Source organism: Pituophis catenifer, unplaced genomic scaffold (genome assembly GCF_029215685.1).
Source record: "Pituophis catenifer annectens isolate HBS135680 unplaced genomic scaffold, rPitCat1.0.hap2 SCAF_1, whole genome shotgun sequence".
Taxonomy (NCBI): Eukaryota; Metazoa; Chordata; class Lepidosauria; order Squamata; family Colubridae; genus Pituophis; species Pituophis catenifer.
This window is the reverse complement of record NW_027256881.1, coordinates 57,935,546-58,007,634: the sequence shown is the minus strand read 5'-3', so window position 1 is coordinate 58,007,634 and position 72,089 is coordinate 57,935,546. Positions and strand designations below refer to the sequence as shown.

Sequence of the window (72,089 nt, the reverse complement as noted above, 5' to 3'; positions counted from 1 at the left end):
CATTCACAGTGGCTGATGGGACAAAGTTTGAACTGAGAAGTGCAGTTATAAATACAGATACACCAGCTGTCATCCTACCTATCTTTATGTAGGGTTTTTTCCCCCCACTTGTCTTCAAAGTTTTGTAAAGAGAGCTGAATTGTTACAAAGAACAGCAAAAGCAGGGTTTTATAAGGTCTAACCAGGGCAGAGGCCAAAGTCAACAAGTGCCAATCTTTTAGTTAGCCAAATGGGCATCTGTGGAAATGCAGATGGTGGAAATGGAGAGGGGGTCAAAAGTATCATGTTGCACATTAAAAGGTGAAAGAGCTTTGATCCTGTTAGATGCAGTTGAGAGTTTGGCTTTTTTTAACCCTCTCCCCCAAGATGTTCCTGATTAGCTATTAACTCATGATACAAATCCCTGGTAGATGTCCATGGATATTCTCAGTCAGCCAGGTCATGGTTCCCCCAAAGGTTGTTTTTCAAAAGGCAACTGGACTTTCTTGTTTTTTCCCCTTGAAGTTTCACTTCTCATCCAAGAAGCTTCTTCAGTTCTGATTGAATGATGGAGAATGGAAGGGTTTATATTCTTTGCAGTCATCTGGTTGTTAGCACTCCCAGAGTCATTGAAGCCACTTGGAGGTTTATCTGTACCCTCAGGGTCACCTGAATAGTGCAAATGGGTGCAGAACCTTCTCAGAACTGCTGGAATAACTTTGTGTTGTAAACAGGAGATGGGTGATGTCGTATCCTTCCCTTTCTTTTGAGAGAGGGCTGTTCAATTTTAACATAGATGGCCTCTTTGACCCCTCTTTCAAATCAGCAGTCCTCTCTGTCCAGAATGACCACCAGAAGCTTCTTGGATGAAAAGCAAAATGTCTTCAAGGAAAAAATAAGAAAGTCCAGTTGTTTTTTTGAAAAAGCACCTTTGTGGAAATTCCTGATAGATTCATCCTCAAAGGATGAAGCTCAGATACAGGAATATCTGAGCATAGAATCTGCCCAAGGCTGGATAATAGAAGGCTTCTTCTCAGAAGCCTGAGCATCTGGTCCCAGACTCTGATGTAGTCCAAACAACTGATTAGCTATACAAGCTCCTGATTGTATAGAAGCTTATGAAGACAAAGCCTGGGAGCTGCTCAATGAAGATATGCTTATCCAAAGAGAAGACTCTTTAATGGGCTTGCTTGAGAGGCATTGTTTCTTTATAAATAAACTGTCTAAATAGCTGAGTCCAGTGGTGAAATCTAAAATTTGTTACTACCGGTTCTGTGGGTGTGGCTTGGGGGGGGGTAATGTGACTGGGTGGGCGTGGCCAACTTTTTTTTTTTTTTACTTTTAAAACCATTTTTTCTACAACTTCTTTGTCCGAAGAGGTTGTTAAAAAATGCTTTTAAAAGCCTCTGACAATTAGGCAACTTAACTGGGATCGTCAGAGGTTTTTAAAAGCATTTTCTTACATTACAGAGGCTTTTTTCTTTTAAAAGCCTTTGCCGATTAGGCAACTCAGCTGGGATCGTCAGAGGCTTTTAAAAGCATTTTTTTATCTCTTCAGCCAAAGAGATGCCTATTCTATATGCTGAGATCTTTCTGCATTACTAGATTTCTAGTAGTTTGAGTCTAGGACAGACTTTGGATTCACATTCCTGCCTGTGACTTTGGTTAAATTCCAGACCTGCCTTTAGGCTTAGCTGTCCAATAATGTACAGACTTTTTTTTTCTTTTGTCCTTTGCTTTGGGCCTCACTGCCCAGGAGAAGAACACCTGAAGCTACTTCTGTAGCATAAGAAATCCTTCTTAAGTAATTATTAGTTACTAATATGGAAATGGGGAGGAAAAAAATCCCTAATCAGTTGATTCTGTTGTTTCTGCTGATGAATTGCAGTTATGTCATCAGAAAGGAATGTGAAATTGGTGCAAAGGATTAGCATAACAACAATAAAAAAGATGATTTCTGAAGGGCGAGACCTGTCCCTAGAGTCCTTGTCATAAACAGGCCTAGTTTTTCTTAGCAATAATTTTCTGATTGGACCACAGGTGTCAAACTTGATTTCATTGAAGGCCACATCAGGGTTGTGTTTGACCTTGGGGGGCCAAGGTGAGTGTGGCCAGGGTGGCATGGCCAGCTCAACGTCACTCGTGTCGGGGGCACCTATGGCGGCCTGAGCACTCACACGTTGGGAACAACGGGCTCGCAAGCTCCGTTTTAGGCTGTGATGGCTTCCTGTAACTCTCTGGCAGGGGCACTGCTGGCCAGTCCTTCACTGTTTCCAGGGCAGCCCCATAGGCCAGATCTAAGCATCCCGTGGCCCTTGAGTATGACATCCCTGGATTAGAAAGTTTCACTGATTATTGGGGAATTTGTATAAATTGGCAGCAGAGACTGTTATTTGGCATAAATATCTTGAAAGCAGAGATCCCAGAAAAATCTATTGTTGCTGTCATCACCCCATTGCTTCCAACTATCTTTATAAGTTATTTTTTTTTAACTTTATAACTCTAGATATACATTAGTATACACAAATGTAGGGGTATATTTTTCCTAAATCCATTATTGAAGGGAAGAGGTGAGACCATTGCTTCACAACATTGTCCATATGAAGTGGAAGGAAGGAAGGAAGATTTTTCTGTCACTGCTTTTCACCTGTTGGTGGCTCATCAGCATCTGAAACCTAGAGACCAGGATTCCATCTGTCTTCATCTCTCACTATGCATGCTTACATTGCCCATTTTATTTTTTTCACTTTCTTACAGATGTCCTACCTATGACCATGGGTATTCCAGTTAACTAACATGGTCACCAGCTGTTGACAAATCTATATGAATTTTGTCCTATTTTTGTCTAAATGCACATTGTTAGAAATATACGTCATTGCAAGAATATTGAAGTAATACAGTTTTCTGGGAATTTACATGGAGAGCATCTGGCATTTGGACAATGACTGAGAATGGTAATAGGACTGTTTTTACTTCAGCATAAACATGTGTATGATTGGACTCTGCAATATAAGATAAGCTTTGCAAGCATTAACACTGTCTCAAATAAATGAATGTTTAGAACTGACAAGAACAGAGCAGGTTTGCAGGCCAAGTGTGTTGTGAATAATAGCTAAGTTTTTATTGATGAATGTGTATCTTTATCAGCCAGTTACCTTGTTGTACCCCTCCTCAGTAGTTTTTATATTCAGGAAAGTGATTCTGAAAGTTAAATGACCCTCACCTGGTAGACAGAAAAATAATTACAAACACATATGAAAATCCTGTGCCATGCTCAGTTTCTCACCTTGTCAATCTTGGGTTGCTAATGTTAAAACCACTTCTAGAAACCAATCCACTAAATGTGAGATAAATGATAGACACACACATGCATACAATAATTGCAATAAATCAATTACTTATAAAATTATATCTCCATATACCAGACATTTTTTTTCATATACCCTAATTGTGTTCCCGTCAAAATGAGGGTATGAGTGATCCAATACAACTCTTCTTCCAGTGGAGATGGGGGTCATTCCCTGAGAAAGAAAAGCAAACAAAGTGTGTGTGTGTGTGAGAGAGAGAGAGAGGGGGGGGAGAAACTGGAGGGAGATGTGGCAAAGGGAAAAGATAATTAGAAAGAGGAAAAAGAAGAATTTAATTTAATTTAATTTAATTAATTCAATTTATATGCCGCCTTTCTCTGAAGACTCAGGGCGGCTTACAATGCATTTTAAAAAAAACCATTATAAAAACATTTAAAAATTAAAACATTAAAACCCATTCACACGAGAGAAGAGAGAAAGTCCTGCTTAGATTTTATAAAAATTCACCAGGCAATGAACTTCTCACATGCGTCCATGTCAAAAGATTCAGGCTTTGTTGCTCAAATGTCTGTAGTCATTTGTGCCACTTGTTCTTATCAGCAAGTATGAGGTAATCCCAGTCCCTTCATAAATTCTCATTTGAGGAAAATATTTTGTCTGCCTATAGATTAAATGCAACAATTTTAAAATAATGATTCTTCTCTGAGTTTAGCACTGATAGATTAGTATGTTGTACTAGCACTAGCTTTTTTTAGTGTATCTGGATCCGTTCCAGTTGGGCTTCAGGCCTGGGTACGGCACGGAAACGGCATTGGTCACGTTGGTTGATGATCTCTGGAGGGCTCGGGACAGAGGTTGCTGCTCTGTCCTCGTCCTATTAGATCTCTCAACGGCTTTTGATACCATCAACCATGGTATCATGCTGCACCGGTTGGAAGAGTTAGGGGTGGGGGTACTGTGTTGCGGTGGTTCTCCTCCTTTCTCTCCGACCAGTCACAGCCGGTGTTGGCAGGGGGGCAGAGGTCGACCCCGAGGTGCTTCATATGTAGGGTGCCACAAGGGTCAGTCCTCTCACCCCTTCTGTTCAACATTTATGTAAAGCCTCTGGGCGAGATCATCCGTGGTTTCAGGGTGAAGTAGCATCAGTATGCTGACGATACTCAGCTGTACATCTCCACCCCGGACCACCCCAACAATGCCCTTGAAGTGATGTCCCGGTGCCTGGAGGCCGTTCGGATCTGGATGGGGAGAAACAGGCTCAGGCTCAACCCATCCAAGACCAAGTGGCTGTGGTTTCCGACGTCCTGATATAGTCAGCTGGTGCCATCACTGACTATTGGGGGCGAATCGCTGGCCCCCATGGAGAGGGCTCGCAACTTGGGTGTCCTCCTGGATTCACGGCTGTCTTTAGAAGAGCACTTGACGGCCGTGACCGGGAGGATTTTTCATCAGGTTCGCCTGATTCGACAGTTGCATCCCTTTCTGGATCGGGACTCCCTACGCACAGCCACTCATGCCCTCGTCACTTCCTGCCTGGACTACTGCAACGTTCTCTACATGGGGCTCCCCTTGAGGAGCACCCGGAGGCTCCAACTGGCACAGAGTGCAGCCGTGCAGCTGGTTATGGGAGCGACATGGCGTTCCCATGTAACACCTCTCCTGCGCGAGCTGCACTGACTCCCGGTGGTCTTCCGTGTACGTTTCAAGGTCTTGGTTATCATCTTTAGAGTGCTCCATGGCTTAGGACCTGGTTATCTACGGGACCGCCTGCTGCCACAGTAGCCTCCCACCAACCGGTACGCTCTCATAGAGAGGAGCTCCTCCGGGTGCCGTCGGCCAAACAATGTCGACTGGCGGCCCCCAGGGGGAGATCCTTCTCTGTGGGGGCACCTACTATCTGGAATGAGTTCCCCCCAGAGATACGGAGGATCTCGGATCTACGCACCTTCCACCGCGCTCTCAAGACCTTTTTATTCCATCAGGCTGGCCTGGCCTAATTTTTTCCCTTTTTTCCCTTTTTAAAATGCAAATTTTAATCTGTTCTTAATTATTGGGGTGTTTTAAATCTGTCCTCGACCAAATTGTTTAATTCGGTTTTATTTTGCTTTTAAATTTTGTATTTATGTGTTTTATCTTGTGGCTGTTCACCGCCCTGAGTCCTTCGGGAGTAGGGCGGTATATAAATCAAATAAAACCTAAACCTAAACCTTAGTGGGTATCGCAATATTACCTGAATCTCTATGACTCTACCACATCATCCTTTTCATACATATTAAATCATTAGTAAGATTTCATTTGTGAAATAACTGATTATGCAGACTTCCTCAAAGTGACATCCTGCAGATATATTTCACAACAGTTAATATGACTAATGACGATAATGAACAATCAGAACTAAAGTCCAACGTAAGCTGAGAAACTCTGTATAAGGTATCTTAACTATTCTTTAAAGCGTGTCTAAAGGACTGAGAACAATTTCTAGAGAGCAGAAATGAACGGTTATCAATCTCTATTAATCTATTAATTTCCCACTCACCATCAAAGAGGCTCAAGGCTTGTTTTCAGCTATACTTCCAAAATATATATTTTCCATAGTGGAAAAGCATTTTTCAACTGCTTCTATCCCTTTGGCATATGGAGACTAACATAGCAGGTCATTGGCTACCTTGTAGATGAAGGAACATCCCCTCAACAAAGTCAATGTTTTGAAAGGTGCCATTTACCATTAGTTCTCTAAAAGCACAATGTTCATAACATGTGCCTTGTTAATAAAAGCTCGTTGGTTTCAAATCCAGCAGAATATTTTTTTGATTTTTTTTTCTTTCCTCGAGCTACTTACTTTTCACATTATTTTTTTAAACCCAGTGGAGCAATGTTTTATCATTTTTTTTTTATTCACAGGAGACAAAAGGGAAATGATTCATAACATTATTTTAATAGGGCTGTGAAAATTCTTTAAAAACAACTGCTTTGCAATGTGAAAAAAGCACCTTTTTTTGAATCATTAAAGCAGCCAAGTTTATTTCCAGATTTGAAGGTATCTCTGCATGCATGTATGTGCACAGCCACTTGGGACATTCATACAAATGTATATAAAGTAACTTCTTCAAACTCTTAAGACCTTTTACAGGAAGATGATTCACAATTGGGTGGGCATGTTCTCCTTTTAATTTCAGTATCCTTTTATATAGTTACACAATTATCTTGTCTCCAGAAAAGAAAAGAAAAACAGTGGAAAAACTTTTTTTTTCTTAAAAAAAACAATTATTGGTAGAATGCACATTAGTCTGAGTTTTACTGTATATAAATGCAAATATTTATACTTTCACAAGTTTATCTTTTCCTTAAAAGTATATGAGCAAAAATATTTTCTTCAGTCTCTCTCATTTATCTAATTACTTGTGCTCAATTCACTTTTAAAACATATTCTGCAATGTTTTCTTTTCATTCTCTGTTTTTGGCCATTTTTTTAATATGTAGTTTCCTCTGTATTCTTATATTCATATTAGCTGGTAAAATTTTGGCAGTCGCTCTATTTGTAAATAAGTAATGTGGAAAGACTTCCCATTGGAAATCTACTGAATTAACTAGCAATATGATTACAAAGAGAAAACTCTTTCTGATTAACCTCATGTTTATTTAGAATCACTTCCTTACAATTTAAGTATAGTTTGGGCAACAATTGCAATGGACTAATGGTACTTTATTTTAGATAATTTGGTTTTAATTATTTTTGATCAGTTTACACTAAAGCACACATGCGCACATATCCACACTCATAAATACAATTCAGCTATTGTGTTTATTATTCATTATGCCTCTGGATGCTGTGCAATATGAAAATATATATATTAAAAAATCAGTGACGCAGAAGGCTTGGCATATTGCCATCACAGTGATAACAAGGCTCTTCCCATTCCAGTTAACCCAAAACATGGGAGAAAAACCAGGTTTTGAGGGGAGGTCAGGGTTGGGGCCTTCCAAATCTCAGGGAGAATGTTCTTCCAGAGGACAAGAATAGTAACAATGACAGTGATAAGTCACTGGCTGACAAGAACAAAGAAGGATTTTAATTGTTGGTCCTGGTCAAAAGCAGTTTTTACAGAATGATACAATTTGGACGGGTGACTTGTTACATCTTTTTTATGTCTTCATCTATTATAACTTATTGGAGAAAGTGCTAGGCATAGGGCTGAACCCATTCTGAGGAAAAAGAGCTTGACTCAGTTCCTTTTCCAGTACTGGGTTCTCCATTAAGAATGAACGTGTGGCTTCAAGGATCCAGTCATGTTTGAGTATAGTGGTGCTATGCTCTGATGGCATGATGACTAATTGATTGGTTCACTTTGAGCCAGTGCCAGGGAATCCTGGCTTTTCCAACATTAGCAGTAGGCAGTCAAGCCTGAATCTGAATTCGAAATCTTACTATCTAACTCAGGGGTGTCAAACTCGATTTCATTGAGGGCCACATCAGGGTTGTGTTTGACTTCAGGGCGAGAGTGGACGTGGCCATGATGGGCATGGCCAGCTCAACATCACTCGTGTTGGAGGTGCCTGTGGTGGCCCGAGCACTCTGCCAGAGAAAACGGGCTCCTGAGCTCCATTTTCAGCTGTGACAGCCTCCTGCAACTCTCTGCCAGTGGAAAATGGAGGTCAGGAGGGCCACCTGCTGCTCTCAAGAACTCTATTTTCACTGGCAGATGCATCATGGGCCAGTCCTTTGCTGTTTCCAGGCGGCCCCACAGGCCAGATCTAAGCACCCCGTGGGCCGGATCCGGCCCCTGTGCTTTGAGTTTGACACTCCTGATCTAACTAATAAAATTAGAAACATCTCAAACCCACTTTGGTTAATTGCAAGTTTATTGCATGCACCTTATTCTGTTTACTTGCAATGCTCAGTTAAGTACCATGAGTCCAAATCAAATAGGAATTGTAAACTTACGGTATTGAGAGATGCTTTGGTGTTAAAAAATAGTGCTATTTTTGCAATCAAATAGAAAGAGCAACAAATTTAGGAGTCTTGAAACTTTTTCTTACAGAAAAAAAAAAGTATCTTAAGAATGAGGAACCACATAAACAATTTGAATAATGGCAAAACTTGCTCACTGGACTTGAGAGAATGGCTGCTGGGGGAAGGGATAGAAAATTGGAGGAAAGAAGAAAATGGCATATTTTGCAAAAAGGTATGACTAGCTGGTTTCTTGTATTGAATGTATTATATCAGGGTTTTTTCTGGCCTCACTAAATACTCCTAATTTCATTTTCTATATGAAGATTATCACCCTAAATATGCTTACTAAGAATTCAGTGGCATTTTCTTATGCAGAAATGCATAAAACTGCAGAAATGCACAAAAGTAAATATAGTTGTATTAGTAGAATGACTTAGCAAAGGTTTGCGTATCCTATATTTTATATTTTTGCTTCTTTTTCTTGCTTCATTGCAAATAAGAAGGGTAAATAATTATTTATAATGCACTTATAATAAAAAAAATGGTTTGAGATGACATGGCACTTTTCTAAATGAAACAGCCCTGGGAAATATATTCATCTGCAAGACAGTGATTGTTCCAAAGTCATTGATTTTAACTTTGTGGTGATGTGAACAGAGGTTTCCACGCCCTAGCTGGCTGGTTTATGATTTATCCCACAAAGGTTTTGTTGAATGTAGAACATTATACTGCAGGATAACAGGACATAGCTAGCCTTGGTTGATCTCAAGAGGATAGTTTGTCATACAGTTGGATGGGAGACCACCAAATCTTAAGATTTGTAATTTACATTGGAGTGATAATAATAAAAACTCTAGAAGGTAGAAATTGGATTTTCAGATACAGAACTCATCTTGCTGATCTAGTGGAGTTCAGCTTTCGGCTGGAAAAGAATCATAAAGATCCAGAATAAGGGAAACAATCAATCAAGTCTTTACTTGAAGATCACATCTTGGTTGGAGATCAGAGGAGTGAGCCATGTAACTTTCCAAAGAAATGGTCATTAATAGGTTGGGCAGGTATTGTGTGTATGTGCATATGTGTGTGTGTGAGAGAGAGAGAGAGAGAGGGAGGGAGGGAGGGAGGGAGGGAGGGAGGGAGTTCACTGGTAAGCGGAATCCATAAAAGCCTTCCATTTCACATGGTATATTTTCTTTTAATATTCTCCTCCTTCTCTTTGTGTAGAAGGCATAACTCCAGGGTCCAACAAGTTGATATTGTTTGATGTAAGTTTCAGAGCATGTCTTCTTTGCTAAGTCTGGTCAAATGAGCAGAAGCAATGGGGGACAGGCATTCCCACAAATGGCCTGGTCCTATGCCGTGTAGGGCTTTATTTATCTGCAGCTTCTGAAAATTTGGAGGGGGGGGGGAATGGAAAAAACACTTTCAACATATAGCACATTTTTTGTGCTAAATCTTGTGCGGAATATTCATATGTAAAACTAGACTCTTCAATCATTGCTCCCGCGCAAATATTTTTTTTTCTTGCCAGTATTTCACAAGGTCTGTTCAAGAATCCAAGCAATAAAAATTTCTGTGTATGGCTAAAGTTGACTCTAGGGTTTATGGTAGTGTAATGATCAGTGGAAGAGAGAGAGAGAGAGAGAGAGAGAAAGAAGAAGCTTTTCCCAGACTACCTAGAACACGGGTGTCAAACTCGCATCATCACGGCATCATCACGTGACATATCGGGACTTCCCCCCCTTTGCTAAACCGGGAGGGGGTGGGGCCAGCACGTGACGCATCCGGGCTGCAGGCCATGAGTTTGACACCTCTGACCTAGAAGGACTAACATCTTTGCAACTCTAAAAGCCTCTCTCCCCCCTTGCCTTTGCTTTCCAAGGAACTGGGGAAGGGGGGTCCTTTCTCAGACATTTTAACATGTGCCCATTCCACCCATGGACTGAGATGTTTCTTTCCTGACTGCTGCTATGGCTGTGGTTCTTTCTCTTCCGGCTTTACAAATGGGCTTTGCCTCTCTCCTTCCATCCTTCCCTGGAAAGACTTATATGACTCCCTATATTAGGTATATAACTCTGGGCAGATTGCAGAAAGAACAATAAAACCAACATCAAACTACTCCTCCATTCAGTATTTGTATTTAGTAGCTTCCAGCCTCACCCTAGTCTAGGATTCGTGGGGAGGAAGGCCCCCAGCCTTTCAGGACCTTCTAGAAGGTTTAAAGTGAAGCAGTTGCTGGATTTGGGGGTAAAGATGGGGACAGCTATGAAGAAGGTGCATCTCCTAGGTCCCACCCGATGACAATATTTTAGAGAAGGCACCTGAAACATGCCCATACTATCCAATCTAGTGGAGCAGGCAGATATTTTCTGGGAGAGATGGTCTCACTCAATGGCGGGTTTCAAAACTTTTTTAACACTGGTTCTGTGGGTGTGGCTTGGTGCCCGTGGCAGGGGAAGGATACTGTAAAATTTCCATTCCCTCCCCACTCCAGAGGAACATTATTGCAAAATCCCCATTTCCTCCCAATCAGCTGGGACTCAGGAGGCAGAGAATAGATGGGGGTGGGACCAGTCACAGATGGTATCTACCAGTTCTCCAAACTACTTAGACTCAAAATTTCCGCTCCCAGTTCTCCAGAACTGATCAGAACCTGCTGAAATCCACCTCTGGTCTCACTGTATGACACATAGGAACACACATACAGTTTTATTATCCCCATAATGAGTGGGTGCCAAACTGAAAATGCTTTCTTAGAAAAAAAATGCTTTTGATTGATTACCTCATGAATCAGCCCTTCTCAAAGTAGAACCTCTGCAAATTACCAGCCTAGGATGTGGAAAAGTTGAATCACTCATACATTGAGTTATTTGTTGCCTTCCGTTAAAAGGTTTATAATTGGGCTGTTTTAAAAAGACTTTCAGAGGTACAGAATAATTTTACTGTCTAACAAATCAGTAAGTATAACAGAATAATAGGCACCTAATTGCCTTGCTTAGCTAGAGGATATTATTTATTTCTATACAAGGTTTTCATTAGAAATCACTACAATACCTCCTTGTTAGCACCTTAGATGTGACTGAAAATGCATTAGATTGAGAGTAGCACTAATGGCTGTAGAAATGCATTATTTATTACTAGCTGTATTTTTAGACTTCAGAATGAAATATCTCTGTCAAGCAAATATGACAGCTAATAATTGTGTGTGTCTATATACACACGTGTATATACAATTTGAAAACAATATGATCAAAGAGGAAAGGCAGGGGAAAAAAGGTGTTTTTTCTTTTTTCTTTTTTCTTTTGCAATTAGATTTGCAAGAGAGAATGTATGCCATGGCTGGTTCAGGAATGCCGGGAATTGAAGTCCACAGGCCGTAATGTTGCCAAAGTTGCCCACCCGGTGTATACTGTAGGACTTGCTGTCAGCAAAAGTAGATCCAAGAAAATCGATGAGTTTATTTTTCCAATCTGTAAGAAGGAAATATTCCAAACATGCTGATATATGGATGCATGTTTGCACCCAAGGAAGGGTTGATGCTCTCAGCATGGATGAAACCACAATGAATAATAGATGCATTATTTTGGATTGGTTTTGTACTATACTGAAATATTTAGAACCAATATGTCCTGCTCAGTTATGTATGTGTATTTTTAAAAGAATTGTCTTCTCATATGGAAATTTCTGATCAAGTATCTCAATCCCAATCTCTTTGGTAGTGAAATAGTAAGCAAATGCATGAGTAGGCATTCATGCGCATTTAACCACAGGGCAAGGAACATTTTAACTATCTCGTTATACATGACTTCACTTTCCAGGTTTAAAAAATGCACTAAAAATGCTAAAGTTGATTGATTCTGGTTTTATTGAACTAGTGGAGACCTATGTTAGATGGAAATGCTGTTGAATAACAGGAAACAGCCAACTCAATGCTATCAAATTTAATTTACTGTAAGTGAAAACTTTTCAAGGATAACTGGGGGTTACACTGGACTTTGAAAAAAAAAACCTTTAAAATACAAGTGGATTGGTAAAAGGAAAGTTGAAAATGCTTTGAAATGCACATCATTATTAAGACATATAATAAAAAAAATATAGACCAGAAGCAGAAAAGTAATTAAACCACCAGTTGAATTGAAGAATGTTACCCAGAATATCCTTCTAAGACTTTTCTTAAAATTTGGCCATGACATTACTAAATATTAAAATTGGAAACTAGTTAATGTAAGCACCATTTAAAAAACAAATCTCAGGGAAATTAAAATATATTTTATGTAAATTAATGAAAATGTTCACATATATAAGAAAAAGCTATATAGCTTCTGCTAAGGAAATCTTTTCAGAGTTAAAAAACATATTTCAGAGACAGATATTTATGAAACATCTTTCCTAGAGATGGGTTTCAGCAGGTTCTGACCAATTCTGGAGAACCGGTAGCAGAAATTTTGAGTAGTTCAGAGAACCGGTAAATACCACCTCTGACTGGCCTCGCCCCCATCTATTCTCTGCCTCACGAGTCCCAGCTGATCAGGAGGAAATGGGGATTTTGCAGTATCCTTCCCCTGGAGTGGGGTGGTAATGGAGATTTTACAGTATCCTTCCCCTGCCAAGCCCACCAAACCACTCCCACCAAGCCATGCCACGCCTACCAAGCCACACCCACAGAACCAGTAGTAAAATTTTTTGAATCCCACCACTGATCTTTCCCCAAGATACCTACATGGCATCTTCACTAAATTATTTCCTTCCACGTTGAGACATTTCTTATCTCTTGCATATGTTTTTTAAATTAGATTTTAATTTTAAAGACTTCAACATTTGACAAAGTCTTTAGGGAGTTTTATAATATCTTCTGGTGCTATTGATTAATTTACTTTTCTGTTTTTATTCTTTTCTTCTGTGTAACATTTTGAAGTGATTTTGCAATCTAACTGGAGGACTTTGACTATTGGGTGGAGCATAATAAATAAACCATTAAGGTGTTCAAAATAAAAATCATATGCAAACAGAAAGAATAGATACCAAAAGGCTTATGATATTATGCAATGCATTTTACACTTATGTAATTATTTTTTAAGGCCAATGTAGTTAAAACATACAAAAAGAAACACAAGCTCCATTCTTGTGAATACAGGATGTTCTTCTTGAATTCATTCAGTAAAAACTATTAACTAAAGATCACAAATTATGAAAACAAATTATGATGTAGTAACAAAGTAAGACTTATAAAAACACAAGTATCTTTCCAACTGGAAATGTATTTTTTTTTGTTGTTGTTGTTATGGGACAGACTGGAACAATTACCCATATTATTCCCACAGTATAATGCCCTCAAGGAGATATTTTTAGAGTCCGTCTAAAACCTCTCACCAAACTCTTTTTCTACTTTCATTGGCAGCTTGAAGCTTCCAAGTCCTGTCAAAATGTAATTTTAAAAGAATTCCCATCTAGAAAAATGTAGAAAATTGTTCTTCTCCATACCACAACAAAGAACAATCCCTATATCTGAAAAGATGTATTATGTTCCAACAACTACTTTTGTATTTTAGCCGAGTAGGAACAAATTATATAATTTCCACTCCATGACAACAGTTTGCAGAATACTCTGTGTTCACTGGGACTTATTTATGCTTTTTTTGGGGTACTTTTTAACTGTCGTGCCTTTAAAAAAACCTTGTGTTTAAAACGTGTTCCTCAGTACAATATTATTTTGTTCAGACATATCTGAGGGACTTTCATCCCTTTTTGTGGGTACACTTGCTACATGTAATTGCCTACCTTTAGTACATTCCCATAGCAAGGCACAGCAAAAACATATTTTCAAACTGGAGGACTTTAGCATGAGAAGGTCAAATTCAGCACAATACAAGGAAATATAAGTGATATACGCTGAAAGAAGAATTATAATTTCCTGTATAGATTAATGGAATCTGAACAACTGAACAATGTTAAAGAATGAAGAGGATCTTCAAATAGTAGATAGTCTTAGTACGCAAATGCTGATAGCAGTAAATTTCATATTGATAAATTTCATATTTTTTCTTATAGAAAAAAATGAACATAAATCCATCAGTATTGCACTAACTTTTTAGTGGTATATACATTTTGTATTGTTGAATCTCAGGAAGAATACTGTAGATTTAGAACATGTTTAGAAACAAGAAATTAAAATGCCCAATAGACTAGAGCAAATACAAATGTATTTGATTCTTTAAAACTGGACAAGTGAAAAAATGATAGGTGTATAAAATTAAATATGAGAAGAAAGATACTCTATTATACTACAATTTCAGGATATCCCATGAAACTAAATTGTATAATATTTTATATATATTGCTTTAATAAAAAAAATAGTAATAGTTGACTCAAACATTTTTAAAAAATACATTTCTCTGAATAACTTTCTTCCCTGAGGGAAATACATTGTGATAACAGTGTAGTGGCCACCATAATTTTTTTTAAAAATAATGTAAATCCCTCCCCCCAAAGAATCAATACGTGGTAAAGGGCTATGATTGCCAGTGCAATGACAGGTTGACTGCATGTCCCATATGGAAGACTTTGATATGACTTAGGTTGATTATGAATCACGCATAAAGTCTTACTCTTGTGGTATTCCCAAATTATATGCCTTAGCATTTATTGTCCATCCTCATTAATTTTTATTTCAGAAGAAGAGTCAGCACTTTCTTTGTTGCCAGGCCCCTTTTGAGGGAATTAATGAATTAGCTCTTGATTATGTATATTGTACTGTGTGTTGTTAGCATGACTAAGTGCTATCTTAGACAAAATGCATTTTTCCCCTTCCTAACATTTTCCTGGAAGCACAGGGTCTTTTTTTGGGATCAGTCCACAAAATACAAATTGAACGAGTATGATAGTAATCATTGGAATTTTTTACCTGCCACGAAACTGTAATTAGAGATGATGGTAAGAAGATTACCATTTTCTTATTTGTTTGGACTCATACACAGGTGCCAGATTGCCCTGAAGAGTCAATATCCAAATTATTCTGCTGTGGTATAACTTCTAAAAGAATTGTAATCAACAAGATAATATTCTTTATGAAGAAAACATCTGTGGCCATCAGCACATTATAATAACAATACTTGTATGGAATCATATGTAATTTACATTGTCTTCTGATAAATAGGTAATTGCAAAGCATTCAGAAGAGCCCTTCATAAAGTGTGTTAAAGCAATTTAAAGTTTCCCTTTCTCAGCCTGTTAACATAGCTGCATCTTTTGAAAATCTTGTACAGTTGCTTCAACGCCTGTCTCCAGCTGCTATGGATGTATTTCTGCTAGATATGTTCACATGCACACAACCTTCTAAGGACACAGATGCATTAGGGCTTCAAAGAGCATTCAGCATATATAGTGCACCATTTGAATATTTTGCACAGACTTAGACAGTAGGCCGGGTGAAATTGCAGCCAACTATGCTTCACTGGGCTCTTAGAAAAAGACAGAGTTTCCCATCTTACAACCTAGGCTAATACAGTATCTGAATTTTAGACATCAAAATTAAAAGTGATCCTGGACAATTACAATGTCTTTCTTGCTCCTCATGTTGCATTTTGATTGCGTGAAATTGTCTAAAAAGTCTTGCAATTACTCAATAACCCAGTAGAGGTCACCGAGTTTACATATAGCATGAGGCTATGGGTCAAACTACATATTACGCATCTCCAGAAAGATGTTTTTTTAAAAAACAAAAAACAATGTTATTCTAATTAAGAAAGGGGAAAAAAAGAGAACTGAGCTGTTTCACAATGAAAAGGGGAAGTAGATAGGAGCCATTTAATGAGGAAAAATTGCTGAACAAGGGGAGTTCAGCAAAAGTGTCCCTCCCGCCACTACTCTTGTGTTTAAACTAAACACAAGTAGATTTTAAAGCAGACAGAATTAATATATGTTTATACCTCTACAAACTAGATAATGTCAATATTTTAATCCAGAAAAAATATTACTTGTATACTATTACTTTTCTCTTAAAACCAGAGAAACCAGGGTTGTTATTGCTCAATTTACATATATATTTTGTGCAGCTATCCTTATGCATATATATGTATATCGCTTTCCCCGATATACACATTTAACACAACTTTTAAAGTCTACAGTTTCTTTAAATGCAATTTATATAATTGTCTTAAATATATGCTGATCTAAAGTTGCAGCACATTTAACTTTGCGCAGCTTGTACCGGTAGTACTTCTTTTGACAGAGATTACCTGAAAGAAATATTCCACAGTGTGTGACCACCACAAAAATCTAATTCAAGGATTGTTGGAAAGGTGATAAATATGGTCAATATTACAATATCTTCATACACATTCATAGATTGATTACTTCTGAATGGCATGTATAAATCAGGGTTTTTTGCACATCAAGAGGGATATCAAGGAAGAAATAGGAACCAAGATTATTAAAGTGCTCAAAGACTTCTAAAAATAAAGTTACCATATTTTTGGCTATCTGGTTTGGAGGAAAAAACAAGAATAGGAGGACTGAGAGATAGATGTTTCCATCCTTCTTTTTCCATATTAGAATCTAAATTCATCCTGTGAATTTAAATGATGGAAGATTTAGGGAAGATAAAAGAAAGTATTTTCACTGCAGATAGTTAAAGAATGGAATTTACCATAACTTGTTTAATAATTAATTTAAGCAGATATAGAAGGGAATTGGACAAATTCATAAAGCATAATTCTACCTATAATTATAAATTGTGATGGGTAGTGCATATTACCTCCACATTTAGAAGCCACATGTCTCTGACTACCAATAAATAATAACTCTGCTTATGTTCCTGTGTGTCCTTTAAATTGGTTTCTCTGCTGCCGTAGTTCTACGTCTTACTTTGATCTCAAGGTTGAAGACAGAATGTCCAAGAGGATGAAAATATCTGCTTTGCATGCTCTGGTTTATAGCATTCCATTTGTGACCATTCACTTGTACTCTGAACAGCTGCAACATGTTACAGGGAAATGATGCTGTACATAATAAGTGGCAATGTGTAGGTTAGGAAAATGAACCCATTGCAGTGCTATTGATGATATTAAGCTCATTAATCTTGAAAGGTTTAAGAATGCAGGATAAAGCATAGGATTTGTGTGATAAATATTCTAAGTTTTCATTGTTGAGTTTTTAATACTGGATTTAAGATAGAAACATCAATGTTAACAGAAATGAAGACATGGTGCAGGGCTTCCTTGCAAAAGTGGACCTTTGATTTATGCTGCTCTTTTATGTCTAATTGTTGCTATTAAGGTAAAGGTAAAGGTTCCCCTCGCACATATGTGCTAGTCGTTCCCAACTCTAGGGGGCAGTGTTCATCTCCATTTCAAAGCCGAAGAGCCAGCGCTGTCCGAAGACGTCTCTGTGGTCATCTGGCTGGCATGCCTAAATGCCAAAGGCGCACAGAATGCTGTTACCTTCCCACCAAAGGTAGGAAGGTACCTTTGCTACTTGCATTTTTTATGTGCTTTCGAACTGCTAGGTTGGCAGAAGCTGGAACAAGTAACGGGAGCTCACCCTGTTATGCGGCACTAGGGATTCAAACCGCTGAACTGCTGACCTTTTTTTTTTTTTTTAATTTGATTTATATGCCGCCCTTCTCCGGAGACTCAGGGCGGCTTACAGTGCGTTAAGCAATAGCCTTCATACTTTTGATTGACAAGCTCAGTGTCTTAGCCACTGAGCCATCACGCCCTTGAGAATTGTTGCTATTAAATGATGCTTATTATAGAACATTGCTTATAAACAATCATACTTCAATTTTAATTGTTTAGTCATTATGTTATACTTGTTGAATATAGGGATTGTACCAGTTCTGCTAAGAGTCAACAGAGGCTCAATTCTCTTTTAAAATCTTCCTAAGTGTTTTGCATAAGCTTCTAAGACTCTTAGTTCTTTTTTTGAGCAAAAACTAAACAGAATGACTAAAAGGAGAACAGCTTCCACTTTTTTCTCCTTTGAATAAGAACAGGAAATAATAAAATGAACTTACATCTGGAACAGAATATAGTATTAATATGCTGCCCATGATGCAGGTTAACCCGTAGCAAACAAGAAGCATTTATCACATACTAACATAAATTTATGAGATAATTATCAGAGCTTTACAAGAGCTTTACGAAAACTACAGTGCACCAACAGAATTGAATCTGCATGTATCCTCTGATGGCTGGCTTTTTATCAGTTTAACTGATGGATATCTAAAACAGGCTGCTATGGACTTACGATTATTAAAAGTTATATGGGGACAATCAGAAATAGCAATAGTGGATTATTTACTGAATTTGCTTAAGAATCATGAAGTAAATAGTTTTCACAGTGTTTGTCCTGCAATGTTCAGGATAGGTTTCTGAAATTTGTCTTAGGAATACATATAGTATATGATTGATGGCAATTTTATCTGTTGTTACCTTTCCGTATTTATTCAGTGAAATAGTTATTCCATGCAGAAAGTCTTTTTATGAATGTTCTGGCTCCCTATAGAAGAAGTGCAATTTAATGTGTGCCTTAGGAAGAAGTACATGCCAGCAAGAACCAGCCTCAAATTATTAGCATAAGAAAAGGCTGTTAAATTCTGGAATTCCTCTGTGATCTTTCAGTGGAAACTTACTGACCCTGGAGGCTTGCTTTGAAAAGCCATTTATGGGAAATGACACACAAGCCTTTATATGTTTAGTGATTTCTCTCTAGAGTTCAGAAATAAAATGCATTAAGTAGAGATTTCAAACAATTATTCTACAGTAATCAAGAGAAGAAAGAACAAAAGCTGCTCCCTGGATTGCTGTCTAAGGTGAAGTTCTCAGAAGGTTAATAGATTCTTTTAATTATTTAAAGGAATCTTTAGATTTATGATAAAACAATTCCCACCAATTTGCATGTTGATCAGAAATGTAAAAACATTCCTTGCTGGCCAAAATCTGTTTATGAAAATTGAGAACAAATGTGATTTTTACTGACAACGAATTGTTGCTGGTGGTGATAATTATTGGGCTGGTGGGACAGCCTTTCCTACCTTCTAGAAGATGTTTTACTTTTATTTGATTCATTGTAAATAAGGTAAGTCATATCACCTCATCATCTGATGATGACATGGGCTCCTCCATGCAATCACCTGACAAAGTTGGGAAATAGTTTGACTTCCTCTGGGATGTGGTTTATATCCCTCATCTAATCTACAGTCCTGGAATTCCCTGGGTGCCTCCCATCCCTTCCCATATTAACCAGGCCCCATCACTGCTGAACTTCAGATCCAAAATAAAGCCAGGCTGGCACTTAAGACCAGAACTTTAAAATATATGTATTATGTAACAAAGCAAAATGTGGCATATACAAATAAAGAAAAACTTAGCTGTCTAATATGTCATTCTAAATGGCAATAAACTAAAAAGTAAGGCTAGTGCATTTATTGATATTTTATTTTAAATATAGTAAATGTTATGATGTTGATATGTTGATTTGTGGTTAATATAGCCTCGTGTTGAAATCAATCATCTGGGTTTTCCTTTCTTTCACCTTCTACTCTCTCTTCTTATAGTATATAATGCTGCTTTTTGATGTACCAGAATTATGCTAGGTTTGATAAAATATACCTGTAAAGCTTATGGTATTCTGAAAGAAGTATTATCTAACAATACCATCTATTTATAAGAATGAGCAACCAAAATCATTTTGGAGTAAAAGACTGCAGTGGATAGGATACCTAATTAATAGGATGGTAACTAAACAGAGACACCACGTAAATGGCCATTGGGATTTGAAGTGAGAAAAATGTTTAGGGGATAGTGGAAGTTTCTCTTAAGTATGCTAAATCTTAAAAAAGAAACCATATTATAGAATAGAATAGAATTCTTTATTGGCCAAGTGTGATTGGACACACAAGGAATTTGTCTTGGGGCATATGCTCTCGGTGTACATAAAAGAATTATTTATTTTTAGAAATATTACTTTCGTCAAAGCAATACTAAATTGTATCTTTGGCTGCACTGACATTTGGCAGCATGATTTAGTTTACTCTCCATCATTGTCAAGGAAGACCTCAACACCTGATAGTGCCTAGACTACTGTCAGGACTTGGACAAGGGAATGAGATCTGCACAATGTCAGCCTCAGTTTTTCTTCCCATAGCCCATTTGGATCCTCTGGTAGGACATAGTCAAGATGACTGGAGATGTGACAGTGGATCACATCTCCAGTCACAAGCACAGTGGATGACCAAGATATCTTCTATGTCTTTTTGTGCTTGCAGAGACTGCCTTCTTAACCACAGTACCATCCAAGGGTCTCATTTCCTCAATTAGCTGGAATCTGTCTTTGCATGGTGGGATAGACAACTCCCTATCATACCAAGGATTAAAACTCCATTGACTATCTTTATCTCATTTAGCTGACTCGATGAAGCCATTGCTGAGGTTGTGGCCACTGTTGCATGCAAGCAGCCACAAGGAGCCACAGGTGAGAGTTGAGTGCCAAGGGCCACAGCTGGGAAAAAAGATGGAATATGCCCCCCCCCCCACTTGTGGTATTACCCAACCTTGATATTCCATATACCCCAGCAGCATTCCATACTTTGGAAAGCAAGGATGAAAAATGAACAGCTAATTTCATGTAGTTTGAAGATTGTAGCAATAATAATTATTGGAAGTTGATGTGCTACAAAGCACATTGTCAGCCTCCAGCATCACCTTAATTCTTAGAAATGCCTAACAGGTTATGTGGGCAGCTAGAATCTGAGAAAATAAACATTGCAGCCCAGTGCTACCTGTGAGAAAGTACCCATTAGATCAGAGGAGAAAAAGATGAAAATGAAAGGGTCTAATAAATGAGTGTATTTTGATTGGTGAGATCTCCCTATAATCAATTTGTGAACATGGAATCCTCTGGAGCAATCGGTTTACCCATTGGTCCATAATGACTGACAGGTCCTAAGTCATATTGAGCTACTAGGGTAGAACTTTATAGGGTAGAAATTTAAATAATACAGCTCACCTCACAGGGCAATTGTAAGGACACATCCACTAGGTTAAGCTCCTTGCAGAAAAGGCGGTGTGTATGCACACATATGATAAACCAATTGAAGTTGACAGCTATGCTTCCTTCAAGAATTTTTTTGGACTGAACACTGGAAGCCACTGTCATAAGAATTCCTGCCTGGAAAAAAATCTGTGATTGTCTTTAAGGGTGATATATAGATAAATAGAGCCAGATGTTCTCATTCACAGGTGTTTTGAAATCAGTAAAGTGTATCTAAGCTCCTTTTCCAAAAAGCCAGAATTCTCTAGTGAGAAATTTTCTTTCTGATTTGATTCCCAGACTTTCATAAATGATGATGATATTTTGATCCACTGGAGAGGAAAGGGATTGCTAGACAATGATCAAGGTCATTCATATTAAGGAGCTGAAGTTTTGTTTGTTTGTTCTTTCCTTGGAAGATAGACAAGCAGAACAAAAACTTCTGAAATAAAAATTAGCTCTTTGTTTCCGAATAAAGTGAAACAAAATTTTTATAAGGATACCTTAAAGTTACAATGTTAAACAGCTGCATTGCCTGTTGGACTTTTAATTCGGAAGATAATTCAAGATGAAGGTCACATTAGGGTTAATTGTAGCTGATGAAAATTGGTGGGTAGCATGAGTTCTCAGCCACACGTCACAGCCCAGCTGTTTCTTGTCATGAATATGAAACCCATATTGATGGGGAGAGGCAACACATGGTCAATATTTACCATATTTTTTGGAGTATAAGACACACCTTAGTTTTTGAGGAGGAAAATAAGAAAAAAGCTGATTGGCAGGTGGATTGGCCTCCCAGAATACCCCCAATCAGCTGTTCCCAGAGGTGAATTTTAGGAATAGGTTTGTTTGTTGTGAGCTCTATGCCTTGCTTTTTTTTTTTCTTTTTTTCTTTTTTTCCTGCTTCTGAAAGCCTCCAAAACTTCAGGAAAAAAGCCTCTAAAGCTCTGTTTGGGGGCTTCTTTTCTGAAGCTTCTTTTCTGATGCTTTTTTCAGCCTCTGAAACCTCTGTTTGAGAAGCTGGGCGGGGCTACATTTGGAGTATAACATGCAACCAGATTTTCACCCTCTTTTTTGGGGGGAAAGATGCATCTTATACTCCAAAAAATATGGTGTGCGCCACTAGCAAGTAAAAGTAGGAATCAGGTAAATGTCACTTAGTTTAGTCAGAGAAAAGATCTTAGATTAAATTGGGACTTTAATATTCATGCTGAAGGTATCTTGTTATTGTTTGGCTGACGTTTTCATGGGAATGGTATTTTCAATAACTCCCTCTAAACAGATTTCAGACAAACCATGAAATGTTCAAGCTAAATTCTAGCTACCATTCTCTTTGTGACTCAAAATTATTGGAAAATGAAATCAAACATCCAACTTTTGAGTGAAACTAGATCATATCCACTTCCTACAAATCCAGGAACTAGCTGCAATCAATAAAACCGGCTGAGTATTACATAATTAAGGAAATTTCCAAATGGAAAACAAAATAATAATGAAGCAATATGAGGCTGGATTCATCGCAAATAAAACAAATGAAACAAAACTATAGTTTCATTTATGTTATGCAAAAATAAGCAATATGCCTCCCCATTACAGTAACCATTAATGCTGGATTGGATTGAGTATAAAGGATGCCATAGTTAATTATTATTTAAATCTCAAAGGCAACCAAGGGAAGGAGAGAGGAAATACAAAGAAGGTGGAGAATCAGAGAGCACAATAGCAAGCAGCTAATTTCTAAAAGGGAAGTAGAGTGGAGAGAATTCCGAAAAGTTCTATGATGACAACACCTTATGAAACTGAAATGGAATTTTTGCTTTTTTCTGAGTTAAGACAGGAACAATCTTGGCAGAAATGACAGGAACATTATTAAATATGGATTATTGAATAAACAGCAATGACTGGGTTTACACAAAAGTCAAAGACAAGAGTGTATAGGATCTAACAGCTAAAGGACCACCAGATGTATAGAGCATGTTGAAAACCATATTCCAAAATTGTTATGAAACTCTGCTTATATCTTCTTAGCATCTGATTCAGACTATACAAATGATGAACCGATATTATGATAAAGACTCAGGATTAAGATTTTACATACATAAAGTAGGGGATGGTAATAGCTCATGATAGTTTTGTGCATTTTTCTATAAAACTTTATTCCATTTTCACTCTATTTTTTAACCTTTTTAACCCTTCATAACCCTGCTATGGATTCAGTTAATTGTCAGCTTTATAGCATGACAATAATCTTGTTTGTTAATCAAAATGGCATGTGGTACTTTGATAAATGTTTTTGTGAAATCAAGATATATTATGATTAAAACATTCCCACAATCTGCTAAAAATGTTACTGATTAAAACAAATGAAATAAAAGTAGTTTGGCAAAACCATGATAACTTCACTGCATTGCTTTCAAGATGCTTATCAACTGACTTTATATGATTTGTTCTAGAATCTTGCCAGATGTTTTTTTTTTTAATTTGATTTATATGCCGCCCTTCTCTGGAGACTCAGGGTGGCTTACAATGCGTTAAGCAATAGCCTTCATACTTTTGTATATTTATACAAAGTCAGCTTATTGCCCCCACAATCCGGGTCCTAATGTTGACATTAGACTAGCTGGTTTTATCTAGATCTTCCTCCTATGTTTTTTAAATTTTTTATTCTTTTTTGTTTACAGTTTATATTAATATGAAGATTAATATGATCTTTAGTTTACTTTATTGTCACTGCACCTCATACAACAAATTTAAATGCCACCTTTAGTGTACATTATTGCATTGCAATAGATGGTAATGCCTTCTTAAGTGCCTTCTGGACACAAAGATAAGATATAAATAATAATTAGTATAAAGTTGGCAGAATAGATCTATAATATGATTTGATCTAGCAAATCATAAGAAACATTGTAATTTATACTAATCCAGAATACCATATTTTTTGGAGTATAAGACACACCTTTTTCCTCCAAAAAAGAAGGTGAAAATCTGGGTGCATCTTATACTCCAAATGTAGCCCCGCCCAGCCTCTCAAACAGAGGTTTCAGAGGCTGAAAAAAGCCTCTGAAACGGAGCTTCAGAAAAAAAGCCTCTGAACCAGAGCTTCAGAAAAAAAGGCTCTGAAACAGAGGTTTCAGAGGCTGAAAAAGAAGCAAGGCACAGAGCTCACAACAAACAAACCTGTTGCTAAAATTCACCTCTGGGAACAGCTGATTGGGGGTGTTCTGGGAGGCCAATCCACCCATGAATCAGCTTTTTTCTTATTTTTTCCCCCCAAAAACTAAGGTGTGCCTTATACTCCGGTGCGTCTTATAGTCTGAAAAATACAGTAGTTAGCATGCCCCCAAGATATAAAGCACACTAAACTCTGTATTTATTTAACAATGTAGTTAGATATAACTTTAAGGAAAAACAGACTGAAAGTTTTAAAAACCTCTAATATTAGTTGTTCGCAGACAAAGGTCCTGAATCCAATGTTTTTGCAGTTATTTTCTGTCTATATTTTGAACGGCTGTTTCTAAACTGTTTTAGAAGGCAGTGGATATAAATGCCATTAAAATAATATGTGTCAACCAATTCAATTAAAGTTGAATACAGGCAGTCCTTGACTTATGACCACAATTGAGCTCCAAATTTATGTTACTAAGTGAGAAATGTGTTAGGTGAGTTTTGCCCCATTTTATGACTTTTCTTGTCATGTTTGTTAAGGGAATCGCTTGTTGTTGTTGTTAAGTTGTTAAATTAGTAACATGGTTGTTAAGTGAATCCAACTTCCCCATTGACTTTGCTTGTCAGAAGGTTGCAAAAGTTGATCGTGTGACCCCAGGACACTGCAGCCGTCATAAATACATACAAAACACTCGTTAAGCATCCGAATGTAAATCATGTGACTGTGAGGATGGTGCAATGGTCATAAGTGTGAAAATAATGGTCGAAGGTCATTTTTTTTCAGCACTGTTGTAACTTTGAACGAACACGAAATAAACTGTTGCAAATTGAGGACCATCTATAGTTAAGCTCTGAGTAGTGAAGGACAGGGACACACTGTATTTGTTTCTCAGCTTACATGGCAAACTCTGGATGCGGATCACTGCCACTTTTTTTTCATTCAGATGGCATTTTTTGAAAAGTGTAACTCACTTTGGCACTTATTGGGAGTTCACCTACCTTCTTGGTCCTGTTCTTTGTTTTCCTTCCCAAGGTCAGTGCCTCCTTTAGTTACACAAATGATCCTATGCCCTGACAGTTCAGTTTCTTTTCTTTTGTGGAACTGCTGCTGATTGGGAGCCAAGGCCTTATTTGTACAAGTGACTGGCTTAGTTTTCTGTTTTCCATTTCAGCGCTAAGCGATGACAGGAATGACCTGCTGCGTCAGGAATGATAGTGCACAATGCATGGGAATCAGCAGCGTTGCTCTGGAGGTAAACTCCATTTGCCCTGATGCCTCAGTTTGGGGAAGGGGATGAAACCTAGCTGATAGTATTCCAACATGGAAACTGGAAAGAGATCATGACAGGCAGGAAACTGCTGGCTATGAATAATTAGCAACTGTAATTTACAAAACTTCCAAGAAGATTGCTTGCCACAGCAGGAAATAAGGATGGAAGCTTCTCTGCTGGTTTCCAATTTATTCTTTTGAAAAGTGCCTGCCTGGATAAACATAAGATAGGAAGATTCTAGTGAGACTCCTGTCCTATTCAGTCCTTTTTGTTTGCTTATGATGAAGACATTAGCTGGCCCTGGTTCAAATGGCCCTGTCTCCTCTTAGATTTGATTGGAGTGTTTTGGAGGAATGTATTGGAGGAGGAGGCTGTAGCAGGAAACCAGCTGTACAGTAAAGTCTTAATTTTATTAATTGTATCAGAAATATAAACTCACTTTTAACTCAAATTCTGTGAAGGAAAATTATTATTTTCAGGGACAAAATGTTGCCTCTTTTATTTCACACGTCTAGCAAGACTACAGATTGATGGTGGATGAATGCAATATGATCACAAGCTTGTAGTTCATGCAGGAGCTGTAGCTGATTCAGTTACATGTGCTTCTCCATCAGTGTGGGTTATATCTCTGTTCTGCAAGTTGCAATGGTTGTCAGTGTGTTTCCTGGTTTAAGATGTTTGTGGTTCCTATAAAGCCTTGCATAATATGGGGGTGGGGGTTGGATTGTTTGCAAGGCCACTTCTTACTAATGGGGTGTACCATGCCATTAGCTCCAGCAAGAGACATGTTGTGGTCTCATTGAGTAAAGCAGGGTTGTCCAACTTTTGTTACTTTAAGAGCTGTGGACGTCAACACCCAGAATTCTCCAGCTCTGGAAATTGAAGCCCACAAGTCTTAAAGTTGCTAAGGTTGGACAACCCTTGCTTAAAGTATCCTATCTGGCAATACCCAGAAAGAAAGTGCCTGCCCTGTACAATATTATGCCCCTGGAGATTAGATTGGCTCCCAACTATGTTGGACTTCCGTCAGGATTTAGAAACATGGCTGTGTTCCCAGACATGAGGGTCAGAATCTCAGCTAGAGCTCATTGTACTAAGAGTTGCTTGTTGTTTATCTTGGCTGCCAGCTGTGTATTTGTTTTGATGTTGATTTATTCTTTTTAATAATTGTTAGTTGTCCAGGGTCATCTTGTTACGATGGGCAGCCATATACATTGGATAAAATAATTAATAAAAATAGTAATAAAATAATAAAACAGAGGAGGGAAGATTGAACTGGCAGAAAGGTGTGATATAAATGTAGCATGAAATCAATATTTGGAAGAGGGCCCTTATACTTTCTTATACATTAATGTCTCCTTTCCCCTGGTATGGGCAGTATAGGTCTTGCTCTGATATTGGAGGCTGACTACAAAGAAAAGTGTTTAGATAATTGAGTGAGAGAAGGGACAGCATAGAATGCAGTTGCTCTGCTTCTGTGTTCCTACAGAAGTTACCTCACCATCCTTTCTTACAAGAGAACAGAATACACATGTAAAAGGAAATATATGCCTACCCATGTTACATCTAGTGAGGTTCCTAGATAAATAATTGCCCATTTTATATTTCAATCGCAAAAAATGAAAGACATGCACATTATCTTCCCATAATAAGGTCAGTAGTTATGGTATGAGTAAAAGATTGTACAGTTGAACCTGAGAATCTGGTTCCTCTAAGTGGCTTGTGTAATACGGTTTTTTCTTTGCTTACAACAGAAAGAAGCTGATGAAAGCCTCTTCTTAGCAACAGAAATATAAGCAACCTCTATCACTAACTGTACACTGGAAACTTAAGATTCATCTGCATGTTCACTAACCGTTTGTTGAACTTATGTACACGCATTGTGTCAAGATCCCTCAGCTCACTACACAGGCAGCTCCTCCTCATCTTTTGCATTACATCGAAAATTGGTGCTTTCAGCTTCAGCTGACACAAATTGTATGGAGCAGTGAATCATTCTAATATAAGTTGAGAAACATAAGTTGCCATGACATTAAGCTACTGTGGGCAGGCCCCTCTGTCTGGTTGTTCACCAGTGATTGTTAGGGTTGCTCACATTTTGGGAGCAGGAAAATTCACAGTATCAAAAAAGGCATCTATTCCATTTGCCTTGCCAAATGACAAGAACATGAGAACAGGAGGAAAGAAGGAAGAAAGATGGAGATTTCTAGGATTCAGAAGACCCATTTTCCCATATAGAAAAATTGAAGAGAAAAAGGCAAAAGTAGTAGAACAGCCCACACCTCCATTGTAAGGTCAAAACAGCTCTACCACAGGGGTACTGGCTACCAGGTCTCAAGGAACCGCTGCCTAAACCTCCTGCATCTTCGGCACTGCAGCACCAAAGCCAAGGGGTAAGGTTCAGTGGTCTTCAGATAGGGTCTAGAACAGGGGTGTCACACTCAAGTCCCATGAGCTGGATCCTGCACGTGGGATGCTTAGATCTGGCTCATGGGGATGACCTGGAAACCGTGAAGGAACGGCCCGCGGCCCTCCCAAGCTTTGTTTTCGCTGGCAGCGGGTTGCAGGAGGCTGTCATGGCCGAAAACAGAGCTCAGCCACCCCTGACACAAGTGATGTCGAGCTGGCCACACCCACCCTGGCCATGCCCATCTCGCCCCCGCCCCCCCCGAGGTCAAACACAACCCTTTTGTGGCCCTCAATGAAATTGAGTTTGACACCCCTGGTCTAGAACAACTCACCACAGCCAACTTGCCACAGGACAAGATTTACACTAATATTGAAGAAACAGTGGGATAGAATCATTAAAGAAAGATGCAAAGGAAGGGACAAAAGCAATCTGAATGACAAAAATTAAAATTATTTTAAATAATTAAATTGAATGGTTGAATTGTCCCACAACAAGTTGGCCATGGCAAGTTGTCCCATTCTGCTTCTGATAGACCATGGCACATGTGTCTCAAATGCCTTCTGCCCTCACTGGGTACATTAGCCCCTATCCCTGGCTTTAAGAGTGCTGTCTTCTGATAGCAGGAGATCTGTGGCTGTCTGCAAATGGCACCAAAGGAACTATTTCCCTACGCTGCCTCTCTCTTCCATTGGGATCTCAGTAAAGTCAGAACCCTATCCTGTTTTCATTACTAAGGCAGAACAGAGGTTTCGAAATGCAGTCAACCTTTTTTTAAGCTGCTATGTATTTGTGACCGCTCCTGTCCAGCATTTACGACTGGTTGGAGCGTCATTATTATTATTATTATTTGCCACTTTCCAGCAAAAAGACACCCATTTGGATAAGCTAGATTCCTACTTATAACATGTGAATTCACTTAATGATCCTCATAAAGACAGTCACATGACTCGACTTGTGACCCCAACAACTTATGATTAAAATTCTGGACTCAGTTTTGATTGTAAGTCAAGGATACCTGCACAATTCACTTAATAAACCTTCTCTTCCTCACTTTGTCAACCTTGTCAATCAAGCACTTCATTTAGCTGTAACATCGCTTAATATTTCTAAGTAAAGCTTCTTCTTTTTTTGTAATTTTGGACACGGGTGACTTGTTCTATTTCTGTGATCCTTTTTCTGACCAAGGTTGTCTGCTTGGTGACCTATTCTTGATACCAACTGCTATGGAAACAGCTGACAATCAGAGCAGTAGCTGACTGCTTCTCACCATAAGATGGAACCATTGTTAGTGCTCTCTCGTGGGTTGAGATGGATTAATGGAAGAGAAAGATTTCCCCACTCATTGATACTTATGTACCCAGTGAAATATAACTGAAGTAGCAGCAGAAGTGATCAGCCCTATATTTCTAGAAGAGTAAACCAAGGGAGTTATCGTTCTTTCTGATTCACAGTGGTAACATGCTGTGAATCATCACAAGAGACAGAAGGCTTGGAATTTATTTACAGGACTGAATGCTGGCAGTGACAGGCCAAGTGCCAATGGCATAGAAAGATTCTTCTGCATTGTGTCATCTTTAGGATTTACTCTTGTAAATAAATTTCAAATCTGCCTTCCGTGATGATTCATCACAAAGTACCTGTGGTAATATTTCTATTATGTTTTAGGAGGAGCACCTGTGTCCTTGATTTACACTTTAGGAAGACTCACTTGTGCTATAACATTAAACAAAATCTAGCTTTATATGCATTTGCAAAAGGTGAAAATGCAATCAATGGCAATCCATCTTAGCAAAATGGGACAGTGAGGAGAACAAAAGACAATTTTTGAAAAGACTGTGTGGTCAAATTTCAGAACTATAGATGTTAATTTTATTCTGGATCTGTTTTAATCTTCTTGGAGTGGGAGAAAGGGTAGATATAAATATTGTATATCTACACTGGCTGCAATTCTGCCCAAACATAGACTGCAAATAAGTTATCCAAATTGCCTATACTTTGGGCAAATAATTATGTGTAAATAATCATAAATAAATGAAATGTAACTGAGTGCTCTTGAGTTCAGTGAAAAAAAGTAGATTATCTTTCTCCTGTGAATAACCATATCTGGTCTGCAAAAATTCAGACAACTGTTGTGTGACAGCAAAGAGTGGCCATCCAGATTTCTGCCACATCATCAACAACAGCAACAATAATAATGATGATGATGATGCAACAAGATTGAAAGCAGAATAACAAAAGGAAACAACTGAACATCAAGTTTCTAACTGGAAAAAGAAGCCTATGCACAGTCACTACCTGAAAGACATTGAAGGAAAGGTAGATACAAAGCTAACATGGAGATGGTTGAGATCAGGGGAGCTGAAGGAAGAAACAGAAAGCTTCATTTTGGCTGCCCAAGAACAAACCCTACAGACCAATTCTATGAAAGCAAAAATTCAACATGTCAGTAACAACTGCAAATGCCGCTTAGGCAATGAGAAAGATGAAACAGTGGATCACCTTACCAGTGGCTGCAGCAAAATCTCAGAAACTGATTATCCACAACATCATGATTGAATTGCCAAAATCAAACATTGGAAGCTTTGCCAGAAGTTTGGGTTTGAATGCAGCAAAAATTACTAAGAACATCAAAATGTCAAAGTTCTTGAAAATGAACAGGCCAAGATCTTGTGGGTCTTTCGAATCCAAAAGGAGAAACATCTGGCCCACAACACGCCTGACATCACTATTGTGGAAAATAAAAAAGTTTGGTTCATTGATATTGCAATACCAGATGATGCAAGAATTGAAAAGAAATAACTAGGAAAAAATAATGAAATACTGCGATCTGCAAATTGAAATTGAGTGATTGTGGTGGAAGAAATCAATGATTGTACCAATAGTAATAGGAGCCCTTGGAGCAATACCTAAAGGGCTGCCTAGATACATGGAAATTTTGAATTTATCTGATTTTGAAAAAACCCCATCTTACTCAGAACTGCCTATATACTCAGACGTTACCTTAACAGCTCTTAGGTCTTTGGTTAGGACTTGAATTGCTTAAGGTTTTACCAGTCCCAGACTGTGAATCGAATTGAAGATTAAATCTCAAATAATAATTTATTAAATGTATCTGTATATGTCACCCAACTCCCAGTAATAACGGTACCTTCTCTATGTATGCAGTTTATTTAAATAACTGTGTTTAAGGTATTGTTGCTTTATCATAACTATTCAGGTTAAAAATTTTATCTCAAGAAAAACAATACCTGAATATTATATTTTTGTCATTTTTTCTCTATGAGCCTAGTCGAGTTTAAGTTGTGTCTTTCTTCACACAAAAACTCCTACTTAACTCCAACCCCCAAGACTTTTAAAAACTCTTTGGTTGATTGTATAATTTTCCTTCTTACTGTAAAGGTTAAAAACCTTTACAAGATTTTTATTCTCTTAAATTTGCCTGACAAGATTAGCTGAACTGCAGCTAATGCTTTCGCTGATTGCACAGTCAGTCAGGTGTTTAGACTGGATTTGACATTTTTATCTACCTACCTACTTGAAGCTTTTTTTTTTTTACAGAACCATGAGTTAACAATGAGATTAATATTACCATACTATTATGGTTTGTTGCAGAGTCAGCCAGATGCCCAGACTGGATTTGGCATTTTTGTCTACCTATCAAATCCTTCCCAAGAACCTGGGATAGGCAGACGTTGTTAAATGATGTTAAAAGTATTATTGCAGGATATAATCTGTTCCAAGTAAAGTTACCAATTGAAATTCCCTGATGGGGATTTTGTCAATATTATATTATTATTAAGACTATTATTAAAATTACTTTATCAAGCCATATGCTTTCCTTGTGATTTATACCGTGGTTACAATTTAATAGTTTGTGTGAATCCAGCCAGTTGTATTTTCTAAAAAACATTGTTAAATAAACCAATCCTCCATAATTGAATAGTGTCAGTCCAACTACAACAGTACAGCATTACAATGCCTTCAATCAGAAATAAGTTGATAAGACTATGAATAAGTTAATATGTTGATGAGAGTATGAATTAAAAGAGAAGTTTGGCTAAGTGTCACATCTAAATGTAGTATGTATCTGTAATTACTTCATTTATGAATCTACATTTATCATTTTAGTCCTAGAATGGTAAATGGAGCAAAAGTAGATCCAGAGTCAGAGTAGAATCTGGGTTTGGACTATGTTGGAATCATGTAAGGACTATGCAGAATAGAATCTTGGAAGGCAAAAAAATCATTCTGTATAATTTTTCACATGACATGTATCTATCACACTATTCTCTTTCATAAAAATCAGTGTAAAATGCAAAAAGGAGTAATAATCCAAAACTACAGATTGGAGAAAGAAAAGGAACTAAAAGAAATTAAAGGCGTGAAATAAGAAAAAAGGGAAGAGCAGTTAAATAAAGTTTGCTCTATTTTTCAAAACGTTTATCCTTAGCAAAACATCCTTGCTTCTTTCATGTCCATACATTTCTTTGTACATTCCCTTTTGATCTTTGACCTTCTCACCTCTCCCTTTTTGAAGATTTCATTAGCTTATTCAACCGCAGCTTTCTTGGTTTTCCCTATTCATCCATCATCATGTGTTTGTTTTGCAATTCAATCCTTTAATTCTCTACTGTATATGATCAAATTAAATTTAGAAGAACAAAACGTAAGTTCAGTACTTTTTCAAATATTTATCAACAGTTCCTACATGGTTACTTCATATCATCTATGACGCTCAAAGGAGTCTATTCCCCACCCCCTTCATCATAGTAATCCTAAACACCTTAAACACAGTAATATGATTCACACTTTTCAATAAGCAATAGCTTGTTGGGTAAGCCACAACTGGTTAGTTTCAATCAACACAGTAGCCTTTAAATCATGACTGGCTCTCTATATTGTGTGATATCAAAACAAAATCCAGTGTTATATATTATAGCTTGTATTTATTGTAATGGGTATACTGTGTGTGGTTCTAGCCAATGATTGATATAAAATAATTCAGGAATTTTGATGGCCAAGTAGAGGTCTGTATTCAAGTAGAGGTCTGCCACACTCTGTCTGGTATACTGATATAGCTCTGGTTGTCATTTATGTAGGTCACGTTGCCAATCTTGAAAAACAAGACAAACATAGCTCCTTTAAACTGTAATCAATGTTAACGATCATTAGAGAGCATTGTCTCTCAATACTCCCAGAAACTGATTACAAGGAGATAAAAGCCATAAACAAGATGTTTTTATTTCTTAAGAAGATACAATCAACAGATAATTATAAAGATCCAGAGTTACTCTGAAATCTTTTGAAGATATAGATTGAGGCCATGCATATTTCCAAGTTAACTATACACTGATAACACAATCTATAAATTCTCTGAATATAGTTGTTTAGGCATTTGTCTGCAAATGTTTAGTGCTGCACAACTGGAAAATAGCAAGATCCAGCAAGGGCTTTGCAGTGTCAGAAAGCATATAATAAAATTACTATTTATTTATTTATTTGATTTGATTTGATTTGATTTCTATACCGCCCTACTCCCGAAGGACTCAGGGCGGTGCACAGCCAAACAATAAAATACATACATACAAAATTTAAAAGTAGAATTAAAATCAAATTAAATAGCAACCCTATAGCAAATAGCACAATGATGTAGCAACCCTTCTCCAAATTTGCAGCCTTTATACCAGATTTCAGAGTTTGCAGACTGGTGGTGGTGGTGGTGGGGAGAAGGGATGGTTTGGCCGTGTGGCCGGCATGTGTACCCGCTGTTCACACATGAGGGTGTGCATGTGTGCGTGCACGCTCACCTGCCGTTTCTGTGGCCCGGCTGCAAACAGCTACGGTCCAGAGGTTGGGGACACCTGCTTTATACCATTTAATAATCTGAATTGGCCCAATGTTTAGTCCTCTATGTATCACCTATGCTTTCAATAATGGTAGATTTAATTTGTGAAGTTTTTTACCTTCTCTGCCTGAAAAAAATATAGTCATTTGATGGTACCCACTGTAGATTTGAGATTGGCCTGATTCACCCTTTATGATGGAAGGAGCTTAAGACTTCTGATTTCAAGATGTAGGTTTCTAATGGGAACCCCGCCCTGTAAAAGAATGTGGTCTGGTTGGAGACAGCCCAGCTATGTCCTAAGAATTGCCTGATGGAAAAAGATACACATCCACATTTCCAGCACTTCCCATAATTCCTCACCTTTGGCATTTGCATGTGCATATGCAAATAAATTAGATCAACCCACCGAGTTCTTTCTAAGAAAATTGAATCTCAAATAAGAGCCATCTTCCAAATCCTCACTCCTTGCAAATTACATTCATGCACAAAATAGTGCTTATAATAATAGTTTTAGTTCTGCGATTTTATGGTTTTGCAGTTTGTAACTTTTGACTGCTGTGGGCTGCCCAGAGTTGATAACCATCATCACACAGCACCTTGGCTATATCCTTCATTCTGAAAGCTTGGGTGAGGCTCAGGCTTGTCAATCTCCTGCTTCCCGTCCATCCATTTGTAGCTCTTTGTACAAAAACAAGTAGTGGGCCAGATTTGGCCAGTCTTTGCTTTAGCCAACAGACATTTGTGAAGAAAAACCTGTGAATTAATCTGCCTTTCCAGGCACTCTTATTCAGTATTGATGAAACTATTTCTGTACTTTTTTCTCTCTGATGAAGTACAGTTCTCTTCTGCTTTTCTAAGTATGTTCTCCTTTCTTGAAATCTGCTACTGCAAAGATTTTGTACATGAGAACATCCAATATAGTTAGGATCATGTAGCAGGACACATCCATGCCAGAACAACTATAAGTACTGGGATGGATTAGATGAGACTCATTAGAATTCATGGGAAGGAGCCTTGTACAGGGGGTGGGGGTGTAACAAAGGACACTTAATTTTGAAAGGAGATACATTTGGAGCAGAACATCCAAGACACCAGTGTCGTATGATGGTTATAATGCTGGACTAGAATCAGAGACACCCACTGCCATGGAAGTTGACTTTGGATCAGGAAGTCTTTTTCAGTTCAACATAACTCACAGGGTTGTTGTGGGGAAAAAATGGAAAGGATTCTGTGTAAATTGGCTTTGAGTTCCTGGAGGAAAGGTGAAATGTAAATAAGATACTTTGCAAGCAGTGGTTAGTCAATGCATTTGATTACTCTTTTCCTGCTTTGAGATATTGGGAGTTGTTGCTTACCAACCATTCAGCAATTGAAGTTACGATGGAACTGAAAAGGAGACTTAAAACTGGTCTATGAAGTTGAGGCTGTCACAGCGTCCCTTTGATCACGTGTTCACAATTCAGGAATTTGGCAAATAGTGTGCATTTACAATGGCACAGTGTCTTATGGTCATGTGATCATCATTTCTAACCTTCACAGCCAGCTTCCAACAAGCATTGGGAAGCAGACAAGAACTCACAAGGGGTGATCACGTGACCTCACACCTAACCACCACAACCAGAATTTATTTCATAAGTCAGTCAAAGTCACATCACATTTCAGTTTGTGACTGTGCTTAGTGATGACGTTGATGGTTCCAATTGTAGTTGGTAAGTGAGGACTACCTGTATATTGTGATAATGAGTATGAGCTGTGGTGGCCTAGTGCAGGGGTCCAAACCTGTGGGCCGTGTTGCACTACTGGGTCATGGCCTATTTGCATCTGGGCTGCATTGAGTGTAGGCCGGTGTGTGCACGTGCAACTCCACTCACATGAGCAGTGCCCCAAAGGCTTCTCTCTTGCATGAGTGGAGCTGCATATGCGCACTGGCTCAGTACTTGAGTGGCCCAATTCCCGTCCCCCACAGCTGGGTGCCAAGTTGCCTGCTCCCAATGCTTCAAAAGCGGAATGGTGAGAACAGAGCCTGAGTGGGACAAGCACGCCCTGCTCAGCTTTGCTGACTCACTGAGGCTGCCTGCGCAGGACATCCTACCCACTTTTGGAGCGTCGGGAAGCCTCAGTGAGTCTCAGTGAGAATGAGATTGCTCCCCCAAAGCCTTCTCTTCTCTGTGCCAAAAGCTTTTGCAAATGAATGAAAGGCTTCAGGAGAGTGATCTCATGCTGCTTCCCTTTGCAAAAGCTTTTGGTATGAAGAAGCCTGAAGGAGCCAAGACCACGTCCCAAAGGTTTCTCTTCTCTTGCGTGAATGGAGCTGCACGTGCCTGTGCCTGACCCACTGCTCCTGCAGCCCAGTTCCTCTCTCCCCCGCCCCAGCCAGGCCGCCAAGACACAAAGGTTGGGGACCACTGGCGTAGTGGTTAGAATGCAGTACTGCAGGCTAACTCACTGCTCACTCCAGCTCAATTCTGAGCGGCTCAAGGTTGACTCAGCCTTCCATCCTTCCGAGGTCGGTAAAATGAGGATCCAGATTGTATGGTGACTCTATAAACCACTTAGAAAGGGCTGTAAAGCACTATGAAGCATATATAAGTCTAAATGCTATTGTTATTGCTATAATGGTTATGTTAGCCAGTACTATAGTGAAAATTCCACAATTTATACCGAATATAGTGCATGCCCTTCAAATAGCCAGTGTTGCTATTTATGACAAAATGGGCTTATGTCCAATTTCATGGTGGTGTAAAAGTAAATTTTAAATATATGTTTTATCAACGTTCGTTGTCAATGCTTACTTTCAACAATGAGCCTGGACAAAAGGTTAATTAAATGGAAGAAAGCCATTACAAGTTCATTTCTCATCTAGTCCCTTAAAAAATGAAGACATCAGAGGTTTTTTTTTTAAAAAAAGGCTTCATTTTTATTGAAAAAAAAATGTTAAAATAAATTACATTTTATAAAGTCTAATATTTACATACAGTGATTCCAGTGACAAATTAGCAAACAAGAACTGATAAAAACAAAACAAAACCCTTGTGTCTCTTTCATGTGATGGAGTGACAGAGACAAATTCAAGGCTGTTCAGATTTTGTGAACTATTTGAAACAGTGATGCCTTAGCTCTAGGTATAAAAATTAAAAGTGGGTCAAAGTGGTAGCCAAAATTTATGTCTCAATAGGAGTTTTGTGTATTGCTTTTTATTTCCAATTAAAACAAGATACAAAAGGTAGCACTATAAAAGAAAGTGATAAACCAGGCCACGTTTAGGGATACAAAACAAGAAGAACCGGCTGTGATTTTGCAATGTTTTGATATATCCATTGCCAGCAATGGAGTTAATCATACCTGCAAAGAAAGAGGACCTTTTTCAAAACGTTTCCCTCTTGCTTAACAGTACTCTACTCAGTTCTTTCAGTGGCACATTTTAAAATAAGTATGAATAGTACTGCGCTTTACATAAAACTGTTATGGAAACTGTGAATCAGTTTTGTATTAAATATGTTTGGAAATCAATAGTAAGTGTAGTTTCCATTCTTTATCATTTTGCCATATAATTATTGAAAACAACTCCAGGAAATACTACCAGGCTTAATTAATTGTTGGGAGAATTATGGGAGAATTCTACTGAGTAATAGGAAGAAAAGTCACTCATCCCATTGCTTCAACTTCTGAAACAATTTTAGTTTTCAACAACTCATAATATCGGTTATAGGGAAAAACAGAGAAAGCAGCATTATTAAGGCTTCGTGATCCACAGTTTATAGAGGTACCAAGGAAGATCCCTCCCTCTTGTTTCGAAACATGTGAGTACTATTCATGCTCAGGTACTTTTTGATAGCTAGCAACCATTTTGTTAAATGCCTTCTGTAAACAGCTATATAACATGAACCCAAAGCTAATCTGGTTAGCTCTGTTAAACTGTACAGTCCCCTGTCTTCATAAAAAAAAGCAGTAGCGGTTTGCAAACCTCACATTCCAGAATATTTCATATTATGCATATTCTTTCCAAAATGTAGTCAAAGAGCCAGAGAATCGAAGACCCTTCAAGTGTTATTGAATCTTCTCCCTGAATCAATGTTTCTTTAATATGTTAGTTCATCAAATCCCAAAATCAGAACAAAAATTGTCTCCTTTGTCATCGTATTTAATTTATTTGTCCAGAGCCATAAATAAAGACTCAGAACAAAAAGTCTAGTTTCCCTTAATACATGGAAGACAATATTTCCTATCAGGATGGTAAGGAAGATCAATTCTCTAATAGGGTCAATTTGCTACCATGTAATGCCTGCTGGAAAACTGTACTCAGATAAAGGGCAATTGAACACATTATGCAGCTAATAAAACATTTCATACATCTTTGTGCTGGTCACAGTGAGTAAGTACATTTTGTCATTTCACCTGTAGCAAGGCACAAAATGGAATTATTAAGAATTAAGGCTCCTGTCAATGGTCCAAGCACTTGGAATAAATCTCCACTAATAAGCTCAAATAGCAAACCAAAGTCAATTTTATCTTGATTTCAAATTTAAAAACATGATGCTTATTTGACAGCTAGACAAATCCCTCAAATTGTGGGACACTTTTAAAGGAAGGTATTAATGCCCTGTGCATCAAACCTAAACAGCAGCACCAAGCCTGAATTTTAGAAAGGACCTTATCTCTATATGCAAGCTGTTTCAAGCTTGTCATTTCACATCTGTCTACCTGTGCAATCCAGCACATAAACAATCCAAAAGAGATACATCCAAAGCAGCAACATACACTTATCATCCACTCTCACCTTTCTGTTCCTGTACTGTATTTAAAATGCTGTAAAGCATTAATAATATTCATTTTACACACTACTGTGTGCTTCTTTAGTGCAGAGGCAAACTTTTTAGCCATTCATTTATGAAATATATCCCAGAATACATCAGCTTTACAGGGTTACTTTCAAGAAAGCCAGATATACTTTTGTCATTTACACATGACACAAGTGGTATTCATAACTAAGAACCGCTCAATTGGAAATGTAAATTTAAGACAACACCTCTGGGTCTTTGAGCTGTTTGATGATAGATATGGTTTACTGTATAGCAATAAAAAAATCAACCTTGTCTTTCAAGGAACCATCTACTCAAATAGCTACCATGTTTTAGGGAGCAACAAAAATAGCCTCTTGAGCTAGAACCAAATGGTAACACTGGAACCTTCAATGAAATAACTGTATGAAAATATAACTGTTTGGGTTCCTTAGTAATGAAGTTTCTGCAAACATTTCTGCATAAACTGTGTACAATTCAAAACAGGAATGGACTTTTTTTCAGCATATATGTTAAAACTGTCTTTTCAAGAAGCGTTTGCGAACAGGAGTGTACATCTAGTCAGAGACAAGTTTCTAAAGATAATAAATACATTCACTCTCACAACGTAAGATTCAAAATTAAGCACATGAGTGGATTTGAATGTACCTTATTATTCACAATTAGTTCTGCAAAATTCCACTTGGCCTTATTACCATTTTCAATTCTGAAATCCTCTCCTCAAGGTTTCAATAGCTATAATTTTCATTCTATTTCCAAACTGAAGCCACTGAACTATAACATAAAAGATTTACACTGGAGTGTAAATCATCCAAGTAGCTCCAGTACTTACACTGCTAGAACACTTCTGAGAATTGTTTTTCAGCAGAAAGTTACAAATCATAGGCAGCTTTCTACTTTAAAAATAATCCCAATCATTGTGACAGTTTTATAGTAATATAAAAAGATAGATAAATTTTGATGTGACAATTACATTTCATTGCTTCTGTAATACTTCTCATACTCCTTCTCTTTTGTTAAAGGAACTCATTAAAAATAAGCTAACACTTTATTTAGAAAGCCACCTGAAATACTTCAGCGGTATTTCATCTCATAACACAATATTCCCTAATACTAAAGTACCGGATGGAGTGGAGAACTTTATAGAAATGGAGCCACTGACAGAACAAAGAAGAAATTAGTTATTAAATCCTTCAAATGGAACTTCAGCTATTCAACCTATTTAATAAGATACACTTATTCAAAAGCAGAGTTCCTTTAAACTTCACTTAGACCTATAAATGAAGTTCATTCAAGTATTTCCTCTAGAGTATGGATGATGGTGAAAGGGCACTTCTGATGCAAAAAAAAGTTTGTTACTGTGCTTTTCTTCATTTTTAATTATCCTCTCTGTATCTTCTTGCACCATTCTGCTTTACTGTATTTCAATCCGTTATATGTGCTTTTCACAAACATCAGGAACATTTGGAAATATTTAGTTTCTTGTCCATACAAAATCCATATTTCCAGTAGACTGACCTTGTGTTTCAAGTTAGTATTTTTGTTCATGAACTTCAACTCATAATTCAACAGAGCTATATTAACTTAGACAAACACTAGTCAAGTCACCCATGTATCTCAACTCTGGCCTTCAGAATACTCTGCTCTTCTTCCAGTTCAAGCATCCCTTAAGGGAGAATGAAGAGAGTTTTGTGATGTGACTATGATAAATCCATCAATATTTTTCCTTCTGAACCTTGGCATGATTTGCATTCAGTTTCTTCAGGGCTGAAGAGTTAATGCAGTAATCCAATGTAACCATGGCCTGCAATCAACCAAAACCAGTCTGACTGCAATCTTAAGGAAAGAGAGAGAGAGGGAGGAGAGAGAAAGAAAGAAAGAAAGAGAGAGAAAGAGAGGAAGGAAGGAAGGAAGGAAGGAAGGAAGAACAGACAGGTCCAATCAGTTTAGGCTTTTCCTCTCTTAAATTCAAAAACCATCAAATCCCTAGAGAACCTTCAAGGTTTTAGGACAGTTATTTCATAGTGAGTAAAATTCACCAACAGACAAGATCCAGGCAACACGTGTTTTCAGTCTGCTTAACAGAAGGAAGTTGTGGAAAATATCTCATAGGATATTCCTTCTTCTTCACTTATGGTTGTTGATTCAGATCGTTATCTATTAACATTTTGCATCATATGATTTCAAGAAACTCCCTCCCACCTTTCTCACGTTGCAGCCTTGGCAGTATCTGATGTGTTATAGTCATTCATAAGCTGCTCATAAGGCACTGATATCGCCATCTCATTACTGGTAAAAGTAGATTCATCAGAGGATGAAAATTTCAGCAGTTTCTGGGGGCTTTGAGGCTCCTGTGCAAGATTGTCATCCACTGAAGACTTTGAAGTTTCTTCATCATCTGAAAGGTCCTCCTCTTCATCCTCACCCTCATTTACAAATTTTATGTTGGCATTTTCGAAAATCAAAGGTCGATAATCCCGAGAATCCCATGCTTCCCCTTCTTCTTCACTGATCCGGTCCAGCTGATTTACAAACACATTGCCTTCTATTGGGCTGTCCCCAAGACGTTTGTCAGTCAAATGCCTCATCACGTGATAGTTTTGCAGTCCAAGAGAAACATTGTCAAAGTCAAACATATTGTTCCTTGTGTACATCACTTTGAGGTCTTTATTGGTGTGCTGTAAGGTTGGCTTGGTTTGCTCCGAGTTGAGAATTTTATCACTGCTTGTTTTCAAAGCCTTCTTTCCAATCTGTTTAATGAGATCATTGTAACTTTCTTCCTTTTTGGAAAGGAAACTGAATATGTTGATATCTTTTGTGTTAGACATCTGAAGAACTTTTTTGGTGGGAGAGTGATTTTCAAAGGACTCTTTTCTTTTCTTCCTTCGTTTCTTGATTGCTTTGTGAACTTCTACAAACATGCTGACTTTCCAATTGACGAACAATGAAAGCCAAGCAAGGCCTAGGTAGATCCACAGCTCCACAAAGTATCTATACAGGGAGTGGTAGTCCATATTTGGATTCACACCTAAAAAAAAAAAAAGACAGCACAAGAAATATAAATTCAGCTACTGTACACGGGTAAGTGATCCACTGGTCCAGAAATTTGTTAACATTACTAAAAACTCAACATTTTCTTGAATAAATTGTGCTTATGGCACATTTACAGGAAGTTTTGGCAAATCTCTAGAAGTCTATCTTATCCCATTTCTGAGACTTCAATAGTCAACTGAGGCTCAGATACTAAGATGACAGCTGTCTACTCTGGAAATTAGAAAAGAAAAACATTCAAAGTTCATTAGCTAAATGATTAGAATTATGATTATTTCAACATCCAACACATACAAATAACTAACATCTTACAATCTAGGCTTGTTTATTTGTCAAGTTGCCCATAAGTTTAGACAATGAGAGCATTGTAGATATCATCTGGCTTAGAGGAAGCAGAACAGCAAATACACACAGTTCCATGGTTGTTCCTTGAAATAATTGTTTCATCCCTCTTTTTTTTGTCTTGAGTCTCTGCACAGTACAGAGACCAACACATTACTTTAATCTTAATTGCAATTAGTTATAGTACTGCTCATTTCTATTTACATGTTTTAAAATCTTTAAAGGTGAACTGCTGAAAATTCACAAAATATTCACATTAGAAGGTACTCAAATGACAAGTTTATTACTGACCAGCAACATAGTCTCCGAATCCTATTGTCGTGATGGTGATGAATGAGAAGTAGAGGCCTTCAATGTAATCCCATTCTTCAGTCACCATAAAAACCAAAGGAGGAAGAACTAAGTGGACCAGAATGCCCCAAATGATAAAGATAGCTGTGCAAGTAATTTGTGCCTTTCTCTGTAATAAATGGAAGGAAAGAAGAAGGATCAATCATACAGTGCAATCTACATTTAGTAGATTTTTTCCTCATATTTAGAAAGCCCAACCTATCATATTTTTGATATACTGTCTGGCAGCAACAACAGAATAACTATAAGCTATAGGAAGTTGCTATTATTTCTGGCTATTTTGTGCAGAAACAAGGTTGAAAATTTCTACTTTACTTCCTGTTTCATCTGTGTGCACAAAGTCCTATATGTGTCATTTTTGCTTGGTGAAGTGTTCTCATTTATTACATCTCTATTCCACCAACTATAATAATAAATTGTAGAAATTCCTTGAGAAATGTCCTTTTTATAACACTTTATAACACTTTTATAATTTCTAATTTCCCTATAAAGGTTCGTTGACTCATTTCATCACTGAAAAATGACCTATCAAATGCATTTTCCAAGACTATATAAAATGTGATCTGTTAAAACAAGGTAATATTCAGGCCTAGAACATCAGCTGCTGGATGGACCCGTCAATCTAGTCCAGCAGTGTATTCTCAGGAAGGTCAATCAATTGCAATGGAGACTGCCAGTTTCCAGCAGATGGCCTTCAGATGCAAAGCCTCTGATCCTCGTGATTTTTATGAATTGGTTGAGCATTTTTTTTGAAGGTAACCAAGCTGGTAGTCAGCATGTCATCCCAAATTCCAAAGTTCAATTAAGTGTTATGTTTTTTTTTTTTTTTTTTAAAAAAAACCTTTTATCTGTTCTGTCCTGATTCAATTTCACTGGGTGACCTCTAGTTCTTATATTTTGGCAAAGGGAACATTGTTTCTTGTTGTCTCCTTTATTCACACCATTCAAAATGTTGTGCACCTCAATTATGTCACCTGTCATTCACTTCCTTTCTAAATGAAAAAGCCTCACAGGCAAACAGCTATAGCCCCTTGACCATTTCAGTTGCCTTCCTCTTTCTCTGACTATACTATACCCCAGTGATGGCTAACCCTTTCCGGACCAAGTGCCCAGAGCACGTGCGCCCGAACCCCCAAAAAGCAATGTGCGTACAGCACCCCTTTATGCGCCCCACCCCATGCATGTGCGTGCAGCCCCCTGCATGCTTCCCACCCCCACGCATGCGAGCGTGGGCCCCGCATGCACCCCTCCTCCCCTGCATGCGCATCAGAGACCCAAAGGCCAGTTGGCTGGTGGGAGGTGCGCGCACATGCACGACAAAGCAGAGTTGGGGCGATGGCTCATGTGCCCACAGAGAAGGTGCTGCGTACCACCTCTGGCACGCGTGCCATAGGTTTGCCATCACTGCTATACCCTTTTTGAAATCTGGAGACCAGAGCCAGACATAATATGCCAGATCCAGCTGCAACATCAATTTAAATCAGGGCATTATGATATTGACTGGGTGAATGTTACACTAAAATCTAAACTGTTAGCTTATTATGGTTTACAGTCAGCTTTCCTTTTAGTCAAGGAAGTTATAAACAGCACCAAGGAACAGGAAACAGATAACTGACATAGCAAAAAGCAGAGGTTGCATAAGATGGGCAGAATGTAAATACTCTGTCTTTGAGTAAGCAGAATTCTCAAATCTAGGGAATTTAAAAGAAAAGAGAAAAGCGGAACTCCTATGAAGCTACATAGTTTTAATAGAAAAGCAAGAAAATGGCACACAATTTAAGCAGATTCATTTTAGACAGTATTCTGCCTTCTTACGTTCTCACTATCAAATTCCTCGCTATGCAACAGTTAATACAGAAAACTTAGTGGCAATCCTGGGCCAAAAATCCAAAATGATGGAGAGTTTAATAGAAATTATGATTTATTTATTTTTTTACTATTTTTGTCCAGAGGCAGAGATGTGGAATTGCAGCATAGATTTTTAAAAATCACATTAACTATTAGTTAGGATTTAAAGGTGCTAGAGAATCCTTCCTTAAATTGGGTTTTCTTGAGATTGTTTATAATCCAATTCCAATAATTTTCATGTGCTGGAAGCAAATTAAACAGAATTCCATACCAGGCTTACTCCTCTCTTCGTTAGGAATTGGCCCAGCCTCTTGGCACGACCACCAAAAAATTTTCCCAAAGCACTGATCCATGTTAAGCAGAGTGGAACACCAAAAAGTCCATAAAAGATACAGAAAAGTCGCCCAGCTGAAGTTTTTGGAGCAACATTTCCATAACCTGAAAAAGAATATTGTGATTAAAAAGTTAACCATGCCAGGAGAGTCATATATAATAAAAGGTGTTATTTTATCTTTTATGATTAGATGCTGAAAAAATTATAGAGCTTATTCTTAACAACCTCAGATTTTTTCCATGATGATCTGTCCTAAAATGATCTATCATGTCTTCCAATGGTGACCATTTGCCACTGCAACTGTGTCTAGCCACCTTGCTGCTGATTGTCTTTTTTTCCTCTTTCCTTCCATCTTTCCCAGAATCATAACCTTCTCCACAGAGCTACCTAGGTCTTTTTCATAATGTACCCTAAGGACATATTTTTCATAATATTTCCCAGTCATTTGTGCCTTGAATGACAACTCTGGAATGATTTCTTTTCTTGGCTGCCCCATTATATTCTCAGGAATCTTCTCCAATACCAAAGTTCAAAAGCATGAATATGCTTCCTATCCTGCTCCTTTGAGACTTTATCATTATAGACACATCAGGGTGTCTGAATAACTTTTCCAAGACCTTCATGGCTGCTCTTAGTCTGTGACATATTTCTTGACTGCTTGTTCCTTTATTACTGATGGTTGATCCTAAAAGGCACAAGCTATCCACCACTTCAATACAGTACCTTCATTGTTAATTCCAAAGCTAGTTGTCTATTCTAAAGCATGTTGTCATTACTTTGGTCTTTATGTTTAATTTGCAGATATTTTGCTTTTTCAGCTACCAAGTAGTGTCATTGATAGTAGTTATTGATATTAATACTTCTTCCTCTAATTTTAAAGCCATGCTCATCTTCCAAACCAGCTTCCTTTAATATATATTCATCATATAGGTTGGGTATATAATAGATTATAGAGATTATAAAATCTTGCGCTTCATTCCTTTGCCAACCTGGAGCCAGTCTGTTGCTTCGTGACCTCATAAAGGTTTCTCACAAGAACAATGAGGTATTTTGAGATTCCCATTTTTTAAAGCGCTTTCCACAATGTGTCATGATTTGACAATTCAAAGGCTTTTAAATAATCTATTCAGCACATAATGACTTATTTTTTTGTATTCTTTGGCTTTCTCAATTATCCAGCATGCAGCAGCAATGAAGTCTCATGTTTCTTTTCTAAAGCTTGTTGAACATTTGGCATATCTTTTTCCATGTAGGGTTCTAATCTATATTGGGTGGTCCTAAGCATTGCTTTGCTACAAAATGTAAAATTAAGAATATTGTATAATATTTCTAATTCTTCTTCAAGTTACTTGTCATATTTGAATGGATAGTCCACTAGTTCCTATAGGTTTTTGATTTGTTAATGACTGGAATGCTGATCTAACTTCATCTTCTACTACAAAGTTCCCCAAGTTTCCAGCTTTGCGGACTGGCGGGGGGAGAGGGGATGGTTCTGTTTGAGCAGCCAGCAAGCGTGCATGCATGTGGCTCCATTTGCACAAGCGGCGTGAGTGTGCATGCTGCTCATGCAAATAGAGTGCACGCCCAGGCTCGCCGGCCCTTTTCCTGGTCCGATTGCAATCCCCCCATGGTTCCCCACAGGTTGGGGACCCCTGTTCTAGTAAACATTGTGAAAGCCAAACTATAAAAATGTTGCATTGGTTTTCTTAAGTTGTTTATGGGAAATATTGGAAGAGAGGAACCATCACATATATTTCAAATAGATTTTAATAATAGTAACAAGTGAAACATGGTGCTTTATTTGATTTAGCAGCAAGGTTTCTAATTCCCTTTCCCACTTTCCCTGGTCAGTTTGTTTTCCAGCACTATGTGTGTTCTGCATCAGAACAAACAAACTTTGTAACTCTTATGTTTTTTCTGTATCTTACAGGGATAGCACAAAAGCAAACCTGAAAAAAATGTCATCCCACAGTTCCGTTATCATATTTATTCTGCGATTTTTCCATCAAAGTCAGCAATACCTTGAGAACTGCAGGGATAACATTTCTCACTGCAGTAGTGTAAAGCCACCATCTTGAAATACATGGCTTTTGAAAAAATAATCTTCTTACAAAACAAATGGCTATATATTCAGGATAATGGATTTAGAAATCCAATTATTAGGCATTTCTATGGAAGAAAAATATTGTCATAGAAATCTCTATTTCCCCTGTGCTTTCTTTCCCTATGTTTTACATAATAGATTGATTCAAAGTCAGTAAACAGAGAATCTATTTCTACTAGGGCAGGTAGAGCTATTCATGAGGCCAATATTTGTGTCTCTAAATTGTCAGTCTTAAAAAAAAGGCAAAGAGATTGAAAAGGCAAAAGGCACTGAGATCTAGAAGACCAAACTAAGATACCACCATATAATCAACCCCCTCCAGATTCTTCCAATGTTTCAGTTTTTCATTTCATTAAATAGTTTTTTCCTATATTGTTAAATATATAAATTATGGACAAACTGATACTTGCCAATGGTTGTAATCACTGTAGCAGCAAAGATGACAGCATTAGGCCAGTTCCAGTAATTAAATGTGTCATTAGCATCGATTGAAACTCCTTGCCCAGCAGCTTCTGAGACCACCTATAAAAAATGATACAAGTCATTCAAAAATGCAGTAAAATATGATATTAAAAAAAAGGAGAGAAAGGAAATGTATTTTTCCAATTCTTCATACGTTTGTGGCCTAATGATAAACATGGCCATACTTACTATCAGCACAAATACACAATGTTCAATAATTGTGGATTTTAGAAACTGAATAATTCAGAAAAGCAGCAGTACGTGGTAAATCATTTAATTCTGAGCAAATTTGGAAAAATATAATAAAATCCTTATATGCAGAAACTAATAACCTAAATTTGAAGGTGGGGTGGTGGTTTCTGACTGCTGTTATTGTTGTTTAAAAACAACCAATATTATCCTTCCTTGCAGGGCATAGCAATGCTAAAAAAAAAATTCAAAACAATAGAACCACAGTAGGGTGCTCATGAAATTGTTATTTCTTTGCTTCATCTCTTAAAATTAATTTTATACTATCAGGTCAAACTTCAAAGATCAAACTGTCTGTCAAAAGCAAATTAGATTGTGTGATTGTTAAAGCATTCTTTCCAAGCATTTATCCAGCAACATTACTTAAGAAAATCAACTACTGTTCTGCACAGGCACTACTTTGAGGCAACTTACACCTTTTCTTATTGGTCTATTTATTTATATGTAGCCACCATTTCTCCAGGTGTTCCAGGCACAAGGGGATCAATTATATTTTACTCCCACTATAATAACTCTGTGGGATAAGATATGTCACTAACCTGGCATCATCTAATGGCTGAGAGTGAGTTTGAACCCAGTCTTCCTGATTAGTTTACATCATCGGGCTAACTCTCTGAAAGAGGCGTGTGTGCAGAGATAAAACCAATGTAAAATAGTCTAGTAGTTAAAGCATTTGACTAGGCCCGGGAAGACTCATTTTTAAGTCTTACTCAGCCATACAGTTTACCACATGACTTTGGCCAAACATCTATTTCAGCACAAGACTTTTCTCCTGGTGATAAAATAAGCTTAGGCCTCCATGTACACCTCCTTAAGCTTCAGAAAATGGTGGGACAGCAGTGCCACAAAATACACAAACAATGTGTGGAAAAGGACTCATTCCTCCAGTGAAAATGAATGAAACAGACTCATATAGTCTCTTTAAAAAACAAACGATTTTTGCTTTAAGTAGCGATTACATGGAAATTGAAACTTAAAAGATTGGTCTAAAAAATTCAGATGTGACTTGCAAAACAGGCCACATCATTTGTCCCATAATACAGTGTGTATAGAAACTCAGGCAATGCCTATAACAACATATGAACTCTTATACTTATATACTCTCTGTTAAAATGGTGAACAGGTAACACTGATTGTTAATGCCAAGGCATTCGTGCAGAAACATCTGATAATTATAATCTCTCTCATAGTTCAGGGTCAGATAGAACATTGAGCACAAAGGTTGGCTTTATAAAAAGACAGAGAAGAGTAAGCAGAAGATAAGAATAAAGTTAATATCAAAAGAAAATGCATAGCTTGGCCAAGAAATTATTGCTATGGCAGGTGAAGCCCAGGTCACATTGTTGAGGCCTAATGTTCTCCACTGCAGATGGAATGGCCAATAGGCAGGAATGGTGGAGGTGTAGTCTAGTGTCAGCTGAAAGGGTCTCAGCTTCCCCCACCATCATCCTCATCCTCAATTCCTGATTCAGAAAAGATAGCTAAAGTCAGATACATTCATATGCAAATGAATGATGTCATGGCTTTGGTGTCTTTCATCAGGGTAATAAAAATCGATGGTTTAAAAAAAATAAAATAAATCGATTTTTTAAATTTAAATCAGATTTTTTTATTTTGATCAAATTTATTTTAATAAAATGCTTTTGGAGTAAACATCTATCTAAAGATAGTTTTCTATTTAAGATACATTAATAGTTTATTTAGCATGAAATGGAGCTTAGTTATGTAGCATGTGGCTGTATATTCTGCAATACTGGGACTGTCAGTAAATCAACAACAGGTCAGAGGAGCTACTGCAGGACAGAGATGACAGTTGTTCTTTAAAAATTATGATTTAAATCGAGTTGAATTAAATCAAGCCTTTTTACTAGTGATTTAAATCATGATTTAAATCGAATTGATTTAAATCAAATCCATCCTGACTTTCATCATGCACCTTTTAAACTATTGCTGAAAAAATGATTCAGACTGGCATGATCTATGTTACCTGGAATCACATGAACAATTGTTTTGATAAAGTGTCCGTGCTTTGCGCAATAGTAGCCACCCATTTATATTAATTCGTCATACTACTTGCATGCGGCTAGAGCTATTTTTCTGAATCTACAGTTACAATGCCACAAAAATATTAATTTAATCAAAAGATGTGTAAAATAAAATGAGCATGTGAACTTGACACGAGTTTCCCCACAACAATTACCCCACAAAACAGTATATCTATCTATCTATCTATCTATCTATCTATCTATCTATCTATCTATCTATCTATCTATCTATCTCTTATTTAGATATAGATATTTAGATATCACTTCGGCCATTCCAGCTTTTAAAACACCAGGACCAGCAGAGTATATACAGATGTAGAAAAGGATCATTTTCTGCAAACGCATAGCTGTAATTCTGCTTTTGTTTCTATTTTACTGCTAGCCCTTAGGTTAGAGAAACTGTGTTAAGCAGAAGTAAATCTCACTGGGCTTTATTTGATTTATGTCATTTTTAACCGTTAACAAAGTTTCCACCCAAATGATTTACTCCAATTTCTTATCCATGAAATAGCTGAAACAATCTTTAAGTGTTTGTGTTGCAGGGTAAGAGGTGGAAAGCATAAATCAGCAGATGGAAAGGAAGAGACCATCATTTCAGTTCATATCCTGAGGAGGCTACAGGGCCAACTCTTTTCACTGCTGTGTCAACATTTCACAAGTTTACACTCATAGCTTTCCTCTGCCAAAGATGCACCTCCCTCTGGTCCCTATTGGCATGCTTTGACTTAGGATGAGCTGTGGCCTTGCTTGACACTGCTTTCATTATACTTCCCACATATTTTAGCCATAGTACTTCTTAACGCGAGATTGAATCAACAAAAATAATTTCATAGTGCACAGACTAGCCATGACAATTTGAAGTATGAAACAGAACAAGCATTATCCTATTGTTGGTTTTAATAGAAAATCTAATTGTTATTATATTATCTACATTTCTTTTTCTAAAGGTCCTTCAGTTTTTATTATCTGGAAGCTGCAAAACCAAGAGAAAAATCAAAAGACTACACTTATGGAAATTATAAAAATTCACAGAAAGATTTAACATTCTTGGCTGAAAGCTTTTCCTCACAGACTTCTTGCAAATTTCATTAATTGTCTAACTCTAAGACATAGCTATTTGTAGGAAATTCCCTAGTGCAAAATCATGCTTTTTAACATAATATATCTAAACTTTTTTAAATCTTCAGAAATTTGAAACTATGTTTTGCTATTTTTGCTCTGATCAGAAGATAACTGAAGTTGTTCTATAGATTTGTAAAGTAATTGTGTATTATGGGAATCAGCAACAAAACCGCAATGATTTGCAGGATACATCTATGAATATTTGTCCAACACATGTTTAAAGCCATAGTGTAATCCATTCACATAATTAAATCACAGAGTCCTTATAATTTGGATTTCATGCTTTATAATTCTTTGTTATCCACCCTATGTCTATAAGGAAGTACATTTTAAGTTTAAATAAATTCTAGTTACAGAATACAGTTAAACAGGATTCTTTTCCAAAAATAAATATTGCCTTTTAGCTATGCTATACACAGAAAATACATATACAGGACATAGCATATATAATCTTATTATTCTGAGATTAAAATAAAATAAAATAAATCTTACAGGATAGAATAAAAATTACATAATGCGAAAGTATCAATTGGAGCTGAATTGAAAAGGTTCTGCACTGTGACGAAAGAACATAAAACAATTGAGCATTCATACAAGCAAGCACTGAATGGAAAAGACTTATTCTGGGTCTGTGAACTCTCACCATATAAATTACTGAAATAATAAATCACAGACAGTAGTTTGGGAAGTGACAGGGAGAGCTAAAATCTGAATTCTGGAAACATTGCTCAGTCTTCTGGATGGTTTTTTTTAAGGCTTTTACAAAACAATAACATAAATCTTCAATTTAACAGACTAATGGAAAAAGGAGCGTCAATGGGAGCTGACTGTTTCTTAAATGACAATTAGGATTTTTAAAATAGCAATAGCACTTAGACTTATATACCACTCCACAGTGCTTTACGGCCCTCTGTAAGCGGTTTACAGAGTTAGCATATTGCTCCCAACAATCTGGGTCCTCATTTTACCCACCTCTGAAGGATGGAAGGCTGAGTTAACCCTGAGCCAGTGAAACCCAAACTGCCAAAATGCTGGCAGCTGGCAGTCAGCAGAAGTAGCCTGCAGTACTGCATTCTAACCACTGCACCATCAGTTTAATGTATAAAGTCCATATAAAATACTTGAGCATTATTTGCACTGATATGCTAAATGAGGATCTTGATGACAAGCATGTTATGGACAAAATTTAAATGTCTGTTATATCCAAAATACTGATTCAAGTTTCATGAAAACAAGGTTCCACTGTAAATATCTTCTAACATCTGACCAACCCCAATGGTTGTAAACTTCATTGAAAGTTATGTGGTACATCCTTAACCCTTAGAACAATTATGTGACAGCTGACAAAGTGGAGGCACTAAGCTCCTTCAAAGTTTTGTTATGAACGGCTGCTATTTTTCTTAACATACTAGGACATAATCTGAAGTTAGATTGGTGCAGTCAATTCTGATCAACACTGATAAAGCCAAATATTACAATAATAATATTCAACAACAATGATACATTATAGCCCCAACAGGTTTCACTAGATTATGTTAATAGTTTGCCCCCTTGGCATAAAGACATGCTAATACAAGTAGGATCAACAGCACTGGCAGCAATAAGATGAGTGTTTTTAGTGCCAAGAAAGAGCTATATTGAAAGCATAAAATAAGTGACTGACTCCAGATTTCAATATAGGATGGCCTGAATGTTTATCAGTGAATACTTTTAGGACAGTTATATTTTGTGATAGCACTACTCAAACCTTCCTCTCCCCATCCCCATAGCCCTATTCACCAGTGTGTTCTCAGAATTCAACTCAAGAGTTGCAACAGGGCTGTAACAGCAGATGTGATCAGCTCCAAACCATCAGTTTTCTGGACAGCAAACTGGGTGAATTTGTTCTCCAATATACTCTCCAGTCCTCAAGAGATAGTCTTTTTTCCTGGCAGATAGGCCCACTTCCAAAGAAAGCACTGAGTTGCGACCACTCCATTATATTTTAATGGAGCAATGAGCCCAGGAGATGGCACTTACATTTTAATTAAAGTGATATTTTAAAATGGAGCAGGGAGCACAGAAGGCATTTGTGGACTCCAACAGTACCATATTAGGATTCCTAACCATCATTGTTGAATACTTTAAAAAAACTTTGCTACTACTGAGGCCAATGAAGCAAATTTAGTAGGTACTCAATTAAAATAGGAGATATTTTGTTCTCTACAGGTAGTGAAGTGCACACAAGGTGAGACAAATCACAGCATTGTGGGTTATGCCAAGCTAACTTGGAACTGAAAAATGGAAAACATTTTGTCATTTTAGAGATGATGGCTACAACAAAAACCATTTCTTCATACTGTACAAATTGACTTTGTGGGGGAAGGAAGAGAATGAACATTTTGCCCATTTTTCAAACCTATATTAAACTGTTAAAATGTGAGATATTAGTTTTGCTTGTTATTCTGATATGTCAGAATTTGGGGTCCTTTTTTTTCAATTGCAGACACAATTCAGCCATCTCATATAGTATGAATACTATGACGGTCATATCCATTATCATAAATATTTCTCCCAATATCGTATAAATATTACAGAAAATCAGGCACTTTAGTAATGATTAAGGGCAATTGGTGTCAGTACCCTTTTAGGCATTTCACAGAGGACTGAATGTATGTACAATGTGTACAAGCAAATTCATTCACAGGCATTATGGCTGCCTCAAAGTATATCCAAATCATAAACATGTGATCCTTGATTACTCCCTATCTTAGTTTCCTATACCAGACATAAGTGGAAATGTTCATGTCCCTTCATTTAGCCACCGAGACCCCAGCTATTTACATAATAGCACATAATTGGGACAAGACAAGGACTTAAGGAAGCAACTCTTGTAAATAGTTCAGCCACTTGACATACCAACCTCTCAAATGATTCTAGAAAACAAATGTAGCATGGCTGATCATTTTTTCTCTGGTTCCCTTCAATTTTATAGTGTTATTTGAAGTTCAACTTCACACTTGAATTTTCTGGAACATTCTATGACCTTTGGGTAAGAGACAACAAAAAACCAAACTCAAACTAGTAGGCAAGTTGCTAGAAGTCACTGTCACCTACTGGGGTTTTTCACTTTCATTTAACTGGCATTTATTGAAAAGCAAAACTGAAGTGTGCAATAGAGAAAAAAACATAGGATAGGACTCCGTATTTCTTTGTACTTCATTTAGGAAATAAGAGATCATAATTAAAAGTTGTAAAACTTCACAAACACTCCCTTCTGAGAACAAGTTGCATATACCTAATCCAATATCAACACAAAATGTTTAAGCATATTATTGTCTAAAATATATTCAAGAGGCATTTCCTGTTTTGATAATTTGTTTCAGCCAAAATCTTCAAAGTAAATTCTCACTAAATTGTGAATTCTAAATTCCTCATCAGTTCTTTAAAATCTTTCGTAGAGCTGGAATCCTTTCATGTATTTTACCAACCCAAAGGTTACTGATAATCTCAATCAAATTGGAAATGTTTGTTTACTCTTAATTTGTTATTATGACTAAGTTGAATTTAACATACACTATATATCAGAGTTTTGTCACTTCTTGAAATAACAACGTAACATAATCTCTTATATATTAACTGGCATACAAATTCAGTTCACCCATCTATTTTGATAGATGACTTTTAGTTCCTTTTGATAAGGATGTGAAATAGTTAACTAGAGAAACAAGGCTAACCATGCACCAGTGGCGATCATAAAAATGAGCCCATCTTCGCTGAAAAGTAGACGTTATAGCAGAAGTGACAAATACTTCCTCAAAAGCCATGTTCCTGCCCCTTTAAAGCAGTAATACGACCATTGCAGCAACCCCATGACCATGTAATCAAAATTTAGACACTTGGCAACTGGTTCATATTTATGTCCATTGCAGTGTCCCAGGGTCATGTGATTAACTTTTGCGACCTTCTGACAGCAAAGTCAATGGGGAAGCCAGGCTCACTTAACACTTGGTTACTAACTTAAAAATTGCAGTGATTCCCTTAACAATTGTGACAAGGAAGGTCATAAAGTGAGGCAAAACTCACTTAACAAGTGTTTCACTTAGCAACATAAGTTTTGGACTCAGTTGTGGTTGTAAGTCGAGGACTACCTACAATGAAGTTCAAAATTTTTGTATATAATTCAAAAGTACACTCCCACCTTAAAACCATATTGATCTTCATAGCACCATATCACAAATCCAAGGTTTTCTTAAATGAGACCAATTATCTGAATAATTTTTATAATCTAGTTGCAAGTCTGATTCTGGGATAGAAGCAGCTTTGGTAGATTATCTACATATAACATTGGGCAAGGCAAGGACACTCCTGTTGAAATTGTGATTTGGGGAGAAAGTACCCTCTTGTTCCTCTGTCATTGTTACCTCCTCATGTCAAGTATGAACCTCTGGAGTAAGGAATTATTTTAAAATTAATTTAGGTCTCCTGTATGTGTAGTACTGCTTACATTTGTGAACTCTTTATTTAGTTTTAAGACTTGTGTGGAGAACAGCTCAAGTTTTAGATCAAATTTATACAGAAATATTGAAAATTCAAACTTTTAATGAGCACTATAATTTACCCTTAGTGCATAGATGTTAATTGAAGTAAGATTGAGAAGTAAAATCAGCATGCTCGTTTTCATTCACTAATTAAAATTAGAGTGATCCATGACACTTTACATCACATAAATATGAATTTTTACCCTTTGCACTACAGGTCTTTGCAAGAACTGTCTAAATAACATGCTTCCATTTCTCTTGCTCCATTCAGACAAAGAAAAGTGAAAAAAATGCTGAAATTGTAGGTATTAACTTTGTATTCTTTGATAACTGTTTAAATTTGCAAAGGCCTTAGTCAAGTTTTCCCTGTACTGTCTTTTGTATAGGACTGATTGTTGCCAATAGATACCATTTGTTCATTTCAGCAACCAACTGCTGATTCCGCAATTCTTTCTTGTGACATGAGCAGCCATGTAAATTTGATGAATAAATAAGATAAAACCGATTCCTTTTGTAGCTATCTTTTCAAAAGAATGGCAACAAAGTTCACAGTGATATTGCAATATCTCTGCTGAAGCACAAATATTTCCAAGTTGTACTGGCTTAGTTAGTTTTATGCACAGCACTGGATTATTTCTTGAATCAGGCTATAAGCAAAATAAATGTTTAGATGTAATTTTTTTCTTATTAGTAGGCTACTATGCAGTACATAACATTAAAATGATATTGTGGAAAAGGTAAAATTTAATTTTTCACTAAAAAGATAAAGACTGCAATCTGGTTAAGATCAATAAAGCAATCTCTAAGTAAATACAAGTGGGGATTGCACAGAGATTAACAAATTACAGATATGTACCATTTTCAATTCAGAAAACAGCATAGGTAGAATCCTGATGTACACTGAAGCATTTAAACCTGGATAGCTCTGCAGACTAAGCACTGTAATTTAACACCAGCTGTCTGCAATTAAAATAAGTTCGAATCTTGCCAGGCTCAAGGTTGACTCAGCCTTCTATCCTTTCTAAGGTAGGTAAATTGAGGACCCAGTTTGTGGGGGCAATAAGCTGACTTTGTATAAAAAATATACAAAAGTATGAAGGCTATTGCTTAACGCACTGTAAGCCGCCCTGAGTCTCCGGAGAAGGGCAGCATATAAATCAAATTTAAAAAAAACAAAAACAGAAACATAATCTGACTATAGTTTTGACTGCTCTTTCAATATTTATATAACAGTACTGCTGTTAAAATATTTTAAGGCTGCAAAGTAGACTGCCTTATTTATTATTTGTAATTTGTATAATTAATAAGGCAGCAACCTGATCTTGCATTTGAAAGAACATATCTTTCTTATCTAATGGAATGTCACAGAATGTAGGAAAATTGGTAATTTGAAGTCTTGAAAATGGGAGCAAAAGTTGCCTGCTTTCTTATTTGTTATAAGACTGATCAATGCAATGAACAGTTTTATTTTTTGAAACAATTTCAGAGAATTTGGTAGAGGAATGCTTCTTATTCTTCTTTATATCAATCTTCATCTTTCGTGCATTCATTATTTAATTTTTAATTAATGCATTTTGCTACAGGGAATATAGGATAAATTTGCATTGCTGTGAATATTAGAATGATTCAAGCTTCAAGAAAGGGAATCAATCTAAATCGAGGTAAAAAGGATTAGAAATACTAGGATAAATGCCTTTAGAACAGGGATGTCAAAACTTCCGGCCCACAGGCCAGATGTGTCATGTGCTAGCCACGCCCACGCCAGTTTAGCAAAGAGGAAAAATACACCATGTGACGCTGCCATGATGACATGAATGTCACCCCTGCTTTAGAATATGCATGCAAAGGTAAAGACTATCCAAAGATGAAGTTTAAGGACAACTAAAATGGATTATTACCACTGTTTAGTGTGGGGAAGACAAAGCAATTAATGTAAAATGTAGCATAGGAAAGATGGTGTTTTAAGCATCAATATTAAACTTAGCAAACAATTCACCTTTACTGTGGAATGATATCTGTTCAGTAACTGTAGCACAATTTCATGTATGCATAGCTTTAAAATTATTGATAAATAACATTAAAACATAACTGATTTCTTAAGCAAATTATATAAAAAAATATCCTTAACAGAGGAACAAAATATGACAGCCTAAGCATAGTATATGGTTGGAATCCTGTTTACAGTAATCATAAGCTGAATACTTTTTCATGACAATCCTGCACCAAACTAGGATTCAGACTGCTGGAACACACCCAAGGCAAATCAGTGTCATCTCTGAACTTTTGACCTACCTGCATTATCTCAGAACAAATAAGTAGAAGCTAAGGAAAACATAGTTATCTCTGCTTTATGCTTCTCAGTAAGACTGAACTTGCTTTCTCTCCCTGTCCTCAAATCACAGAAGCTACCTCTTGTTAATAAATTACAAGCATTCTTGAAGACAACAGCATCTCTTGATAATGAGTCTTCTTAACAGAAACTAATTTTAAAGTAGGTAAAAAGGGGCAGAATCTATTAATGGTTCCGGTAAGTTATGGATCATGAATGGGATTCTTAAATTTATGAAATTTGATGGCAAGCAAATGGGAAATGGTTTCTGTTTTCTGTATTGTACAGCATTATATATATAAACCTTCTAAAAAATTTTAGGTTAGCTTGATGGATTTTTTTAAAGTAGACCACTTTTTTTTATCATTGCAGTTTTAGATACATCTTTAAGACAAACTATCCTATGCACATTTCTCTGGTACTAAACTTCCTTAATTACAATAAATTTGTTTAGGATTGGGCTATAAATTCCAGAAAGCTAAACACACAAGAAAAAAGTAATATATTTCAAATGTGATGTTAATCTGAGAAACTGCTTGTATGGGCCACTGTAAATATAAACAAACTAACTAACTAACTAACTAACTAACTAACTAACTAACTCCCTCCCTCCCTCCCTCTCTCTCTCTCTCACACACACACACACACTGCTAGCCTATGTAGATAAAGCAAGATTAGAGAAAACATATTTTCATATAATTATAGAAAGGAGACATGTTTGAACAAACTATAAAAAGCAAAGTTACACAAAACTGGTTGCTGTTTCATGGAGTTGCTCTTCATATTTTTCTATTTTACGGCCTTTAAAAAATTCTATTTAGAAACATTTTTAATTAACACAAATGAAATTACAGCATGGGGAATAGGCTTATCTGTCAATATTCTTATACTGATGTACTTGTGTGCATGATTAACAGTAAAACTGTCGTTGCATCATTGCACATTAGCACAAATGCAATCAATTTTAATCCATATATGAATTGCTGCACAAAGGCCATTTTGTATTTTTTCCTTCTGTTGCTTTCATATTTTAATAGCTGCTCTCATTTGCCTTCTGAGGACTCCAGTAAAATATATTATTCTAAATAAAATAATTTCAACATAATCTTTTCCCAGCATTAATCAGCATCTACTTTGCAGAGAGATAGCAGAGATAAACACATCTAATTCTGTTTTCATGAACTTTATACTTCATGGCCTGTATATATGTGTGTGTGTCATATGTGGGTGAATACAGCCAAGAAAGAATACCTCCAAGTCCTTCATAATATAGTTATTCCTCATCCCTTAATAACAAAAGACCCTCAAAAAATAATATGTAGAATATAGTCTACATATGGCGGCAACTGCATATTCATAAGATTAGAGTATGCATTATATATAACTGAACCTTTATTACCTAGAAATCTCATTATACTTTGCTACCGCAAAAAATAGATGAATAAATTAAAAGCAATAGTGTTCTAAAAATTTATATTTAAAGTAACTATTACACCAAACTCTAGCCATGTTGCTGTAACAAAACTACATCCTATTTTACATTAGAACCGTTCAGCTCATGTAAATATACTTCTCTAATAGATTTCTGGGTGCTCAGGGAAGAATGATCAAAGAAAATTATTTCTGTTCTGAGTTCATGGTTAGCATTTAATATGCAATTACTTTTGACTGCTCATGAAATCTGACATCTTCTAAAGCAGAGGTCTCCAACCTTGGCAACTTTAAGACTTGTGGACTTCAATTCCCAGAATTCCTCAGCCAGAAAAGCTTCTGGGAGTTGAAGTCCACAAGTCTTAAAGTTGCCAAGGTTGGAGACTCCTGTTCTAAAGGACTATTCAACCTGGGCTGCAAACATTGGGAAGACCAGGACATAACAGCAAAGAGGTACAGGAATTTAAATCCTTGTTATTGAGAGGCTCCCTCTCAATAAAAAATCAGGCTGGGCTGATTTTTTTCAGCCCAGATATTCTAACCCCAATGTCCATCTAGTAAGAGCTCCAAGTTATAGTAAATGTCTTCCAGAAACTTTCCTGATAAAACTTTTTGGCTTCTATCCATTGCAGCCATTTTGTGCAGTCTCAGTTCAGACCAAGAGTCTTAGCAAATTTCTTGAAATTGTGCATTACCTTTCACATTTTTTGATGTTAGAGATGTTAGAGAGAAATAGCAATAAATAGTAATATTACAAGTTGGATCTCAAGTTCTTATCCATGAACAGAATAAAGTTCAAGGGTATGGACAACAGAAAAACATGCCTGCTCTATAGTACTGCAAATCATAACTATGAGCAAAACCTCTCCAGATGTTCCCACCAAGGATCCAATTAGAATTCAGCTAATAGGATATATAATAAATCTAACTGATAAAGGAAGCATGGACCTGTAAAGCAGTTTATAATGAAGAAATAATTAATGGCCCTGCTTTGAACACTGGATTATGACTATATATAGTACTTTTGGCACCAAAACATCATGCTTCACACAAATTGTGGTTGGCTTATTATATAATTAACATAGTTGTATATTATACTGATAAATCACATACAATCTGTGATTGTGAAAGGAGACCATATTTATATTAAGAGATATTTGTATGTATGATGGCATAAAAGGAAAACCTGCTGTTATTCACATTTTTAACAGGTCATCATTTGCCTGAAGCAAAAGATTTCTATTCATTATTCTTTTTCACCTTGCTCCCATTTTAATAGTCTCCATATCTATTTATAAAGAAAAAGTAAACATCACAAACTTCCTTCTCTTAGCCAAGTTGCATATTCAATAACCACTGAAAACGGAACATCCCTCTTTTGAAACAAGTGCAGCTGCAAGTGTTATTGCATCATAAAGCCTGAAATGTGATCATCTCAATAGTTTGCTGGTCACAAAAGGGACAGCAGCTGTTGAGACTTCAGTCCAAGAAGCAGCTGTCCATGTTGGAGTAGATTTGGATATAAATTCTTAAGATGTCTGCAAATGAAAGCTTGAATACTGCCTAAATGTTTCATGGATTGCTACTGTCACACACATTTTATACTAGTTTCATATCTCAATTAAAGATATCACTCTTTAACATTATTTTAATAGTATAAAATTGGGAAAGTAACATTGAGAAAACTAGAAGTTTAGCAAAACTGCCCTGTGATACAATATTCCCCCATTTTAAACTGATTGTATCAGTGGTGAAATCCAAATTTTTTACTACCAGTTCTGTGAGCATGGCTTGGTGGGCATGGTGTGGCTTGGTGGGCGTAGCTTGGTGGCCGTAACAGGGGAAGGATACTGCAAAATCCCCATTCCCTCCTCACTCTGGGGCCAGCTAGAGGTGGTATTTGCTGGTTTTCCAAACTACTCAAAATTTCTGCTACCAGTTCTCCGAACTGCTTAAAAGTTCCGCTACTGGTTCTCCAGAACCTGCTGGATTTCACCCCTGGATTGTATATAATCAAAAGGAGTGGACTTCATAGAGCAGATGGCAGCAATAACCAATCACTTAGGTAGTTTGTCCTTAGTCAGAAGTTTTCCTGATAACTCTTTCCAATTTGTAAATGGAACTTATTCAGGTTTGGTTTGGAAAAATATTCTGCTGCAGTTCCAACAAGGAAATACAAGATACTTTCATGATGCATCGCACATTTACTTGGGACCCTGACTTTGTTATTTTTTTAAAAAAAAAAAATTAACAATATCGAGAAACAAATCAAATGCATGGCAATGCTTTATCAAAGACAGCATCCTCTTCTTTTTAAACTACAAATATGTTACAGTATTCACATTTAGAATTAATTGTAGCTGCTGCAGCTGCTTCTTCTCCACCCTGAAGCCTAATCCAAATGAGGCAATCAATAATATGGTATGTCTATCTTAAAAGGCTGTGAAAACCACTGTCCTTAATTCACTGTCTGTAATACAAGTTTCTCTGTTCTGGATTTATCTAGTTTAGTAGATGACTGGCAGGAACTGGCGTGAAGTGTTTCCTAACCCTTTAAAAGAATCATTTCTCTTTGGAAAAGTAGATGCTTCTCTTTAAATTCTGTCAACAAAATAAACCTCTGTAACTTATCTATGCACATGCTTCCAATTTGGAGTTGGGGAAGGCAGTACTGACAAGTGTTTTATAGCTATTCTAATGAGAAACTTACAAGTCTAATGAAGGGGACACAAGATCATCACAGCCTGACCTTTCAGTGGCTTGATTTCATGCAATATACAAGAATTCTCATGACATCAGTACACTGCCTGATCCATCACAAGATTTCTCATGTGCTTTATGGAATCCAGAGATTAATGGAAGTTATATTCACAGTTAATTTCATAAATGAGCATAAATAATGGAAGGTATTTAGTTTTTCACCATATGCTAGGACTAATTTCTTAAACACAGTTGCACCATAGAGGAAAATCTGCATTTCATTACCCAGCTGCATGGTAAACGTAAAGCTCACAGACTTTTCCTGGTATGTATCTATGCCAAACATGAAAGGAGAAAGGCTAAGGTGCCAAATGGTCTTGGGATCTTGGCTCCATACCCACTTTCCACATGTAATCTGCTTTCGTAAGAATTGTGGATGAACCAAATTTATTTTCGGTATAGGGCTGAAATAGACTTTATGCATGCCATCAAATCAAACTACTACCTATCTTATGAAATAATCTTGTAACAATTCTAGATCAGTTACTTATTGCCCAACTCATACAGAGAAAAGAGGATAAGATCTATGCTAGCGTTGTTCCTTCCTGACCCTGCCATATAACATGCACTGTAGCACACAAGACGGGAAGTGATCATCCAACAACTGGTGGGCAGATAATGGGACTGAAGCTGATTATCTTCATTGCAAGTTTAACACAACAGAAACAAAACAAAAAACCTCAAGCTGTTCAATTGCTTGGTGGAAGATTCTGTTCCAGTCATGAATGATACATGTACTAAAGAAAGGGATAACCTGAAGGGAAACTGGTTCTTTACAACTCTTTTGCAATTACATTTTGACAGAATTCTGAATTTCAATATATATTTGCACTCTGACAGTATCATACTATTTGAGCACTGAGAAAAATGCCAGTAATAACCATCTTAAGATATCTGAAACCTACTCAAGTAAAAGAATGCATTGGTTGTGCTATGAACTGATCAACTGAAAAAACAAATTCACATTTTTCTATGGCAGTGCCATAATTCTTCTAATTTGGACCTAATACTGTTCACTGCCAGCCTATAAAATTTAGAAATTGGGTTTTTAAAAATGCTTCAGATAAAAATCTAGGAAATAAACATCTGAGTTAGGAAGTATAGCACTCTATCAATATTTTTAGGGCTACAAATTGCATGTTTGTGGGGGAAATGAAATGTTTCTATTAATTGTGTAGGTTGTACACTTCATATAAAAGTTCCCATAATATTTTAGTAACAAAATCATCACTACCAATAACAACAACTGCAAAATTTTCAAATCTTCCCTTAGGAAACCTAAGAGGTGAGAGATATAATCAGATTTACACTCTCCTGTCTGTTGACATGTGAATCAAACATTTCTCTCAAGGCAATAACAACACATTTTCACATAAAACTGGAATCATAATTATAGAGCATACTTTTTTAAAAAAAAAAAAAAGAACAATAAACAAATATAATTTCCTAAAGGAAAGACATGGAGGTGTGTTAAAATAAGTTTTCAATGCTATTCTACTTTAAAGAAGACTCAACTTTCTCTAAAAATTATCAATTTGTAAATCATGACAATATGATAATCTCTCCCCCCTCCTTTTTTAGATGTCTTGCCATTCCCATGCTATTCTGACTGTCACTAGGATCCTTTCCTTTACAATGCTAATAAAGATCCTTTCACCAATTTATCCAACTGACAAAAAAACCCCTAGCCTATTCATTTTTGCTAAAAGGGAGAAAGTCTCCCAGTTTGGCTCCAAGAAACAAATGGATTATATGGCTGCCTGTTTGCTTCTTTATCCCCCAGCATTGGTGCAATGTTTAATTAAACACTAGTAATATATTTTTGCTTCTGTATAATTGTCAGACCACAATAAAGAAGTTGACCACATTTAAGTACACCCAGGTAAAAAACAAAACAAAAACCTAACTGGCAAATGCATCCTTATTTTAAAAATACAAGACAGGAAGTGGAGAGAAAAGGAGTGCAATGCTCTATTAATTTTATGCAAGATGTACTGGGAAGTGTTGCAACATACAAATGAGACTGTGACAAAAATTGAGGCAGGCTAAAGTGCTTTAGAAGCATATAGCAAGTTTCCTATCAACTAGACAAAGCTGTACACTAAGATAGATGGGTGTACATTCAACTTGTAACTATAGAAGCGTAGAAAATTTATCTTGCTCACATTCTAAGTAAATTCTAAGTAAGTCAGTCGATTAGTTAGTGGTATCAATCATACAGAGATAGTATAAAAAAAGAAAGCAAGTTCCATTTTCCTAGTAGTTGACTACTGACAAACTGGAAATTGCATCAGTTTATCAAGTGTGAAAAGACTCTGGCTAATTCTTTTGATATAAGAAAATATAAACCCTCTATGATATATTTAACTCATGATCACAACTGAACCCAAAATTTCCATTGCTAAACAAGGCAGTTTTTAAGTGAGTTGAGTCCCATTTTATGACCTTTCTTGCCACAATTTTTAAGTGAATCACTGCAGTTGTTAAGTTAGTAATATGGTTGTAAAATGAATCTGGCTTTCCCATGGACTTTGCTTGTCAAAAGGTGATCACATAACTCCGGGACACTGAAACTGACATAAATACATGCCAGTTGCCAAGCATCTGAATTTTGATCATGTGACCATAGGGATACTACTACAACAGTTAAGTGTAGAAAAATAGTCATGTCACTTTTTTTCAGTGCCATTGTAACTTCTAAAGGTCATGAAATGAGTGATTGTAAGTCAAGGACTACTTGTATGCTAAAATTCATGACTAAATGATACTGTTCAGTAGAGTAAAATACAAATAACCTATTTTTGAATTTATGTCATTGTTTTCATAAACATACGTCTAAGGACAATCTGTCACTTTAGTTTCACAAATGACAATTATATTTTGACAATATGAATCAGAGGTTGCAAGGTTGCATTTATAATTATCTTTGACAGAAAGCCAACAAAGTTTTAGAGAAGCTTTTATTCCAATATTGATATTATACTTAAGTCTTCACTCTTCAGAAATAAATTTTATAAATGACACCTTCAATTTTGATTGACTTGGGTTTAACATGTTGCTAAGAAACTGAGGAGGGAAAGGAGAAAAAAAAAAAGTATACATAACTGTGGAATTCAAAAAGTAGGAACAAAGCTTTAGTATTTTTGTAGGGAGCCCAAATATACATCAGGTAGCATGACCCATTCAGAATATCAGCCAATGTAACTGTGCCCAAGTAAGTTAAATTAAACCCAAGTTAGAAAAATAGCATTGGCCCAGTGAATAACCTAACTGTGATGCTTTCTTTCATACATTATTTATTTTATTTTACTTTATTTATTTATTAAATTTATATGCCACCCATCTCATCCTGCCAAGCAATTCTGCATTATTATTCTGTATGAAAAAGTCATGGACCAACAATTCTCATATTTTGTGGTTTTGTGGCCCAGTATTCATAAAACACAAATATGTTCCTGTACCCAATACAATTTCTAACTGATAATGCTTCATACATATGAGAAAACATGACCTAATCCTTGAAAGTTCTTGCCCAGTAAAGTTGCCACCCTATGCATACTTATTAGATAATAAGTCCTTCAAAAATCAGTAGATATGTTCCAAAATAAACATGCATAAGATTATGCTGCTATTTTAAACCCACCCCTGCAGACATACAAGAAAAAAAAATCTTTTCTAATAATCCCATTCAGAAGTTCATGACATCTTTTAAGACAGAAATGCACCTGTGGTTTTAAAGAATAAAAAAAAGTTTCCTATGTACTATGTTACAGGAAATAAAAACCAGTTACTAACCGTTACAGTTTATGACTCAATGAAGGAACAAAATAGGGACATTTTATCATTACAAGCTATGTCTATGTTACTTCATTACCAGCATAAAATGTAACAAATTATCTATTAAGCACAAACACCACAATTCATAGAACATTACAAGTCTGTACATGCTAAGCTCTAGCAATACCTGCTGTGAAGTAGAAAGCCATGGAAATACACTTATCTTGCACCATCTTTCATATTTTCAGGGTATATGATTAAAGACTAATTAGGAGTGGATTTTTTTTTTTTTGCAAAAACTCAGAATTTAGAAGAACACCTACCATATTGAAACCAATATCTTCTAGGGTTTGATTTTGAACTTGTTCCTTTATCAAAACAACCATTTTAAAGGGGAAAAGGGAAAAAGAATATAGCTTATTTGTAGCTTCCAGGAAACTGAGAATAAAATGGTGGCTCAGCAGACTGATAGCATTGTGATTAACACCAGCTGTCTGCAATTACTGTAAATTCGAATCTCACCAGGCTCAAGGTTGACTCAGCCTTCCATCCTTTCTAAGGTAGGTAAATTGAGGACCCAGTTTGTGGGGGCAATAAGCTGACTTTGTATAAATATACAAAAGTATGAAGGCTATTGCTTAACGCATTGTAAGCCACCCTGAGTCTCCGGAGAAGGGCGGCATATAAATCAAATTAAAAACAAAAAACTAGGAGGAAGATAAGTAACATTTTTTAAAAAGAGAATATATAGCTGGAAACCTAATACAGGCCTCCCAGAAATTGAGGGAGTGAAGAAAAGTAGATAGCATGTACGGTATATGCAGAACAGAGTGCAATTGTGCAAAACAAGAAACAAGTTGTGTCCAAGTTGCATATGAGAGCTACTAGGGATTTGAACATGGGTGTGGCACTATAATTTGAGCAAAGAGAAAATGAGATAGTCATACCAGCAGAATTCCTGGATTCACTTAAGAACTTTAAAAAAAAAAAAACAGAAGTTCTAGCTACTCCAATACAAAGTGTCCAAAATTTTCATTAATGGAAATGAAAAGCAAAATAATCAATCTGTATCAATAACAAAAACCAACAACCCTTCACGATTTACTAATTGAGTAAACATGCTCTGTGTGAAAAAGCAACACAAATTTAAAGGTCTTAATAATCATAGTCCTAGATGATCATTCATCTAAGACTATGATTATTAAGATCTTTAATTGCATGGACTCCTCACTTCATTTAGAATGATGCAATATGTGCAGCAACCAATGTAAGATCAGTGGTACTGAAACTTTATTTCAGGAAGCCTTTCCCCTACTTCCTGGGTACATTTTAGGTACAGTCTGTTAATGAAGAAAGAGGAAATGCTAAGAAGTAGAGGTTTCTGAAGAATGTCTTGTTTTCCAGGTAAATAATTATACTTCAAAGTGTATAGATTTGCCTCTTAAACAGAGTAAGCAACTTTTCTGAAAATTTTGAAATAGCCATCAGTTCTGTGAATGGTTCTGTATATGTGCCCAATCACCTCAGCAAGATATATGCAGTAGAAGAGTTTTAATTTAGAAGTCTACCAAGCATCTTCCCACGTGGGTGTAAGACAAGAAAATACAAGTCTTTGAAAAACAAGCAAGCAGAGTAGCACTTTTGATGCATCAAAGTTTAAGAACTTCGCTGACCTGAAATAAGGAACTTTTTCAATTACAAGTGGAGAAGAGGAAGAGGAAGAGGAAGAGGAAGAGGAGGAGGAGGAGGAGGAGGAGGAGAAGGAGAAGGAGAAGGAGAAGGAGAAGGAGAAGAAGAAGAAGAAGAAGAAGAAGAAGAAGAAGAAGAAGAAGAAGAAGAAGAAGAAGAAGAAGAAGAAGAAGAATTCTTTATTGGCCAAGTTTGCTTGGACACACAAGGAATTTGCTTTTGGTGTATATGTTCTCAGTGCACATAAAGAAAAATAAAATACATTCATCATAAGATGAATCATAAGATACAACACTTGGTGTTAGTCAAAGTTTACGAATAAGCAATCAAATCATCCTAGGAAACAAATAAAACAATATAAATTGTAAAGATACAAGCAATCCAAGTAATCCAGTTGTAGAATAATTTGAACAACAATATGGAAAGACAGATCTAATTCATTTTATAGACTGAAACAGAGCTTATACATCATGCTAGTTAGTTCAGTTCTCCCAGATCATGACATATAGATTTCTTTGGTTTACATCATGGATGTCAAACTCATGGCGTCACGTTGCCGTCATATGATTTTTCCCCATTTGCGGAGCTGGGATGGGTGTGGCCTGCACATGACGCATCCGGCCCACCAGTTTGACACCCCGGCTTACATTATAGGTTTATCCAATGACTTTTGCACTAATTTCTCACAGTCTCAGTTCACTCAACTTAAAATAGGGTGTTAATGGCCATAATGACATAAGCCAAATTGAAGACAATTCAGTGATTATAAAGCACTGTGCAAGGTTAATGATGATGCTACATGTAAAATGCAAAATGTGACATACAAATGCATTAAAACAAAACAATTTACCTTTTTCCTTATTACCTCCAGAAAACCCCTCCATCTTAGAGAAGAATGGAAAGAGGAAAATATTTAATATTCCAAACATGCAGCCTTGGCTGAAGTCAGTAACTGGTTCAGATTGTACTCATTTGTCACAGTTCAAAAAGTTAAAAGCATAGGTGGAAGATTTGCACTGGAACTGCATTGCTTGTGTCTGTCTTTCTCAAACAAGTGATCTCCTAGAAAGTATGGCATTTGGTGCACAATATTGTTTTTCTATAAAATAAGCCATTCTTTTACAGGAGAAATGGAATTGTCTTTTCTTTGAAGCATGTAACATCTTAAAAAAAGAAGATCTGTATTCTTTAAACATTACAAGAATCGGATTGTAATCCAGGAAAACTTTATTTAAAAGGCTACTGCAGAACAGCTAACATTTCTATACTAAAGACTAACATTTCTATGCAAAAGGCAAAAGGACTTGGCCTAAATTGTGACTCACTCAGTCATAACAAATATACTGCATTCTTTATTGTACTCTCTGGCCTCTGTGCAAGACAGAGCTTAACACAAGTGCCAGACAAACTTTCCTACTTAATGGAGCTTAACAGATAGATAAGAAGGGGCAGGAAAAACAAAGACCAAGAGAAGGACACATTCAGCACCCTTCTTTGTTTTTCAGATCCTTAGGAAGTTCAGCCAATCAGGTGCTTACAGTCTAAGCTCTCTTGAAGTCTTCAGTCTTTCTACCCACTCTAGATGTATCTCACTGAATCCAAAGGCAGAATCTTTAAATCAATCAATCAATCAATCAATCAATAGATGGAACAAAAAGTTGCATAACCCATACCACATGGAGGATAATTTCCAATGAATTATTTTACAGCTCACCTTTGACCTTTCGAGAACCAGAGATGCACCAACAGTTCAAGGGCTTAGGCTGCCAATACCCATTCAAATGAGAAATTTTAGCTGCCTGTTGACATTATAACCCTAAACTTTTTGGCCATAATCTTAAAAGTCACCAACAACTGCAAGAAAACTTAAAAGTACATTTTGATTACAAAATTGGCCTCCCTTACACATCAGGCTCATAAATACAATTTTTTTCACCTGTTCACATGTTCAATTTCAGAAATATTACTGTGCAACATTTGGGGGAGGGGGGGGAAAGAAATTGCAAACAAAGCACCTGTTATTCAGATAAATGCTCTGACATGGCATTCAGTGTATTCTTAGCAAAGCATATTATAATCACTGCTAAAATATGACCAGCTTGGTTTTCCCACAATATCAGGGAAGGAGCCAAGTGAATCTGGACACTTCAGAAGCAACCTGCTTTTAAAATGTAATTTCAGAGACCAATATTTGCACAGCAAATCCATACTTTCTACTATAGCAGAGTTCAGCGACTCTGGATGTTATCCATGCCTTGTTAAGTTTGTGCAATTCAGCGCAGGAAGAAGCACATACCTAGCAGTAAAGCCATCGGAGTCGAAGAATGTTTTTACTGTGTTCAAAGAACTGGCTCCTGCCTCCCAGAGGGACCAAAAAAAAATAATAGCAAACGTGTCTCAATTCCGAGGACAATTTCCCTCTTTTTTCACATTGCAAGGTGTGTGTTTGTGTGTGTGTGTGAGAGAGATAGAGAGGGAGGGAGGGTGAGGCAGTGGAGAGGGAGGGAGAGAGGGAGGGAGGAAGACACACACACACACACACACACAGAGAGAGAGAGAGAGAGAGAGAGAGAGAGAGCAATGTGTTGCGGGCGCGAATTTTAATTACTGCAGGTGCCATTTGCTCAAGCGTAAAGTGTAACTGGCGCCCTGCAACAATTGCACATTTGAAAGGAGCCAACCCATTTTGTTCCAAGTCGAAAGAGACGGCGGGAAAGCTGCTTTTTAAAAAACGCAGACAAACTCACCCGCAGGATCTTATCTAGCCCTTCTTGGCTCAGGCAGGGAAATTCTTTCAGGAGCTCCGACTTTTTCTGCTTGTAACCCTCGGCCGCATTTTGCAAATGAGGATGCTCCAGCACTTCGAAGATAGCTGCTCCGATGGACAGGTAGAAAATAATCGCCGACGTTAACAAAGGACCCCTATCTACCATGGCGGTGCACAATGGGTAGCCTCGGCTCCAGAGGAAGGGAGAGGAAACGAGTCAAGGGGGGGGGGGGTTGCCTCGGCAGGGGAGCAATAAAGCGAGGAGAAGAGCCCCGCTCCCTCGGTAGGGAATGCCAGGGATCCTCACCCGGCCTCGGCTTTCCCACCTTTTTCCTCCTCTTTTTATTCTCCTCTCTTCTCCTCCCAACCGCCGCCTTTTTTTCTTCTCTCCCGCTTCTCGACCGCTCGGCTTCGGGCTACTCCTCCGGGTTTCCTCGCTGCTGCCTCCGTCGTTTGAATTTGGAGCCCTTCTCTTCACCCACTCGCCTCCTCGAGCGGCGCATGCGGAGCGTCTCCCGGCCGGCCGCCACCAGCGGCGGTCCGAAAAGCGGCCAGCGAAAGAGTGAGGGTCCCCGCCGCTCGAGTCCCTGGGCGCAGCACGTGGCCGGGGGACACCCCCTCGAGGCGCCGCGTCCCGGCCGGCCGCTTTACACGCGAAGTTCGAGCGAAACCACCGCCGCGGCTTGACTGGAGGCAAACCCCGCGCTTCCGCTTTGACTACTTCGGCCCCGCACGCTCGGCGGCGCTCTCGCAACTGGAGCGTGGCCTTAGTCTGCGCGCCGTCTTTAGTACGGAACGCCCACCCCGCGGTGCCAGCTTGTGGGACGGTCGGAGCTCTTTGCTACTGCCACCGCCTGGGTGGGGTGAGCTGCGAGCAGCGCAGATATAACTGAGATAGAGCCTAATTCTTACCTTGAAGTAGGTGGGGTCCTGCGTAATACGTCGTGGCGAGTGACACCCACGCCCGGGTTTACATTCTGCCTTCTTTTTAAGGGCTGCGGGCAGGCTAAACGCCGGTCAGTTGTTTCGAAACCAGCGAAAACCGTCAGATTTGGTCCCCTCGGGTAGAATCGCTGCCTTGTGACTGCTGAGGCTAAGACTGTCGGGTGAAGGGAGCCGCTGACTGTGCCCTTATAAAATTGTTTATTAGTAGTATTATTATATTATCTGAGTATTTGAGGGGCTGTCACAAAGAGAATCCCTCATTGTGCCCTAATAAAGTTGTCATTAGTAGACTCCGTGTTTGAGGGGCTGCCACAAAGAAGAGGTGGGGGTGGGGGTCAATTTATTTTTCAGAATAAAGAATAAAAATTAAAAATATATATATTTTTATATCTCTATTTCCAGAATAAAGAATAAAAATTTTCCAAAGCACCAGAAGGCAAGACAAGAAACAATGGATGGAAACTAATCAAGGAGAGAAGCAACCTGGAAGTAAGAAGAAACTTCCTAACAGTGAGGACAATTAACAGCTGCCTTCGGAAGTTGTGGGGGCTTCATCACTGGAGGCATTTAAGAAGATACTGGACAGCCACTTGTCTGAAATTGTATAGGGTCTCCTGCTTGAGCAGTAGGTTGGACTAGAAGATCTCAACGGTCCCTCCCAACTCTGTTCTGATTGATTGGTCTACTTTTAACAGCCCCAACTCTCTTTGTCCTTCTGGGTTTTGCAGGAGAGAAAATAGTGAGCCAAGGCCAGGGTCTATTGGATTGCATGGGGTCAAGGGCTCATGTTATGAGTGATACTGTAATAATTAAGGCTCTGATACTTTAATCAGCAGAGTGGATCACGTGTTTCCTCAGTGTTTTAAGAAAATGTTGCGATGATAAGCCTTTTGGAGTGCCATAAGACTTGGTTCTTGCTGTAATAGATAAATGTGGCTGGAACTAGGTAAAATTTTTGTTTTAGAGCTAAATCTCATCTATGTTATTTCCCCCAGAGCTATGTTGATAGGGAGAGTGGACTGTCCTTGTTCCACATTGTGGGTGGTGTTTGGCAATATGCTTTTATGGTGTTACTGTTTTCTTCTCTCAATGGGTTTAATCTTCCAGCCACATCACTGACAGGGTGGATACAGTAAGAGGATCATGTACTGCCTTTTGTTAGGCCAGGGATCTGCAACCTTAAATACTCAAAGAGCCATTTGG

General features: G+C 37.3%; 1 protein-coding gene across 1 annotated transcript; it reads right to left on the bottom strand.

The window, feature by feature from the left end:
- Positions 1–40,821: 40,821 nt before the first annotated feature.
- Positions 40,822–70,107, bottom strand: KCNK5 (potassium two pore domain channel subfamily K member 5). Its single transcript, XM_070949836.1, has 5 exons — positions 69,922–70,107; positions 47,201–47,312; positions 44,624–44,790; positions 42,445–42,613; positions 40,822–41,788 (listed from the first exon to the last, which is right to left on the bottom strand). Exons 1-5 carry the CDS (start codon positions 70,105–70,107, stop codon positions 40,968–40,970), a joined length of 1,455 nt encoding a protein of 484 aa, XP_070805937.1. The 3' UTR covers positions 40,822–40,967.
- Between the last annotated feature and the right edge of the window lie 1,982 nt (positions 70,108–72,089).

Excerpts from the sequence above, each read along its gene's own strand:
- KCNK5 (XM_070949836.1), bottom strand. The coding sequence starts at position 70,107 with ATGGTAGATAGGGGTCCTTTGTTAACGTCGGCGATTATTTTCTACCTG. Across the intron at positions 47,313-69,921 it reads GGCTAGATAAGATCCTGCGG|GTGGTCTCAGAAGCTGCTGG; the intron begins GTGAGTTTGTCT and ends CATTTTTTATAG. Across the intron at positions 41,789-42,444 it reads ATTCGGAGACTATGTTGCTG|GTGTGAATCCAAATATGGAC; the intron begins GTCAGTAATAAA and ends TTTTTTTTTTAG.